Source organism: Onychostruthus taczanowskii, unplaced genomic scaffold (assembly GCF_017590055.1).
Source record: "Onychostruthus taczanowskii isolate IOZ18803 unplaced genomic scaffold, ASM1759005v1 scaffold58, whole genome shotgun sequence".
NCBI lineage: Eukaryota > Metazoa > Chordata > Aves > Passeriformes > Passeridae > Onychostruthus > Onychostruthus taczanowskii.
Window position 1 is genome coordinate 4,941,444 of NW_024503457.1, and position 72,089 is coordinate 5,013,532.

A 72,089-nucleotide genomic window follows, 5' to 3' on the forward strand; every position below is an offset into this window, starting at 1 on the left:
ATTAACAGGCAGCGCCAGCCAACAAGCGCAGCCGTTGTGGCGCTTCCTTTGGAGGGCACTTTAATGGATTTAACAGCAAGTGAATTGCATCATGTACAGTTTTCCAGGGCCTTTAAAGATGAAATCCCTAAAGCCTGGTCTGCTAGCAATATAATCTCAAAGTAGCAAAGGCATTCTCACAGAGAGTGGGAGAGCCTTCCCCAAACATGTACAAATGCCAAACACTAAGTACTAGCAGCTTTTGGAAACGCTAAGTACCAAGAAAAGCCAGGAATTCAGTTTCACAGTTTCCCTCCCCAGACTGTCTGCACTTTGCAGCAAATTTGCGCCCTGGGGGCTGATTTAAATTTTTGTTTTGTCTTGCTTTACAACAGAAATAACAATTCTTAATTGTTATTAATTATCCATTACATAGTATTAGACCATACTGGCATTCTAATTAACTTGTAAAATTCAGTCCAGAATACTTAAGCAAGTAATTTAATAGGATTCACAAAACACACACCACAGACTCGTAAGGAGATCATTCCTTCCATTCCAGTATAATGCAGACTATGACAATTTTCTTCCTATGGAGTTTAAAGAAAATATGGTAATCTGCCTACTTATTTCAGCTTACAAACCCATCACAAAGTTTAACATTCTGCTGCTAATGCACTTGGCATCAGGTACAGAAGTGCCATTATCCCCAGCAGGCAAGTCAGGAAATAGAGACAGAGACTCTGAAATTAAATTCACAAAGGAAGTGTGTGGCAAAACAGGGAATTTGGACTCCATGTCTCCAGACCAGCATATTAATCACAAAATTAATGCTTTTTTTTTTTTTTTTTTTTTTTTTTTTTTTTTTTACTCTCATCTCTCCCTTTAAGACCAGAGTAAAATGCAGTTTTAAGTAGGCATATGATGTTCTATTTCCAGACTACTTTACTTTTATGATTTTACCAGAGTTGTATGAAGAGACCTGAGTAAGTAACTTCTAACTGTGGTATTTGCTCAAGCTTTTGCTTTCTTCACGCAACTGCAGATGGTAGATTCATAGAATGGTTTGGGTTGAAACATCAGGGACCTTAAACACAAACAGGGATGTCTTGCACTAGACCAGGTTACTCATCCAACCTGGCTTTGAATACTTCAAGGGATGGGACATCCACAGCTTCTCTGGGCAACTGTTCCAGGGCCTCACCACCCTCGGAGTAAAGAATTTCTTTCTAATATCCAATCTAAGCCTATTCTGACTCTGAGAGCCTGCTAGCAGAGCAGCCTTATGGTTGTTCACCTTAATATAATCAATGGATTTAAATTGTAAGCTGTGTCGGTGTTCATGTCACACCTCCAAAGCTATGAAGCTAAAGCAACAGTGAAGGAAATGTAAGTAGGAATAACTTTTGAACATGTGTCTAGCTAAATATTTCAGCAAAGCTGTTAATGAATTAAGAGGTGAAAAATTATTTAGGTTTCACATTTTTGCTCAACATTATTAACTCCACTAATCAATTGAATAAATAAATTTTGACCACTATTTGATATCTCTAAAAAACATTGCTATTATTAAAAACAATATGTAGTTTGATCAGAATACTGGAAGACATTTTACTGATCATTCTGACATCCATATAAAAGCAGTCAGATTTCTGCTTCATGCATTTTAGACACACCTAGTATATTCAGCATCATTTTTTCTTGGAAGAGGGAAGGAGACTGCAAAAACCAAGGACATAAATTTTATTGATCAATCTAAAATTTCTGCAAAATTGATCAATAAATGTCCATATTTAGCAGCATAAATTTCTGCTTCATGACATGATCAGCACTTGTGCAGACACAGTAAAGGCTAAAGAAAAAACTTACGGCAGCACCACAAAACAGGTACTTTAAGAAATAATGACTCTTGGAGTTCATGGTATTACTCTCACATTTTTTATAGTAAAAGTGTGTAATTTTTCTACTTCAGACTTTTTGTCACTGCAATTCCCATCTTTCCCAGAATGTTACAAAACCTATCCTTAGCTTTTCTACGTTTTCTGAAAATCTCTTCCTGCAAGATATCCACTATCCCCCACCACTGCAATCAACTGGTTTAACCAGTTTCCAAGAGAAAGGCTGGTGGGTAGTCAGGGCAGGGACAGAGAGCTGCCACGTCAACAGCAGGAGCTGTTTAGGGTTTTTATCCCCACCATCTGCTTTTATCCTCCTTGCAGAGGCTGTAGCCCATGCCCCTGGAGCAGAGGGACCACCCACCTGTCCCCTTGCAAAGGTGGGCAGCTTCACCTGGACTGCTACAGCTGCAGGTTTAAGCCAGTGCTGGGACTAGATGTGAGAGGAGCATTAACTACTCTGTATAAAGAAGTGGATGCTGAAGCCAAAATGATGCGATTGGCCTTCTCCCTTGGCAAGAGTAATGCTGAGCATCAGCAACTTAACTCCACAAAGGGGAGTAATAACAGTAAAACAGCATTTGCGTAAAAGCCTTTTTCTGAAACTCTATAATGGTTTCTATGCTTTTTATTTTTGAGATGCTCTGCATGCTGCAAAGGGCAAGAGAGCCAAGAGCTAGTATGTACCTCCCCTCAGGAAACAGTCTGAGTGTTCTCAGAACAAGCTTCGATTTTCAGGCAATGAAACAATAAACCCCACTTAAATCCTATGCTCGTACACAGCTGCTATCATGTGTCTATCAATTTAAAACACTTTCAAAGGCTGCTGTGGGAGGACTGGGACTGTGCCCACACCCAAAAGAGAACACTAGTTTTGACACTCATTACATTTACCTTGGATTCTTAAGAAGCCTTTAGGCATTCAACTGACAGTGAAAAAAAAAATTGCCAATACCAAGGCATGCTGATTTGTTGGAGCAGTAACTGATGTTCATTTCCATACTTGTTTTACTATTCTCAGTCTTCACTATTCAATCCAGCCTGAATCTTCAGAATGAGCCTGAGAAACACAGGACAGGAAGGAAAGGAAGGAAACACCTGAATCTAAGATAGATCTTCTCATCCTTTCACAACCATATGATAAATTTTAACCAAATTCATTTAAAAAGTAGTGAGATTATTATTTCCCTTCCCCATAGCATATATAAACTCATGTGAAAGCTGTTAGAAGTTGACTGGCAGTACCAGGCTCTCTTTTTTGACCCTTATATCCACTTATTATGTCTTCTTTGCACAGCTTATGATCCCATCTCTGACCACATATTTCTGTAATAAGCATGGTCTAAGAAAAATTGTTGGCAAGAAAATAAACACACCAAACTCTTGCTTAAATCAAACCAAGCACCTCTTCATCCACTTAGCATGTAATCTTTGCACTAGGACAATTATGCAGATTAAGAAAAATTATCACAGCCTATTAGAGAAGAGGTAATTATGGCCATTTCAAAGCTGAGTGCAATTAGAAATGCGTGCTGATTTATAAGGTAGTTAGTACTCAAACACACTAAATGCAATCCTGCTAATAAGGTCATTAGCAGCTTCTGCAACCCTCCTCTCCTTCACATCTAATATTGTCAGATTGCTGGTGACAATCTAGTAATACATTTGAAGTCATTTAAATGAGCTTTAAAATTTTTTTTTAAACCCTAGAACAAACCAATTTCTCTTCTGTTCACCCAGAAGAATCCATTGCTGTAGTTGCCTTCCAAAGTAGAGGCTCTGGATACTACACCAGATCCATAAAATCTCTTCAATACAATGGTAGACAGTTCTTGTTTTCTACCTTGCACCTGAGTAGCATTTTCTCAGGTAAGAACAAGCATTCATGGAAAAAAAAGTCACTCTGTTGCATAAAGGTGAATTTTATTGATGTGATGGCCACATGAAAAGGCCACCAGAAACGTATTTCCAAACAAAATACTTATCTATCAGTCTAGCAATTCTGAAATTACTACAGCAAATATATTTTTATCTCTTCATACATTTGGTTTCTCAGCTTGTGAGTGGTGACTGGTATTTGCAAGGCTTCTAAAGGGATATTTTCACAGTACCAACAATAGTAGAACTAGCAGATAGTTTAGGAAGTATTGGTGCACTGGGTGAAGCTAAGGCATAAGCCAAATGAAGCATATATGTTTAAACTGGCTTCAAAGTCACTTAGTACAAAGTAAGGAGAATTTTTAGGCATTCCTCCACAATTTCATAATATATCATCTCTTATCACAACAAATAGATGGAGGGAGATGGACGAAGGAGAATTTAAATTTAGAAAATAATATAACCGTGTAACCTCACAGTTCTACTTTGGGGAAGGAGGGTCATGAAAGAAAAAAAGCAACCTTACTCTCCTGTGTATAATTTCTAACATGGTTCCCTTTGGCCATCCTGAACCCCGGATTCAACTGGCCATATCTATACAACAGCCTGACAAGTTCTGATCTTCCTGTCTTTCAGCTGGAGCACTTTTGCTTGCACAGATGAGTCTCCCTTCTGGGTAAAGGGAAAATGAAAGACAGATAACCCATTTCTAAGTCAGCATTAGATAGCTGAAAATTCAGCCACAGTGCAGGTCTGGTAACACTGAATCACTCTCATTTTTGCTTTTTGCTTAATATATAACCTGTATAGTGACAGCAGAATTACTATTATTATTATTATTATTATTATTATTATTATTATTATTGCTTCCTTATGCTTAGGCTGAAGGCAGGCTGTTAAAAGATAAAAATTGGTCCTAAGCTTATGAACATTTTGTGTAAGGGTGATATTTTCTGTGAAACATTCTAATAGATGTGGCACTGTAAAGAAAACAAAAAGAACCAGAAAGCAAAGTCAGCACAGTGCTCTTCCAAAAAAGAGCATCATAGTATCACAAGAAGTAGCAGTACTAGTTAAAACCTTAAACTGCTTTTTGAAAGCAAATCACAGCTACAATGCTGTACATTAAAATGCAAATATATGACATATAAAAAGTTCTCTATGCAAAATAATCCTGTTTCCAGTTCATGTTCTTCTATGCCATTTGCTCAAGTGTCTGTTAAACTTTATTTTCTTATAGTCAGTTTATTGCCACATAGGTAAGTTCTGGCAATCTTAACAACAGAAAACAGTTTAGTGACAGTTATTAAAATATTTTTACATTAATTAAGATCTCTATCTTTCATTGTAAAAAAAATATATTAATGCAAGTTGTTCACCCCATTCATAAGTACGGTACTCAAGTTTTACTAAAAACAGTGAGCATGCAACTCAGACTTGAAAGAAGTCAATAAGCAACTGGTATTTCATACAGCCAGTGATATATGTTACTTGCACACCTTTATTCACAGCTTACAATGTTCAATAATTTACAGTTCTGAAATATGTGCATTTTAAGAGGAACTTGTCACAGCTCTTAAGCAATAGCAGAAATCAGGTCAGCAGCAAACAGAGTGTGATCTAAGTGAGACAAAGCCATACCCTTCTACTCATGTGCTTCCGTTGTTAAAATCACAGCAGGATGACTAGCACTTATTTTTATACGTTTCCAATCTCTCCTATTGCTGCTTTGGCATTTTTCTGAATAACATTAACCAAATCCAGGTGAATAAGGAGTTGGAATCCAGCATCTGAGATCTGGTCCAAATCATTCCAAAGGCAAATGCAAGAAAGTCTAAACACAGCCTTCTGTTTGCTACCTACAGACACCTAAAAGACTTGTCCTTCACACTACTGTTGATCAGTTCTGTGTTCTGAAAGCTCCCAGAGGATGTTTTCCCCAGTAGCACAAACCATAAAGGTTCCAGTTAAAATATATATTGGAGGGGAAGAAAATAGAAGTGCCTAAGACAGTGAAAAGGAATTAAAATACCTAAATAAAGCCTGCTGGCTTTGTTGATTGTGTACTGAAATAGATACAACAAGCAAAAAATTAAACCAAAGGCAAACTTACAGAATAGTTTATTCTCAATATGTTGCCATTCTGCTGTTCATATGTTCAGATTAATCTCAGCCTGAAATAAGGCAATATTAAAGGAAAAGCATCATTTCCTCAGAGCTAAGGTAGATAGGAAAGGAAGAACCCTATTCAGTATCTGTATGGGTACCAGGGAAAGACTCTCTGTAAAACAACACAGAGAATAGGAAAATATGAGTGAAAAAGACAGAAGGACTCTGGTTTAAACATAAGCAGGATTCAAACACATGCGTATGCTTTTTAAAACCTTCCAAATAAATTAAGATGGTGAAAGGCATTATGGACTGTATAAGGGAGAAGACAACTGAAGATAAAAAGAGGTGCTGTGTTGATAATAGAAGAAGAGATGGTAGAAATTTATTTTTCTGGGGAAAAACCTATAACATTCTGTTGAGTAACCTGGAACAGAGACCATCTCATCTGTGCAAATATCTGCGCAAACATTGTACACACACACACACACAGGTAATGGAGAGAATAAGATCTTCACTCATTAGAACATTTAGAAAATGCATCTATTGACAAAAGCTTCATTCTTTTCTCTCAGAAGTTAATGTTAGGAGTCTGACCTGTGGGCTCAGATTCATTCTTTAGTGTCTTCACTATGACTAAGTCAGTACGAGCAGTCTTGTCATGCATTTAGAGACATTGTTACAGTAATGGAACATTTCTTCCTGGTCTTTTCCACAAGCTTCCAACCTCAGATTAAAAAGCCCTAGTTTAAGCTCTTTCTCACAAAGCCCCTCAACTCACTTAGGACCTCTGAGTCTTGGAGTACTATCCTAAGGCTTCCATAGATGCCATTAATCTCTACTACAGTACCATGCCCAGGTGTGACAAGCACTGCATTTCATACAGATTTGCACCCTCTACATTTTGTGAACTGTTGCCTTCATGTTTTGCAAAAGCAAAATAATTTAAGAAAGACAACAACTTTAAAGCAGAAAATGCCCTTTCTGTTTCTTAATTATCTTACCTATTGTAGCCATCACAAGAGAGGAAATTTCTTAAATGTGCAGAGAGTAACACTAACCATATAGATTAGCTAGCTGACAGTGATATGTGAAAGCAACTGTAAACACTTTTAAATGCTTAAAATCTAAACTCTAGTTATTCCAGTTAATATAAGGTCAAACTTTTAAACTGATATCAAAAGAGTTATCACAGGTTGACAAATTCTGTTTCCAAGCTATTTGCAATGAATTTTTCACTTCTCATAGTTCTTATTATCAGCTTTAATATTTACAAGAAAAATAGTTCACTGCTGCCAGAGCATAACATAGGACCATCTTTCAGAGCTACTGCAGGCTTCTTTCTTGGTGGAGCCTAAAAAGCTGAAAAAAACCCACAAAAATAAAACCCTGTAGTTCAACACTACAACACCAACAGATCTACAGTAAGATTTCTCAGTTTTGCAGTTGTGGAATGTTTTTAAAGATTCAGTATTTCCACTGTTTTATCGAAGTCCTGACCAGCTGTGGAGGTACGAAGCCCACCCAGAAGGCCGTGAGGTACTCTCTTCTTCACCTGAAGGAGGAAGAAAAGCAGACTTTATATTATGTTAGACATTTATTATGTTAGACAGTGCATTGTTTGGTTACATATCCTTGCCCCCATTCCTTGCCTTTATCCTTTTTCAAATGCTCCCTAAAGCTTCGTGAGAGAGGAATTCACTCTTGGGCTGACATAGACATGGATTGTACCACCAAGTCCACTTTACTTTGGGTACTTAAGAATGCAAGCTTCGTGAGAAAGGAATTCACTCTTGGGCTGACAGACATGGATTGTACCACCAAGTCCACTTTACTTTGGGTACTTAAGAATGTCTGAAAAAGGTAGTTAAGCAACATCCTCCAGAAAAATCCAATCAGTCTTCATTAGAGGGCCAGAACAACATCAACATGCTATGAACTTAACTTACATCTTATTTTTCCAAATGCACAGCCTATCATGGAATGCAATACTTGAACACTTCCCTTTTTAATGCTTTTGTTCATAAGTTTTAAGTTCTGATACGTACATGTGTTGCTTACTGTTTATATTAATTCTAAGATAAAGTATATTTCAGTTGCTAATGAAGTACAAGAAGCTACAGTAACTACCATTGAGAAGTGACAAACAATACCTTAAAAAGCATTTAAGGGAACAAATGCTGAGAGTATTTGAAGCAGAAACAGAACATTATTGTACACAGAAATCCAGTGCTTATTTTTTGCAAATGCCCAACTCTTTTTATGTCCTTCCCCAGTTACTTTATTTCTTCAATGAAGAGTGTATTTAAGATATCTTTAAATGTATTATATTGAAACTAATATTACATCTGCAGTACTGTCTTGAGAGAACAACTTTAGCTATCTGTCTAGAACATCTGCCAAGAAAATAATTCAATGATGTAAACATCTATTTTGACAAAATTTTTAAACTCTACTCAAAACATGAACACATTAAATTTTTCAACTTACCACTGTCTTCCTAAAATGTGAATGTTTCAGTAGAAATTATATTTTATGTCAATTTTATGGTATTTGTTCTGTTTATTGAAAACTGCATAGTAACTTCCTAACAAAGAAAATGGTTTTCTGACTAGTTCATTGGCATTATGATACTAAGTTTTGTTTTTTCTCAAAGGTCTACACAACAGACAGCGCAGAACTATCCTTTTCCTTTTTCACTTTTCCTCTTTTTTGTGACAATATTTTGAACACCACCTACCTTGGGCAATTGCTACCAGCTTCCCCTTCTCTTCAGGGCTGAGTTGCAACATGGTGTCTATTACTGGGAGCAGCCGTTCCTTCTCACTTCCTGATTTCAGAAATATGAACTGCAATAGAACGTTCTTCAAGTATTCTAGATTAGCCACAGACTTTTCTCTCTCTTGATTTCTTTCCAATCTTCTTATTTCATTCTTAAGAAGCTGCAGATGAGGAAAAAAATATGTAATACTGCTTGCCTCACTTAGTGAGTAATTGAACAAAGGTCTTTTGAAGAGCTAAAAAATGAATTATGCAGCTTGCTTCAAAAAGAATAATTCATGTTTAGCAACATATTCAGGACAAAAATTCAGTGAAAATTAAATATGTGATAATGTTGTAAGAAGTAACTTATTGACTAAAAATGCCCTTTTTGGATAAAATTTGTGCAGTATAGTGATACAATATCAGTGATATAAGAGTAGTAACAGTGGAACAGTTAAGTAACTCAGATATCTGATGACATCAATTTAAAAGTATTTTACAAAAGAAAGCATAGTACATTTAGAAATGTCTTCAGAAAGCCCATTGATACATTAGTTCATGTGTCTTCTTTTAACTTAAGACAGCTAAAACAGGCTACAGAAAGAGAAACCAGACAATGTTTCCCTTGGGATTTACTGCTTTTATCTAAGTGAAAATAGTACAGACTCTTTACTAAACATTAAACTTCCCAACTCCTGAAGTTTTTTTCTAGAAGCTTTTACTCCTACACTCCTCTCCTCCTTCCCCTCAGCCAACCAGAAACTGTGGTGGAAAAAAACCCAAAAAACTGAAGTATACTCTGGAAGCACTAATTAGACCTGTGGAATAAAAGCCCCCCCCAAATTAAGTTTTACATCACCAAAATTTTATAGACTGGAATTTTCTGAAAGATGTTTGGTCTAAGAAACAGACCATGGAAATTAGAGCTGTCCTCACATCTCTTGTGTGTCTGCTAACCTTTATTTGTTCCATTAGGATTGCATTGGTTGCTTCTGATTCACGAAGTAATTCATTCAAGTGATCAGCGCTCTTAGTTGTTGTGTTTAGTTTCTGAATCAGTTCATCCTTGGTGAGATCTGCTTGCCACTGAGATGGTTCTGCAATTAATTGGAAAAGAAAACTAAGAGAAGGAAAAAGCACTTGCATCTATTTCATACTAACTTAACATCAGGGCTTGACTAATGTAGTTTCTTATGAACAGAATTCATGGGAAGTCAGAGTGCAGAGTTAACAGGCATCAATGCTGTTGCTGCATGCTTATTTTCTGATCTATTTCTGTTTATATATTATAAGGTGGCTGGCAAAATAGTTCTAGAGTACCTCAAGATACCTGGTTTTAACTTATTCCTTGTTTCCTACCCATAAATGGAGATTTTCAACATTTATCCATGAAGTGTTCAGTAGACTCTGAAAACAGGATTATATGCTACTATGTATTTTTCTGGTTTTGGAGGACTCCTAAAATATTCTTTTTCATGCTGGATTACACTTTCCTAGAAAAAAAAACTTATGAATAAAGTACTGTTCTAATAAGCCTCGTTAAGATAAACAGAAATTTTATCCTTTTACTAACAGGGTTAAATGAGCACTACTAGCGCTGATTTAACACAGTCCCTAGTAGAGACTTATTCAGAATACAAAAATTTCTGTAACTATTCACTGACTTGCTCACCTGGTCTTTTCCCTTTAAAAGCTCAGAAATATGACATCTTTAAATCACTAAAACCTGTAGAAATGTCCTACTGTAAGTCCTTATTCAATGACAAAACTCCTACAAAAGTTCAGGACAGTGTAAACTCAGTGGCACTTGACTAGACTTGTGTCTTGCACCTAAAAGCATGAAAACACAATGCTCTAAAATATTTTGAGGGCATGAACTTCTGCAACCTATGTAGGCAAGCACTTCTGAAAGCCACGCCCTACCTACCAGGCTTTGCTTCTGGTGAGTTCAGCAGTTGCTCCAAGGATTGAACATAGGTGCTGGCTGAGGACACAGACTCCGTGTCTGTTGTTTCCATACCTTCTCCCTCCTCCCTAGCCACAGAGTGCACATCGAGCACAGGAAGGTCAGTGCTCCGCCGCTCTCTCAAGCTCTTTGTTGCCGGATTTGAAACAGCTGGACCTGGAAGATACTTACTGATGTTCACAGCAGAATGAAATTGGGCTATTTCCTACGTGTGACTGCCAGGGATCGAGAGTGGTACATAAAATAGCCTTCAAAATGCCGGGGAAGGTGAAGCCAAAAGAAAAAGCCAGATAAGCATGTAACGTTTATAATACTAAAATACTGTCTTTCACCTCCAAATGGCCATTCCAGTCAAAGTCTGGTTCTAAACAGAAACTTGATTGGCAATTTTTATTTCAGTTACTATGAAACCTTCATGCACATCTCCCTGAATATGTGTTTTAGTTATGGTAAGAGTAACAAATACCTTTAATGCAAAACAATTTGCTTTTGTTTCAACCAGTCCTGTGGGAGGTGTAAATTCTTCTGTTTTATTACTGTGTGCATGACCCTTCTACTTCAATAATAACAGAGCAACTTAAACTGCTACTGCTGCTTGGCAAATGTCCAACTACATCCTGATTAGTAACTTTACAGTTACAAAAATAGCACTTGAGATTGAAAGAAGGATCAAACAGCAAGTATAATAAACAGCATGTATACAAATAACATTCTTAAAACAGTTTCCAATACACTTTTCTTTAGTTTTACACTTCATACTTGAGACAGATCTCCAGCATGCTCCAAAACCTGAGACAACATGATAAGAAAAACAAGTATTTTCAAAGTAATTTCCCTTCATCTGTCTGATACTGCAGAATAAGTATCAGTCGTGCAGATTCTAGGACAAAATAGTTCCAGTTGGAAGTGACCTACAACAAGTATCTAGTCCAACTGCCTGACCACATCAAAAGTTAAAACATTATCAACGGCATTGTCCAAATGCCTCTGTTTTGGCCATCAATCACTTCAATGGGAAGCCTTTCCAGAGCATGACCACCCTCTCAGTAAGAAAATGCTTCCTAATGTCCAGTCTGAACCTCCCCATGGCAGCTCTGAACCAATCCCATGTCCTATTATTGAATACCAGGGAGAAGAGCTCAGCACTTCCCTCCTCACTTCCCCCACTCAGGAATCTCTAAAGCAGACATGAGGTTGCCCTCAGACTGCTTTCCTCCAAACCAGACCAACTCAGAGTCCTCAGCTGCTCCTCACAGGACAATCCTTCCTGCCCTTCCACCACCTTTGCTGCCCTCCTCTGGATGTACTCCAGAGGAATATATTCCTAAGGACCTTATGATTCTGAAGCAACAGTAAATAACAACAAACATGCATTCCTGACGTGGTATCTGTGGACTGATACACCACATTGCAGATTTCCCAGAAAAAGTTGCTGGTGATTTTACAGAATCAAACACTGTAAGCACATTTTAGTTTCAGACTGAGGTACACAAATTGGTAACTAACCCATGAAAACCTGGTATTCTGCCTGGAAGTTACCTCTAGTGCTTGGTTCACTCTTGAGTTGGAAGAGCTGAGCTTCTACTCTGGAGAGTTGCTGCTGAAGTGTCTCTACTGTCTTCCTGTGCTCTTCTTGCAGGTTCCTGACCTGATCTCTGAAGTTGTTCCGGAGAGCTTCATTCTGGGCTGTCAGCTGACCCAGAGCCTGGGCGTGCTCTGCTTTGATGACCATGTTCTCAGACTGTATTGTGCAGAGTCTGAAAACAGTGCATGCACAAACACTAAGACACAAGCAGCAAAACACTCTAAGTTTTACATTTCAAAATTTTTACAGTTTGAGGCAGTTTTCAATTTTCATGTGTATGATTATCTTAGAACCACTATGTGTGCAACTTTTTGTCATTTAAAGTCCTCTCTACAGGGAAAATTTGAGACTGAAAAAGCTACACATTACTTATTATATGAATGCACTGTGCTATATAAACTTGAATTCTATTCCAGAACAAAAAATTCAGACATCTTTGGGAAATAATGAAGGACTTTAGAGACACTGTGGTCTAAACATTCTTAAATTTTAAAACTGCATCATGACTGTTTATAGTATCATACAGGGCATGTCACTTATACTCCACTTTCTCTAACATTTATTTACCAAGAACTTACTTGGGGACTTCTATAAACACAGGTTTCTAAGATGGTAAGTTTAATTTTTTTAAACCTCAACTTTCAGTGCAGAAGAGTGTAGTAGTTAGCAAGAAAAATGTCAGTAACTCATCAGTTGAACTTGGTTTGGAGGTACTCTAGAAGCACACCAAAATTGTCACACGCAATTAAATAAATGAAATAAATAATTACATATAATACTGACATGATATATACTAATATAATAAATAAAGTCACAAGCAATTAAACAAATGCATTTATGCAAAAACTAAGCCCAGGACTTACCCTTATAAGCATACAGACTTAAACAGAGCCAGAGCAGAAATGACCAGTGTTTAGGTATAAAGGGAACCCATTGTGAAATGGGTTGTTTCCAGAAAAATGCAGAACATAATTTGGTTGACTACAGTGAATCATTATGTAGCTATCAGGAACAGACAAAACTGTACAAAGCCAGTGACAAGAAGTCAACAGTTCCTAATATCCATCAGTAATTTCTAATTAATACTTCATGTGAATATCTCTGTACCATAAAAGGAGAAGAAAAGACAATGATATACTCTTTGTGTGGAGTTCAAGTATTAGTACTCATGTGATTTTATAAGGAATGATACAGATTAAACAGACTCCATTCATTTTGAAAGAAAAATAAGGCAAATTAAGCTCTGGCAAGCACAAACAAAATACAGTACTTTCTGTAACAAAGGTGTTTTGTGGACAAGAACTGGGTATTTTGTCTGTGAACTTGTTTGCTTTCCATATAATTATCTTATTTTTTTAATAGGAAACATCCATAAAATTTAGTAGAGTGGTACAACATAAATGTGGTGCTAGGCAGGGCATTAGACTTAAAAATAGTCAGTGTTAACTGACTATTAACATTAAAAAATGTTAATTTTTAGATCTGATAGTTAAGAGGTAGAAGGTTTGCAGTAATCTCAAATTCCCCTATCAGCTGCTATTTCACCGTCATTGTGGAAGCTTCTGATGGCTTGTGAAAAATAGTAAACAATCCTTTTGAAATTCCTTAACCTTCTCAACAACATGCCTATTTTTTGCAAGTACATGTACAGGCTTCTACATGTTAAGATCTTAAAATTCAAACAAAATAAAATATCCCTATCTTTTTATCAGCAGACCATACTTTTCACGGAGTTCTGCTTCTTTTGCAACAGTCTCTTGCAGCATCTTATTGTGTCTTTCCAGCAGGGTGTCGTGTTCAGACTGCAATGCCTGGAGTTCAGATGCATTCATCTGTGAATTATGCTGAGCATCTTGCAGCTTAACTTTAAGTTGATCTATCACCATTTCCAGCTGTTCCCTGCACGTGGAAGCAAAAGGAATACACAACATGCATTTAAAATAATTACATTATTTCAGAACCTCTATAATATCCACAACATTTTGGATAGCTCATCCAATTTGTGCACTTATTAATAAATCAACACAACACTAAGACCAAAATAATTTCAGAATGTGGCTACAGCAGAAACAATCAGAACTTTTTCAACATAGATTCAAATAGGTTTGCCACATGCCATCTGAACTGCTGGGAATGTAACTACTGGGGTAGGAATCATGACTGATAGCACCTTCTACTTCAAGGAGGGACAAGACAGAAGGAAAATAATACATGGGAATCAGATGGGAGAAAAAATTTCTTCTTAAAAGTGGTGAGGTTTTTTTTTCACTTGTTTCATTTGTTTGAACATCAGTTCAATCAGACCAAATACAGGGGACAAATGGTTACAGTAGATTTTGAGCAAATTACTAGAAAGTAACATCAAGTCCTTAACAGACAAACTCAGTTGGTCAGAAACAATTCAAAATCAGAAATACCAGGAAGAAAAAAATCTTAAGTCATATGCATTCTTTTTTTACTCATTTCTGTATTTATATATGCGGACACCTCCACTATGTCAAGAACTGTGTATCTCACTAATCCTTAGAGTTGATACTTGTAAATAATTTCTTTGGGAACCATTTGTCATCTGTTTATTGCTTATCCAATTTGTTTCCAAGACGGTTCTTTCTCACAAAAAAAAAAAAAAATCTATACCAGAACTTCTTAAAATTCTGCAAATAAGAGAGTCAAAGAAAGTTTGTCTGCTTCAAAAGCAAGAACGTTTCAAAAACCCCAAACCAGCCCCGAAGCCAAGCCCTCCAACAAGGCGCAAGTCGCCCTCTGGCGGATGTTTGGCCGCCATTGCCGGCACCGACTGAGGGTCTGGGGCAGAAACGAATCCTGGCATTCCACACAAAAACGCCCAGTCTGTCACCAAGGGCAGCCACCAATGACTAACAAAAATAACTTGCACAAACTGATTGACTTTTGCAGTGAGTTGAGACATTTTCTGAAGTGAATATGAATTCACCTGGCCTATGACTGTACTAAAAGGATTTTCAGGTAACTTTTGGTCGTGTAACTCTTTCCTTCCTTCCCTCATATGATACAACATACAGGATTTCATAAATATGCAGTAACTGATGACTGAATTGCCATCCAGAGCTTTACTTACACTTAACCACTCATTCCTGAAAAAGTTCAAAAGTGAGCTCAGCTGAACTGAACCAATCTGCTCTTTTCCTCTTAGTTGCAAATAGCATTTGGCTACTTCACATCAGAGAAAATGTCAAGTCTACACAGAATGGGCAAGCTAATTTCTACTCATGAGAGTTATAAAAAACTTTCTAAGACCTTACTTCTCCTTCCAACTGTAACAATAGGTGATCTATACAAAAACAGTGGTTAAAAAGACAAATCCAGCTATTAGAAACTAATACAGCACCACGACAGTAGGAACTGATAATATTTATTCTGTTCAGCTAGGCAGCACCACAGTCAAATTACAGATCAAGTGAAAATGTTAGTTTTACCTTTCTTGTTTGGCTCCTTCAGATTCTGTCCGAGCAGTACATTTATTCTTTTGCTGTTTTAGAACATTATGAACACGGACTTTGTAGCTCTCAAATTCAGATGTAACAGATGCTTGTTCAGCCTACCACACAGAAAACAAACCTGTAAGTTATGCTGTTGCTCCCTAATTTCTCTATAATGAAATGCATCTTACACTGAAAAAAAATTAAAACGACCTGCTGTATTTCCTTCTTTAAAATAGATAATTAAAACAGTGACCAACATAACAATGTTTCTTTAGATTTTAACTGAGTATCATATAATGTGAAACTTGAGACACTGATTTTCAACATACCAGTATTAAAGAAAAGAAAGAATACTTGAAAATTCAAAAACTGCATTCAACTGATTCATAAGCCAGGGGATCTGACACAGGTTTAAATGAAAGCAAAGGTGACAGAAAATACAAGAGGCATAATTCTGTTTCTCTCCAACACTACAAGGGCAACAAAAATTCTAACGTGAGATGAAGTTATGCATACTTCTGAGTTAAGTCAGTCTTGCAATGGTATTACATAGCACCAGATATAATATTCTAGTTTACTGTAAAGGTGTTTGGTCTGTCTTTTCTCCTAAATTCAGCTGTTGCCTGAGTTTCTGTGGACATATAGAAAACTGCCTCACATCACAGTAGCTTCATCCTTGACTGTACACTATACAGCAAAGATTACTGCCACCCTTCCAGTACTCACACTGAATATTCCTCTTAAAAAAAAAAAAAAAAAAAAACAAAAACAAAACAAACAAAACAGCACTGACTCAAGTTTTCTTTCTTGGATCTTAGGACTAGGTCATGGATTCATTAGTCACTTGCATTTACAAGTAACTAAAATGTTCTCACCTCCAAGAGGAGGATTTTGGAAACTTTCCCTTCAGCTGAACTGCCTCTGATTAGCCACTGGTCCAGATTTTCAGAGTCTGTACATTTTGTAGCCATATTCTTTACATTAATCCTTTGCTTTTCTTCCTGTCAAACTGTGTGAATATTCCTAAGTCCTCAGGTACACAGCCTTAAATGTCAGCATGATTTCTGTTTTCTACTATCTGCTTTGGTGTCCACATTTCCTTTAGAAGGAATTTTCTTTTGCTAACAACCTTTAATAATATCTATTTTCCATATGTAGGGCATCTGAATAGGAAAGCTAATCCTCCAAGAGGTTCAAGCTGTGCCAATATGGAAGATCTACAACCTTGCTGATTTCACAGCATCACAGAGCAAACCACCACAGACAGGTATTGTAAGCACCCAGGTATGAAGAATACATTTGTAAAACCATGATCCGTGAGTACAGGCACAACTAAGGCAAACCTCCTGTGGCAGCAATCACAAAGCTTGTCCATTTCAGTTCAGCTTTTTAAAACGCAGTTGTTCTTTTGAGAGGCTGAATTATTCAGCTGCTGCTCACCTGCAGGATGCACCTACCACCACACCTACCATACAACAGTGGCCATAGAGTAGTGCAGTAATCCCCATAAAGGTGGTTGGAACATAAGAGTCCTACTGTATTTTGAATCTGCTTGTCTCCAATGCAAACACTGCATTCCAGGACTATCAAACAGGGTTAAATAAGCAAAAAAATCCCAGAAACAATAATAAACTTTAGTAACAGTGTCAGTTTTCCATGTGGTTCAGCTGCCAGTTAAGAAGCTGCTCATATTTCAGCATATTAAAAGGTGCTTGCAAATATATTTTTTCACAGTTTTTTTTTCTTTAAAGTGGTATCTGTGTTAACTGGTTTTATATGAAACAACTTATATTCCTATTTTTTCATTTGTGCTCTTTTCTTTAAAGAATTTTCTTTTCCCTGAGTGTATATTTACTGATATCTTAAATAAATCCTGGTTTCCCACTACCACAGGTTTTTCCCTACTGTAAATAGCAGTATGCAATCCAGATGTTTCATCCCAAGTGATACACATCAACCAGGACAGTCTGGCTCGTCCCTTATACCACCACTCAATACTGGGGTAATTCGCAATTCTTGACAGAGAAAAAAAGAGTGAAAAATCAGAAAAATATTTTTGAAGAAGCAAAGAGTGCAAGTAATCTCCCTTCTTAAGCCTCTAAGATTACTTCTTCCACTGGAATACCTGGGCTGCTCGGCACTCTTCTTGCAGGGCTGCAATTTTTTGCTGGCAAGCACTCATTGTACGCTGGTGCTGCTCCGAAGATGTTCGTAGCTGTTCCTGAACTTTATGCTTTTCTGATGTCAGTACAGCCACTTGAATCTGAAAAAGTCAGTTGAAAATTTCACTATCACGAAAACTTTTTTTACTTTTCCAAGGGAACATGCCACTGAGAACCTAGGACTCTACTATAGCAATTCCTGCACAGAGCTGGTGAATATAAAACTAAAATCCAACAAAAATAGAATAAAAAAATAGACATGGGTTACCATGTAATAATTTTTAAAAAGTGATGCTGTTTAAAGACAGAATTGAAGATATAATTACAATGTTGGGGTAGAAGCATTTAAGAAAGCCAACCTCTCTCTCCTCTCTGCTTCTTTCATTACATTCTAATCCATTTCTATTCTGTATACAGATGGACAACACTTAAGATTTTTGCTGACAATGTTGTGCTTCTGTTTTTAAAATGAGCCACTTCCATTTTTAAAGAAACATTAAAAAAGATGTTCCAGTTACAAGCTTCAAACTCCACAGTCCTCTCCTTTGGTGGAAAGGGAAAGAGGAAAAAGACAGGGTAAATCCACTTAAAGAAAATCATAGCAAAAAATATTTTGGGGGAGAAGCAGCAAACAGACAAAACTCATTTAAGAAAAAGAACCAGTAATCTAAAAGTAAAAATAGCATCTCTTTATTCTTCAGCCGATATTCCATGCGCCCAGTACAAATCACACCCTCACTACTTAAATGAGAAAACTTGTACTAACAAAAAGTGAAGTTTCTTGCCTTATAGGCTTCCACTTGCTGTTGACTGGCTTCCAGTTCCCCTTTCAATGATGCCTGCAACATTAGATGGTCATTTTCCTGCAAGATAAAATTACCTGGAGATTAAAAAAAACCCGTCCAAAGTCAGTAACCTAAAAAATCAGCTGCCAGCTGTTTTTTAAAATCTAGTTTAAAAACAGAATATGCAGTCATTAGCATATGGACTTACAGCTTGTTTTGAATCAGCCAATTCTTTTTTGGTTTTCACCAGGAGTTGTTTTATCTTGGCATTTCTTTCCTCATCCTGCTGCATAGTTGACTGAAGTGACTCTAATGCAGAGAAAAACAATTATATGCAAAGGAAACTTCCCCTCTTATATTTCCTTAAAAATGCTGGAAAATATTTTTAAAAATTCTAACGGATTCCTTAAGAGCTGTGAACAAGTAGCTTACAGTAACTTTAGTATCCTTTTCCTAAGTTATCACAAAGATCTTAAAATAAGTGAAATGTTTTCAAGATTTGCACTTGAGCATAGGAAGAAATTGAATTTTTAACCACATGGTAATCAGTAAAGTTTTATGAGTGTGGTATATCTGAATGAAACCCTTGTCAGTCACCAATATTTAGTACTTATTAATAACTTTATCAGGTAATAAACACAGTATGACAGACAGGTAAATTGGCTTTTAAGTGCTGAACACTGGATTAAGTGATTGATAACCTAGTAAAGGCTCCTCTAAGACAAAACTGCTTTCCTAATGCAACTGTTTAGTATTCCCTGCAAAGCTTACCCTCACTTGCTGACTTGAGAAGTTTTTCCTGAATTGTATCTTTTACCACTGCTAATTATATCATAGTGACTCTTCTGTTTATAGTTTACTCACTTATTTCTTCCTGTAGGGTCTCTTGTTTCTGTTTCTGAATCCCTGTTTCTTGCTCAAGGTCTTCTATTCTGCTGTCTTTATCAGTAATCTTCTGATTAAGTTCTTTTACTAGCCTTTCATAATCAGCTATTTCCATATCCATCAGTGTACTCTTTTGAGCATCCTGAAAGGCACATAAAATGAAGTTAGAGCCTTGCCTGCTAAGACTTTTGTAATTCTGTAAAAAACTATATTGCCCATCAGACAAAGATCTTGTCTCCATCCATATCCACAAATATCACCCATCCACTGGGTTTCCATATCCTCAGTAAATAATCTGTTTTCAAACAAGAATCAAAAGCTTTGAAAAACCTGTTGCTAGTTTTATCAGTAGGTATTTTGTATGTATTAGTTTTTGTCATCTTCAGTCCTTACAACCAAGGCAATTTCTTAACAGTGCACTATACATATGTACTCCAGACATCTGAATTCTACTCCTATTTCTATTCATGAAAGGCCACATAACCCAAGCTAAACCAACAAACAAACAAACAAAAAATGAACCAAAACCAATTCCAAAAGTACATTTCAGCTCTCCAAGCACACAACCAGGGGCAAAAGCCCTCACATTCTCCCTTTTGCAAACCTCCAGATTTAAAATCCTCAGAACAGAAAGGGAGTCATTCAACACAGTCCGATGGGCCAAAATCTTTGGTAGTCTATTAAGCACTAACATGGATAGTAACTCTACCTTTCTGGCCAGCTCTAGTTCTTGCATAGTTTTCTGCAGATGTTTCTTTTCCTTCTGAAGTTGCATCTGAAGCTCCTCCATTTCTCGGAGAGCACCACTATGTTCCTGAAATTTAAGTAGTTGTCAAATATGCAGTCCAATTTCAAAATAGATGCAAACATCTTTCTATACTTAGACACATACACACACAAACTTGTATTGTACAAAGGTAGCTGATTCCTTTCTTAGGAAATCACTGTGAACCAGAGAAAAACCAATAATGCTATGAGAAGTGGTTTCCACATTCTATATACCTACCCCTAACCTGAACTGACAGTCTTGCAAAGTTCTTTCAATAAACAGACCAAGTTTTCAAAAAAAGTCAAGTAACATAGAGGGAAAGTGCAGAACCTGGTCTATACAAACACAGTTTACAAAGGTCTAACAGAAATCACATCCATTGAACGTAATGCTTCAGCCCATTTACCATCTTTATGAAGTATTACCTTTGTTTTCTGCTCTCTTAGAAGCTTTTCAGCTTCTAGTTCTTTGTCAGCCTTTGCTTTGGCTCTTTGTATCTCCAGTATCTGAGTTTCCAGCAGCTTAGCATTATTTTGCACTGTTTCAACACGAGCCAGGAGGTCTTCATTAGCAGAGCGTAACTGATCATGCTGAAATTAGCACAGTGGAATGATAAAAACATAAGCTGAATTTATGTGCAAAGATAACAGACAAAATATTTTCTGTATTTAAAAAAAATACCCAACTGATTTCTATCCAAATCCCTTACAAACAACACTCCTACAGATGAGTCTTGTCCAGCTTAATTCTTTCAAACCACATTAATAAAAAGGTGAATTAAAGCCATTAGCAAATTTTGGTTATTTTGTTCAGTTAATTTGCCCAGCTTTCTGTAAAATGGCAAGAATCAAAAGAAATCTGAAAAAAATACCCAAAAACTTATGCTTTCTGCATTATCACCTTCTCCTTGCAATACAGTATTTCAATATCTACTGCCACACTTCAAATACAGCTGCTGTATTTATAAACAAATGATCATACTATTAACTCCTAAGAAAGGCTGAACTGCAAACTTTGACTGAGCCACCAAGTCTTGCACCAGTACACAATAAGAACTCTACTGCATCAGAAATACTTTTGCAATGACTTTGACAGATTAATTTTGACATTTTCAATGATGTATCCTAGTCTTTATTTTGCCTATTAAGAATGAAGTGTAAGTGAAAGATGTCAACTACTTAAACAGTGTTTTATTTACAAATTCTTTGAAACAAACTTGAAAAATGCAAAGCCTGCATAATCAGCAGAATATATACTATTATTTCTTATTGCTTTCTATGCTATTTACTACTGGCTTGTGTTTATAAGGAAACAGTGGCCTAGGTGGATCTCTGGTGTATGAGGCCTGGGAATTTAAATCCTAAATACCAAACCCATTGCAGTTAGCTTTGCAAAGATGTGTCTCACAGCCCCTTAATTACCATTTTAGACTCTTCTGAATGCCACAATAGTACTCTACAATGCATCTTAAAGTCTAATCCTTGTGAAAAATGCAAAATCCATAACTCATTTAGTATATTTAAACACTCTGTTGATTAAACAAAAAAATAGAAAACCCCAAAGCCACATTTTTTTGAAGAAATAGAAGAAAAAATGTCTCAGTTAAAGGTTACTGCAATTCATAAGAAGTGTAGGTGTGCAGTCAGAAAAACAGTGCAAGTTTGATACTTGCAGCAAAGCTGTAGGTCCACAATCAAGCCAGAGATGATCTGCTCTGTGAGTTGATCTGGGATAAATTAAACTCTTTCTATTGACAAAGTCAGACATTCTAGATATATTTATCTTTGTCATGGCCCAGGTAAGGTATCAGATGTCGAAAAGGAACAAACAAACCACTCTGAATTTCAAGTTACTATTTAAAACACACTTAGGTTATGAAACTATAGTAACAATGACATGATTAGGACTTACACTCAACAGGAAGAATTAATTTTTATGGTACTTATCAACAGATCAGACCCACATCCAGAACTGACCTGCTCGGATGACACCTGTAGCTGTCTTGTGAGGTCCTCTACCTGACGTTCAAGATTATTTGCTCTGCCTTTTTCAAAATCCAGCTGCTCTCCTTGCTTGTCATATTCCATCAAAAGATTCTTAACACATACAAACACAAAGGTATAATTTTTTACAAGACGTATTGCATAAGCACATTCTATATCTCTGAGGTGCGCTTACCCAGTATTTCACTACATGATTTGTCTCACTGCAACATCAGAAATATCAGAATGAAATTAAAGCTATCATTCCATTACAGGCTCTGGGAGAAAACCCTTTCAGTTCATGACATTCTAAAATAATTCAGGTTGGAAGACAGCTCAGCAGGTGTCACCCTCCTGCTTAAAATAGGGTCAGCAGTGAGATGAGACCAGGTTGCTCAGAGCTTTGTCCTATGTCTTTCCAAGGACGTGCCTCCAAAAATGGAACCACTAAGCAACCTATTCCAAAGCTTGACCATTCTCATAGCATAAAAATGTTTGTTCATGTATCCAGTTGGAATCTTTCCCTTCAATTGAGGACTACTGTCTTATCTTGCACCACCATTCATAACCTGACTGTCTTTGTAATGTCTCTGCAGGTACTGGAAGACTCCTATCAGGTTCCTTTGAAATTTTCTGCAGGCTGAGCAGCTTCTCATCACTTATTCCAGTCCCCTGACCAACCTGTCATCTCTCCACTGAAATTTCTTCCAGTTATCCATGTCTTTCTTTATTTGGGGGGAGAAGGACGAACAAGAGTTGATGTTAATACTCTCAATGATGTCACAGAATCATTTATATGGGAAATGACCTTTAGGATCATAGAATCCAACTGTAAACCCAGCACTGCCAAATCCACCACTAACATATGTCCTTAAGTGCTGTGTTTACCTCATATAGTTGTATACTAAGTGCTTGCTGTGTTTACTTATTGTATTTTAAATACCACCAGGGATGGTGATCCCATTGCTTCTCTGTTCTAATGCTCAAGCACCCTTCTTGTAAAGAAATTGTTCATAATATCCAATCTAAAGCATTTCTCTCTGTCCTATCTTGTTGCTTGAGAGAAAAGAATGATCCCCACCTGACTACACCCTCTTTTCTGGTGTTTGGAGAGAGCAATAAGCTTCCCCTGAGCCTGCTGTTCTCCACACTACCTAACCTCAGTTCCCTCAGCTTCTCCTCCTAAGTCTTACAGGGAACAGCTTTCTCTTGGGGAAGCAATGCTGACTCGTCAGCTGCTTCTGCTCCATGTACCCAGAGATGTGCTCCAAGAAGACTTGCTCCCAGGAAATCACAAGTTTGTCTTTATCATTTAAGGATTTTCAAACTGATCTTTGATTTTACGAACTTTTCACAATTCACAGGGATTTATGTTTTGTCTAGCAACACACTGATTGGTATGTATGATGCTAGATTCAAAGGGTTAAAAATAGCATTCCAGTAGAAAGGAAGTGTCTCATTTTCTTCTGACAGCAGCTGCATGGTTCCCTGAAGAGAACCTTACATTTCTGGATTCTGGTATTCAATTGCACTGACACAATTTCTTTTGCCAAACATAATTGTGCAAGTAAATAGCACTGTATATCCAGACTAGGCTTCAAACCCAAAGTACTTTCTGACAGTTTACTGTCTTTTGTGAATACAGCACTATTCTTACCTTATAGCTTTCAGCTCCTTGAATTACATCTTTCATTGAAGCAGACAATTGATCTTTTTCTGATCGAACCAAGTCCAACTCTTCCTTCAGAGTCTGCATCTTATTAAAAAGAAGTGTGTGCCATTAAAACAAAGCCCCCATGCAAAATCTTCTTCATATTAGGAATTAGTCAGGGTACCTCTTTTCGGCTGGCATCTAATTCTTTCTTTGCTTTCACAGCAACCACTTTAATTTTATTTAGCTTCTCTCCTTTTTCGGCAGATTCTTTTTCGAGCATCCCTAAAAGAAATACATAAGAAAGTTAAAAATTATACCCTTCCATTTCTTCCCATGAAATGAAATTAAATGAAATTCAATTGGAACACAAACATCAGCATGACTTTAAAACCAAACAAAATATAAAGCAGGGGGAGATGTTCAAGTGTTTCATACAGTCAAGCATTTAATTTGAAGCTAAAACATCCAGACATACAGAGAACTTAGGGGCAATCTTTCCCTGGACAATCTTCCCCTGTTTCAGAAGCTTCCATCACAGTTAAGAGCAATATTCCTGTCTACTTCTACATAAATTTAACAACTCAGAAGCATTTTCCTCCTCTTTTGTTGGGATAACTGCAATAAAGCAACAGTAGTTTTGGCAGTGTTGTTTCCCTTTCCTTCTGGTAGCCTTGGGGATTCTCAGTGATACATTTCCCACATTAAAAAATAAAGATTAAATCCACTACACTGTTTATAGACAGATATACAGAGGAACAAAAAGCCTTAAAAAGTATCAAATCATATCCAACTTAAAACTGCTAACATTTTAAATTCCCAAAATTGCTAACATTTTTAATTCCCAAATTCCATGGAAGGAATACTGTAGGAATATGCATTAATATCCACTTCCCCATCTGCCTTGACTTGTGAAAATACAGGGCAACCATGCAAAGAAAGAAAAGGTAACAATCCAAAGAAGCCAGACCATTTATATAAAAGAATAAAGTGAGAAAGATACCAATTTTTTCTTGAAGCTCTGCCACTGAAGACTGTTGATCAGTTTTCTCAGTCATTGTTTCCATTAAATTCTGTATTATAAACAAAGACAAAAGAAGTATTACAAACATTTCTTTGTGGTACCTGTTTTGTCCCTAACAAGACACCAAAGTTTCAGCTACAGCTAAAACTATGTTCTTACAACCAGGAAAGCCTTTATAGGAAGAACAACTTTGTACCAGCTTGATGAAAGTACAGTTATGCTGAAAGCAGAAAATTCCGATCTTTTAAGAGCTGCTTTCCATCCTGACCAAGGATAAAAAAGGGGAGATACCCTCATTCTGCAGCTGTCAGCTTTACAAAACTAGCAATTCCCACGACCTGAAGCTAATGCAGATTAAGAAGTTTGAGATGGAACCACAGAAAGTTAGAGGTGAAAGATTATGAGTGACCTGAAGCTAATGCAGATCAAGAAGTTTTGTTTGAGATGGAACCACAGAAAGTTAGAGGTGAAAGATTATGAGGTTAGGTAGTCCATCTAGTCAATTTATTGCTTCAAGGGATATTGATAGGAATGAACGTTCAGCTACAAGCAGCTTTTGTCAAAAAACATTATGATTGGTTTTGTTTCATTCTTTTTTTCCTGGGGGAAAGAAGGGAATTCTGAGGTGCTAGAAAACTCAGAAATATGTGCTTTCTAGAAGGGAGACTCACTTTCAGGCCAAGGGAAAAAAAAAAGACAAAATAGAAAAGAGAGAATTGAAAGTATTTTTTGAACCTTAATTCTGAAGACTTTAGAGGTTTAGTCTTTATACTTCAATAACAAAATATAACCTTTAGAGAACTCAGTTCGTCTTTCACATTTCTAAGCTCAGTTTCCTTTTGTTCCAGAATGAAATTTAAGTCGTCTTGTTTTTCAGATCCTTTTTGCTGTTCTTGTATTTGACTTTCATAAAGAGCAAGTTTTTGACTCATCTCTTCAGTATTAGCTAAAAGATCTTGATTTTCAATCCTTGTTTTTTCACTGGCATTTTTCAACTCCTGGATATCACGTTGAAGCACTTCTTTTTCAGACAACACTCCTTCCAGTTCTTCTCTCAAGAGATTCTTTTCTTGTTCAAAATCCTGAATCAGGGATCTATGTTCTCTACGTTGAGCTGAATTTTCTTCCTCTAATCTCTCAACTTCTCGCTGCAACCTAATTACTTCCTCCTCCTTTTGCAGAGCAAGGGACTGCTCTTCTTTAATTTTTGACAAGCATTCATCTGCAATTTTTAACAAGTTAAGAGAATCATATTCTTCATTAGAATCTGAAATGCTGAATCCCACTTGCTCAAGTAGGTGGTACAGCTGAGTTCTTACAAGGGATGTGTGCACTTGTTCATTTTCAAGTAATGTTGATATATGGTCTTTTTCTGCAGTCATCATTTGTAGTTTCTTTTCTAAGTTTTCAGACTGCTCTTTCAATACTGAAAAACTATCTTTTTCAGATGTAGTTTTTCCCAGCTCTTCACTTAATTCACCTTTTTCCTGAATGAGTTTCTTATTTTCCTCATGGAGAGTGTGCACTTCAGATGAAAGCTGTTCTTTATCATGCACCAGAGATTCAATCTGTTTTTCTAATTGCTCTAGCATTTGAGCATTTTCACCCTTAGAAATTAAGGCTTTGTTCAGTCTCTCTGTTAATTCCTCTACCTTTTTCTTCAGGTCATTATTGTGCTGGTTAGCACAATCTACTTCTTGTTGAAGTTCCTGAATTTCAACTTGTTTTTGTTTGCATGTTTCCTGAAGGGTTTCTCTCTCTTCACCCAAGCATTTTATATCATTTAAAACATCCCTGTTTTGATCAGTAAGAGCAGTGATCTTCTCTTCCAGTTTTTTTACAGTAATCTCTTTTTGGTCAAGAGAGCTTGTCATTGCACTATTGTCCTCCTGAAGACTAATGACTTTACATTTAAGTTCTTCTGTCTCTAACTGATACGATGACAATTTTTCTACTTTTTCCTGGAGGCGATTTACATTTTCAAGAAGAGCATCCCTTTCATTGAAAGCAGCTCGGAGTTTCTGTTGCAGTTGACTGACATCAGAAGCTTGCTGTTGTTTCATTGATTCAAACTCCTGGCTGATCTTTCCAGCAGATTCACCTAGCTCAGCCTGTAGAGTTTCCATTGTTTCTCTTAGGCCGTTGTAATTGGACACTGCTTCTTCTTTCTCCTGAGTTACCTTTTCAAGTTGTTCTCTAAGTTCCTGCATTTCGAAAACTAATGCCATCTGTTCCTTTTCAGAACCAGATAATAAAGTTTCATTTAGTTCAGAAATTTCTCTCTGGTGCTGCTCTTTCAGAGTCTGAATCTCTAATTTGTGCTCTTTTGCAGCAGATTCATAGTGCTGTCCTGCTGCTTGAAGCTCCAATTTTAGTTTTTCAATTACACAGCAGTAATCTTCTTTAGTAAGCTGCAATTCATTTATCTTAAAATCCAAGTCTTCCCTCTCATGAAAGTACTCATCCTTCATACGATGGATTTCCTCTTCCAGTTTTATCTTGACATTGCTCATATAAGTCAACTCATCCTTTAATATACTATGTTGGGACTGGAGTTCTTCTAAACTATGCTCCAGGTACCTAACTTTTTCCTCCATTTTTGCTTTTACGCAAGGTTCTTCTTGTGTATCTGCAACATCTATCTTGTTTTCTAAATTTTTATGTAAGACTTCTCTCAGCTGCTCCAAGTCATATTCACGCTTGTCAGCCTGAGCATGCATTTCATCCTTGGCATTTTTCTCTGCCAAATTATGCTGCAACTGATTTATTTGATTTTGCTTTTCTTCATTTTCTCTACATGATATTTCAATCTGATGCATTAGTTCTGACACCTCTTCCTGATGAGCAGTTTTCAATTTTTTAACTTCCTCATTCAGATTTTTTATTTCATTCTGGTAACACTGAGAGTTGCTTTTAATAGTTTCTTGCAGATTTGCCACTTCTTTGTTCTTGTCTTCATTCAAAGCTTCCAACTGCTTGTTAAGACACAAAATTTGCTCCTCATAAGTAGATTTAATTCTTTGGACATCATCTTGTAATCTTTTAACTTCTTTTTGACTATCATTGTAACATTCAACCTGCTCCACCAGCTCCATTTGTTTCTTCACTTGTTCATCTAATTCCATCTTCAGCTTTTTTAAATCCTCATTGTGCTTGCATTGTGCATTTGCTAATTCACTCTTCAGAACTTTTATTTCTTCCAGAGAGTCAATTCTTGATTGTTCCAGTTGCTTCTGCAATTCTTCTGTTTTTGCCACTGCAGCCTAAACAAACAAGCAAATTATTAAATACTGGTAATTTAGCACACAAAATTTCCAAGTGAACTGTTTACAAAAATGAATTAGAAAAGACAGCAGTCCACAATTTTTAAAACTGCTATAGCTTTAAAATATCTAACTGTATCAGAACAACTCAATTCAGAAGACACTACACAGAGCACAAGAACATTTGCAAAATGAGAAAGGAAAACTAAGTCCTAGATCACGTTTACCAGCATAATTTCACAAAATGGTCACAACAGACTTCAGCTTTAGCAGCTATTCTGATAATGTATTAAAGATCAGATTACTTTTAAAGTATCAAATTCAGGTATCTGGAATATAACAAGCAATTGCAAGCAATTCAGTCTTCACTTTATTATTAATTGAGATTATTTAAATAATATAGGTGCCTTGGCTGACAGGCTCTTTCTTATGACTATCTAAAGATAAACCTCACATGAATATCTAAGGGTTTACCTTGTAAAGGTAAACTCAGGCTCCCATGGAAAGACAGAGCTGATTGATTGATTGATGCCTATGTAGGCTTTTAATGCACAGACTAAATTCTTCATGCAGCTGTGGATCTAGACAGCATATATAAGAAATTTTTATTTATTATTATAAACTAGGGGTAAAGAGAAAATATGCTTCAATTTATAAAGCCTTTGTATTTTTTTAGATTTTTTTAAGAGAAAGTAAGTGAAGGTAAGTGAAGAAAAAGATTAAAATTAGATGCACAACAAGCAAACCTGGAAAATAAATAAAATTCTGAAATATTTCAGTAATGTTCCGTGGCTCATTTCAATACCTCTGCTTCTTGCTTTATTTGAACATTTTCTTTTTTCAGAGCTATGCACTGCTGCTGACTTTCAGCTTTTTCCAGAAGCACCATATCCAGCCTTTCTGTGAGAGCCTAATATTAAATGAGAAAGATCACTGAAAGAAGGGTCTCTTAACAATGGAAACAGTGATTTCTGCAAAAGGTAGAAACCCACATATAGATTATGACACTTTTCATCAAATAAACCCACATATAGATTATGACACTTTTCATCAAATAAACACATAAGTCAGCAATTTAAAAATTGCTTTCAGCCCAAATAAAACTGATACGAAGTAGGGAGATTAAAACAATGATTTTCGGTTCTTTTAAAAATTGTACTTGTGATCAGCTAACTTTTTATTACCAGGTGATGGTGGTGAAGTTCCCTTTCCATAGAAAAGAAATCTCCATCCAAATTATTCAAAACAATTCTGTAACTGAGAAATTCCTTCTCACTACCAATTTTCACTTTTGTATGCTATGACCCTTATCTTGAGAAAAGCAAATCCTAAAAGTATTTCTTGTGATATGCAACTTGAATTATGTGTTTCTAATCTCATCAAATTATTGTCTCAGAACTTTTCTAAATGGCTGAAGTCTTTGTGCAATGGTCACTCCAAAATAAACAAAAGCTGGTCTAACCTGCCAAACAAGGAAAAGTCTTGTTGGGGACATGCACAGAGTCACAGAGAATAGTTTGGGTGGGTGGGGACCTTTAAAGGCCATCTAGTCTAACCCCCCTGCAGTGAGCAGGGACATCTTCAACTCCATCAGGTAGCTCAGAACCCCCATTCAACCTCATCTTCAATATTTCTGTTGTGGGGGGGAAATCTGCCACCTCTCTGAGCAATCTTTTCCAATGTTTCACTGCCCTCTATATAAAAAAAAATAAAAAAATCTTCCTTATATCTGATCTAAATCAACTCTCTTTTTGTTTAAAACTCCATTATCCCTTGTTCTATTGCAACAGCCCTGCTGAAAAGTTTGTCCACATCTTATAAGCTCCCTTCAAGTACTGAAGTGCTGTGGTAAGCTCTGCCTGGAAAGTGTACTACTTTGTACTACTCCTCACAGAACCAAGAGCATTTCTGGCAAGTGGAGTAAGGACGTGAGGGGAGAAGGAAAATAAATGGTTTTAGGAAGTGTCTTGGACTCCTGCAGATTGATTCCATTCAATTTGAATAATGGCTTTCAAGCTATTAACTTTTTACCAATTATTTCTGTGGATTTATTTCAGCTAACTATACATAATACAGTAGAAACCAATTACATATTCCTACCTGAATAATATCATCAGCTCCTGCAGTAGCTGCTTTAGATCTGAGTTCTTCAATTTCTTTCTCCAGCTCTTAAAATGTAAAGAAATGTTACACTATTAATTGATGCTGCATCACAGTAGCAAATTTTAGTAAATCCTGTGCCTGACAACACTTCTATTCAAATCAGAGAAGGCTTTTACTTCACCAATTTTTGTTTGTTACTGAGTGATAGACAGGACTAACAGAAAGAGAACAAATATTCAGTACTACTTTTCCAGTCCTGACACTGAGCATGGTTTCCTGAGGAAGCAAAACTTCCTGGCTTGGATAGAGGGACAACAGATAGAAATTCTTCTGAAGATCATCCATCTTACCTTCTATTTAATGGTCAATTTAAATCAGAGGAAAGATACTTGGTTTCTACTGTTTCTCTAAAAATAGGCAGCAAGCAGAAGAACAAGATCTTATGAATAACCACACTGAGGAAAAGCCTGGTACAGCCCATTTCTGTATCCTTATTGTTTCAGACGGCAGCTACCAGCAGTCAGCATAACTGTCATTCCAAACAAGGGGAAATGACACCAGTCCAAGTAGTGGGCCACTGGAGGAAAAGAGACTGCAGAGCGGACAAGGACAGCACATGAGAGCACAGATTTACAGGTACTTTTAGGTGTTAAGCATAAAATTTTGTTTGGTATATTTTACAATTTCTTGTTAAAGCAGTAAATTATCAAATATAAAGTAGCAATCTATCTTAAAGAAGTTACTGCACTCTACAACAAACTATACTCTATTAATTATGCAAAAAAACCTCCCCCCAGACATTCCTCCTCCCATTTGCTTCCTGAAAAGCAACCTCCACCAATATGGGGAAGAGACAATGACAAATCCCACTTCAACTTTTCCACAAGCTACACTGTTCCATCATGCCATACTCTCAGACCAAAATTAATTTAATACCTGACAAAAGCAATGCTTCTTTTCTTCTCTTTCTTAATCAAATTACTTCGGTCCTTATCTTCCCACCATAAATAGCAAAATTGAAGAAAAATAATATCTAGTATTTTTGCCTAGAATTTAAATCTACCTATCAAAACCACACAGTGATATTTGAAAAGGTCAGGCAGTGCCAAGCATTTAAGGCAGAAATTGCACTTTCCAGTAAGATACCTGCACATCTTGACTTCACTTTCTGTATAAGCATCATTTGCTTTTTTGCAAACTTGATGAGGTCTTCTTTGGGCAATGTGTCCAGCTGTAAAGAAAGTATGTATCAGAGAAACCAGTTTCCTCTAACCCAGAGGGAAACAGAAACAAGGCATTTTAGCATCTGACTTCCAAAAAGCTGAATTTTAGGACAAGTAACTCTTACCATACATTTGCAAGAAGTGTAACATTTCAAAGAAGAATAACAGTCCAAGTTACTGATGTTTTGTTATCCAATTCTGTTATTTCAATTACAGCAACAGAAACTACTCCTCATTCTGTACAACTACTCCTCATTTCTGAAACAATTCTGAAGCACACAATTGGGCAGCATTGGTTAGGAAATCTCAGTTAGGAAGGATTACAATTCAGTAATACAATTTGAACAATATTCTGGAAATAGCATACTGACCTAACATTATCATTGTCTAAATTTACTTCAAATGTATGTAAAGATGTCTGTGTCCATTATGAAACAGACTGCTGCCAAAACTGGATGCTATTAATAATTTATCAAATATAACAGGAAGTGAACATACCGAAAATATCTTTTTTCCTCAAGGTTTCCAAAACAGTTTATCTTAATGTTTATAAGTTAATTTTTCCTGTCTAGAAGAAATGTTAAAAATATCTTTGTCTTCCTATTAGTCACAGCTGGCATGCTAAGCCTTGCAACTACTGCTATCCAAATAAATTAGGTTTGTGAGGACTGATTACCTTTGATTTGCCTGACCCTGGTGTGCCAGAAGACGCCACCATCTCCTGCCCAGCATCTTGAACCTACAACAAAGTACAAAATAAAGTACAAGCTGCAGTAACAGACTTTTCAGTGTAAGACTACCAAAATAACTAACTGAAAGTCTCCCAACAGAGAGGAACTGAATATAGCAAAAGACCAAGAAAAGAAGTAAAACAAAATTTTTAAAACAACATGTATTTGTAGGGTGACTCAGAAGCATAGTAGAAAAAGATCTACTGTGATTATGAGAACAGCAGAATAGAAAGCTCCCATTGATCAAACCAGAATGACTTTATGATTCCATTACTGAATGGACATCTAGAGCTGATACGGTATTGCAAATTAATTTTGTGTACAAGCAGTTTCAAAAGCATGACTCACTATCCTGTTCTTAAAAGAATCATTAAAAAAAAAAGCAAGAACAACAACAAAAAACCCAAACCCAAACAAACAAAACACCCCAAAAAACCCCAAACAACAACAACAACGAAAAAAAAAAAAAAACCCAACAAAAAACCAAAAACCATTAAAAAAAAACCAAACCAAAACAAAACAAAACAAAAAAAAACTCCAAAAAAACTTGTAGAAGAGTTGTAGTTAAATCAAACCTTGGGAACTTTTGAACCACACAAGCTCCTAATCTTTTTTTGTTTACTTCTTAAACACACTGATTTATCACTACAATTATTAGCCTATCAAATATATTCCAAAAGATTCAGCAAAGTCAGGGCTCATTTGGACAAATTATAACCCTTCTCTACCTTTTTTTTAAACATACTAGTGCCCACTAGGATTGTTGGCCTGACAACCATATCTGAAAAGGCTCTGCAAATTCTGGGCTCTCTGTCCCTAAAATACATGCAAAATGCCTTCTACTGTAAACTCCCACAAATCTAATCTGGGAGACTGTTACTTTACAGTGGTTTAGATGGGATATGCTTATGTATAACCAGGAACACAAATAAATGTATGCAGCCACGATGCTGCGAAGGAAAAGGGAACAGATGCTCCCAATACCTTAGGAATAGAATTTCCAAACCTTCACCTTTACCCTACTTTTTCCTTCATACTATCTATCATATGTGCATGAGTATAAAAGTGAAGAGGTATATATATAAATATCTGCATTTTTACATATCTAGATGTTTGTGTGTGTATGTATACACACCTACCCTCACTTTTGTTCTGCTACTCTCTTCATTCTGCCAAAAAAATCAAAACTCTTATTAGTAGAAACTAAGGAAGAACCAAACTAGATCTGAACACTATGAAAATGGACAATCACGAATAATTGAGACAGAACAGGTGATACAGATAAAAAGCATCATCTTTAGAAATATGAGTTCAAGTACAGACCAAGGACAAAGGCAGTTATGAACACATCTATCTATGTACACATATGCTAAGTGTTTGGGTTTTTTTTAAGATGGAAAAAAGAAACTTAGAAAAAAATGTGCTGTAAAGCATTAGTAAAAAAAGCTATAAAGTTTCAGATTTTCTTAGCCTGTAAAACTTTGTTAACATTTACACTCCTAGTATTTTAGCACTTGGACAGCATAACGAATGATAACAAACTGCATGTACTGTTCAGAAAATGATAGCTCGCCACTCTCCCTACTACAGCAAGGTCAGATGAATTTTTTTCTCACAATACTTTTACTCTTTTAAGCTAATACATACAGAAGCAGAACCACATACTGTGTAAAATGATGCATCCAGTTTTGCTCTTCCGGTAACAGAAACCAGAGGCAGCTCATGTAGAGGGCTTCACCCAGTTGAGTTAGAAGAAAAATGAGGAGGATGAGCTACCAAAAAAGCCGGAGCTTTTCATAGATTAGCTGCATCCAAGCAGTGAGCCAGCAGCTACTAAGTATGCTTTTAAGCACAACACAGTCCTGCATGGGTCGTAGTCCACCATTCTGAAATCTGGATGCTTTCATAGTTTACTGAGATGTATATATATTTATATATATGTATACACATACATACATTCTTTTTTTAGATTTTATTTTAAGCCTACTTTACCCGCTACACTAAGGGGTTTCCATGCCACACTTCAAGATGTTTGACGTATTTTAACTGCTATCTATCCCTTACTTTTGCCATAGCTTAACATACTCTTAGAAAGCCCAACCAATGCATAAATGCAATATATTTGCTAATATATATTGCATAAATGCAATATATATATTAGCCATATTGCTGTGAACTGTGGCAGTAGTGGACATCATGAACAGCAATTTTCTGAGCAGTGTGCAACTATTAGACATCACCAACTCTTAAGTGCACCAAGACTCACATAAACCACATTTCGAATTGTGACTGCTTCAAGGAACAATGGCACTGAATCCCTATTAAAATGTGGCACATGAGCAGCAGAGGAGAGTTAATTTAATGTGTGAACTTAAAATTCCTCAATGCTGCTTTTGGATTTTCCTTGGTGTTCATAAAAGCCGTACTAGACACAGACACTTCAGTGGTTTTTATTTGTTTGCGTTGGTAGGTGTTTCACAGCTGACGTCCTGTTAACACATCGGGTCACCTCAGCGGAGCAGGAACCCTTGCTGGCCCGTGGGTGCTGCCACACAGTAAGCACTCGACGCCCTGGCCGTGTGTCACCCGAGTGTCGCTCTCCTGGAGTCAGCGCTGCCCGCTCTCCCAGCCCATGCCAACAGGGCCATGTCCCCACCTTCTAACAGGAGGGGCACTGAACAAGCCCCTCGTAGCCCGCACCGGCGCTCGCATTTCCGCAGGGCAGAGGCAGCGGCAGGGCCCCCTTCCCACCCCCGGCCTCCCTCACTGCTGCGCCACCCGCGGGGGCTGCGAGGCGGCGGCGAAGGGCGCCCAGTGGCCTACGGGCTTCTCCGCCCGTCACCGCGGGAAGGGAAAGGAACCCGCAGAGTGGGAGGGGCTGGTCCGCACCGTCCCCGGTCCCCCGTGCTGCATGCCAAGGTCACGCACCGCCCCCTCCGCGCCCGCCCCAGCTGCGGTGACCCCCAAGGCTCCGCGGCCCCTCTGCCCAAGCCGTACCGCCCTCCGCGTTACCTCCATGGCGGGGCCGGCCGGCTGCACGGGCGGGGAGATCGCGGCGCCTCAGCCGCTGCCAGCGCCACTACATCCTCCCCGAGCCGCTTCCGCCTCCGTCATCCCGGCACGCCGGGCTCGCCGGGCTCGGCCTGTCCGTCACGGAGCGCCGCCCCGGGGAACGGGCGGGGCTGAACGCACGGCCCGGTGCCTCGGCGGCCGAGCCCCCCTGGGACGAGCCGTGGGCTTGGGAGTGCGTATCGGTGCCGGCCTCGTGTTCTCCGCCTTATGAAAAGGGGAAAGGGGAAGGGGTACGGCTGCAGCACGAGTGCACCCCGCTATTCCCTGTTCCTGAAGGGCTCCTAAGGGCAAAGCAGTACTGCAGGCGCGTGTCTCGCTGCCACCGTAAGGAGAGTGTGAGGTGAAGGGTGACGTGCTCGGGCAAAAACGTAGCGATTTAAGACCCTGTTTTTAATACCTTGATGGAAACACAAAGTGATGTAAATTATTTATCAATTAAACGCGGCGGATGCCAGTAGGACGGTGCCAGACTTTTGATCACTGCCCAGCGACAGAACAAGGAGTAATGGCCTTAAATAAAACTGCAACAAGTTTCACCCCAGCATGAGGAAGAACTTCTGCCACGTAAGGGTGGCAGAGCACTGGCACAGCTGCCCAGGGGTCTTATGGAGTCTCCCTCTGGAGACATTCAAACCACCTGGATGCGTTCTTTGGCATCTGCTCTAGGTGACCCTGCCTTGGCAAGAAGGTTGGATGAGTTGATTACCAGAGATCCCTTCCAACCCTAACAATTCTGTGCTTCCATAAATTTAAAACTGGATGTGAAGGACTACCAGAGCAAATAGTAGAACCTAGATGTTACGGCTTGTAATTACGTGTTCTTAAAGAGACATTTTATGCCTGTTTGAGTAGGTGTTTGAGAGGAGAAATGCCTACTTTAAAGGGCACACATTTTTCATTGTAACCATGAATGCACTTTGGTAGTGCCTGAACAATTTTTCACATTTCATGATAAGTAATTGACTTTTAATGAAAAGTTGCCTGGGAAAAACAATTTAGGCATATTATTCTGTTTATGGTTCACTGGGAACACTGAATATCACCGAATTAATTATAATGTCATGAGAGAATATGTATTTTAATAAAAAAGGAGAGTTGTTTGTTGAAATGCTTGTCTTGGAAGAATAATTGCATTTTTCTGAGTCTGCTTACTGTCATTCTTGTAAAATTCAAATGGCAAATAGTGACAAAAATCAGAAAAGTTCTTCACATATACCTAAGAAAGTTGTTTTATTTTTTTCCCACCTCCAAGGCATTCAGTGTCCATTACATATATTCATATATATCTATTTACTCAGCTACACAACTGTAGCAGGAGCACATGGTCCCATGCTCACAGAGGTTGCTGGCAAGGAGCAGATGTCCCTAACCAAATAGCATGACAGTGTTTTTTCATTACTTCTGTAATTATACTTTTTAGAAGCTTCAGAGGACATTAAACAGATTTATTCTTTCCTTCCCCTTTTACATTGGAGTACTTTGAACTGGTTACCTATGCCTGTGTTGCTCTGATCTAACATGGGGATTTCGCAGAATTTCAGTAAGAGCTTTCTGAGGTAATGTCCTTCCAAAACCATTCCAGAGCAGAAGCTTTTCACCCCAAATTATGCAATACTGCACAGCTCTGTGCTTTGAGGTCAACCTCCAACTGAATTTGAATATTTGGGAAGAACACTGTAGGAAACTAACCTTCTCTTTTGGGAAACCACTGAGAAAATGTTTCATGCAAATTTGTTCCTTCTGCCTATCTTCACACAGTATGTATTACGTACCAACTCTTGGGTCATCTCATTATTTAATCTACGAGGGAATTGATTTTGGAGCTCATCCAAAGCAGACACAAAAGAGTTTTCAGAGGTGTTAGTACTGAAGACAATGAGCTACCGGCTCACTCATTGCAGGCTTTCTGTAGCTGATTCTGGCTAGGGACCACTCAGCCCTCCCTCCATTTTATGTAACAGAGTTTAGGTATATTGTACATTTGAGATTGTCTTAACAGTCTTTCATTCTGGTCCTGAATTGCAACAACAATTGCAAAGAATCCTGGTTAGGGAACGGTAGAAGAATTTGAAAAGTTTCTAGAATAACTATAAGAAAAAAGATTGATGATTTTGTCTGTTGATTGTTTCAGTTTGTTACAATAAATTGCAAGTTGCTTTGAATTTTGTGGGGAAAAATGTTGATTTGTACCTGCAACAGTTTGACAAAGTTTTCTTAAACAATTTATGAATGGTGTCTTACATATCTAGAAGGAGACAGTAAGCTGATACATAATAATAAGTGCAGCTAATTTGAGACAAGATAAGTGAGAAAAACAAGAATAACTTACGTAGTCTATATATCTCATGATTTTATTATCTTTGTAAAAGATAATTAATTCATCTTTTTAAATAGCATTGTCTATGTAAAACAAGATTGCCAAGAGATTTACGGGATGTGTTGGGGCAGAGCATAACAAATTTTCAGTTCTGCTTTCGTTGAGAAGCCACGTCCCACAGGGCTGTAATTAGTCCTTACATCAAGGTAAGGTACAAATGCTTATTCGCTATCATTAGAATTATTAGACCTGCAAGAATTTTCTGAAGAGCACAGAATGAGAAAATGCCTGTAATTTTGCTACTGGGGAATGTGTTTTCGGCATAAAGGAGCAGATGCTTTAAATACTTGTCACTGTAGAATCTGTCTTTGCAACAAGTTCTGAGGATTGCAAACTCTTAGTTTTGACCCATGCTGAGCCAGTCAGAGTTCTTCCTTTGAGCTGCTTCTATGCCTTTTTTACATGCCAGATTAATATAAAGGAAAACAACATATGAATTTCTAGTATTTTAACTATTCTCCTCTGCTTGGAAGCTTAAAGCACACCCCCTGTGCAGATGAACTGCAAATTTTTTGGCTGACTATGGCCATTTTCTTGAGTGAAGGTTCATTAGGTTCCCACAGGAGTGGAATGGTACAGTGAAAAAAGAGTTATTTATCTCAGTACCATTTTGTGTATGAAAGATTTGGTTAGGTGTTAAAAAATTAGACTGTATACACAGTCCTTAATTCTGGTCTTAAACTGTAATAGGAAACAGAGATGGGCAATTTGGTGTTCTCACCAGCAAAAGCCAACAAGCCTTTTGATAGATTAATGTAAAACTCACACAAGGAACCATTTTTTTTTTCACACCTGGTATGAGGTCTGGCTACAAAAGACTGTTCTATGGTTAATAGCACATGGAGAACCTTTAATTGCACAAAGAGATAGTAGTAAATGTAGCTGACTGTTATTGGTACAATAACAAATTACTGTGAATCAAAAGGTCCAATTTTAACAAATTTAAAAAAAAAATAGTTACCTTAATTTTTAGGTGCCTAACCTAAGATTCTACCTGTATGTATATTGCCTGTACCACAGCAGGACCCAGTGTAGCTTGCTTTCAACATGATGCCTCTGTCTCCATAGTCATGGTAGATGGGTATGATTCTGTTGTGAGCCTTCAGTTCAGAAGGCAGTCTGAGCTCACACAGCTGATAGATACCAACTGCCCTTGCAGCAGCCTCTGCCAAAGCCCTTCTGCAAAGGAATCCATGAGTAATTTGCTTCTTTGACATTAACCACAGGGTGCTGCTGAATGATGGCTTTTCTGATCTACCTACACAGTGCTTGGTCTGGAGGACAGGCAGAGCCTTGTTTGTTATCCAGCCTAAGCCCATTACTTTCAGTCTGGCAGCACAGTTTGGCTGCATCTTAGAAGTAGGAAGGGCTTAACTCTCACTCTCAATGTGCTTCTAGGCTCACCTACAGCCTACACTGAGACCTTGCAGCATTCATTGAGGATGTGAGGGAAATGAAAACTTCTGTCAAGGCTTAAAATGTGTTAATGCAATTCTGAAAAATGGCAGAATTGATAATTAACCTTGTTGTCAAGGTAAAAGACTTTGTGAACTTGTTGATGTAAACCATTAATATAAAGTATGATATCCATATCCTGTATGGATAGGGCAAATTACACAAAATCTTCTTCCTCTGCATGGTCTGTTTTCCTAACCAGAGAAACAGAGACTTTCAGTTCAAGTATGAAGCAGATAATCTACAGTTAGATTAGTGGAAAGGAAAGCAGTGTCCCTCTGTCTTTGAATGCTAGCTATGGAAGATAGAACAGCTCCCTTCTGTGTTTCTTTCTTTAATTTTCTTGGAGCTGTGTGCTTCTTTCATTCTCTTTCACAAATGGTTGCATTCCATGTGAAGGTAAAATGTCTCCCCTAGCTGCTAACGACAGCCAAGCTCAAAGGTGAATATGACTATTGTAGGATTAATACGGCAGTGTCTTTTAAACAGTCTGTATTGATGCAGGAATCTTTTAGTCATTCCCATGGGAGGATTTGTTTTGGTAGTTGTTAACGCAGAGCTGCGAAACAGAACCACATGAACAGTTAAGGTGTATTAATCAACACTGACCCTGAAACATTTTTTAGAGATGAATAACAAAGTTTCTGTACTATCAAAACCCAGCAGGGACACTTTCTTCTAAAACAAGAAACAAGCAGCACCAAAGAAATTGCTGTGGGATTGCATTAGCTAAACTGACACAAGTCCTGTTAAACTGACATTGAAGATGTTGCATCTGAGAAGGTTAGTAAAACTGTGTGTCTAGATAACTGAACAAAAATAAAGCATGGATGTATTTTTAGGACTTATGTCTAATATATTTCTGTACAGTTTTATCTCCACAGTAAACAGAGTCATGTGTTGCACCAGAAGTGTGACAATAGTTTAAATTATTTGAAATTGGCTGTGCACATACAATCTCCTGCAGGTGCTCATTAATTTACAGTATCTTACATAGAAATATATTAAATCTCTTACCAACTTTTGCTGGTATTAGTAAAAAATCTCCATATATAAACACATCATTTAAAGCTCTTCTGTACCTAACAGCTGTCTGACCTAAATATATGGAAGTTAAAGGTACTCTAGGTGAAGGCACCCTCCAGGCATATGCCCAGAAGCATATGCACAATTCTATTGACATACAGTCAAAATAGACACCAAACCATGGTGAAATCTATGGCCTTTGAGAGATGCATACAAACCATTAACCTTTTTCCCAAATTTTCTTCATAACTACAGGTCAAATAATTTTCACTGGTAACAATAAATTACTCCCTGTAGTTTTACACTAGAGAACATTTTGCAGACCATGACTGAATCCATAAGTTGATCTCTCAGCTATGGTGGCTTGAAAAGGCATAAAAAGCAGAAAGTCCCCACTTTTCTATCCTCCTGCCAGCTATGTTTTGTCAAAATAGTTAAGATTCCTGTCTCTGAATATATAGAAGCATCATATCAATAGCATAAGAAAAGCCACTTCTTATGTAGCCACATGTCAAGTGTTCGTTTCTCCCCTTTTGCATTCTAGGACTGCAATCTGACCTGTGGTACTTTTTATCTGTTGTTTATAGCAGCTGAATTCCAGCTGAGTGAAAATTACCTAAGGAAGTGAGAGCAAAGGTGACTTTCCCAATGTGATACTAATCCCTTATAATAGGGTGCCTCTGTCCTTGCAGTTGCTATGCAACTCCCTTTTCAAATAAGGCTTCAGCCACTGTCAGCATTTTGCTTTTCTGATAGTTTTGAGATTTCAAGGGAGGAGCAAACAGGTCATCTTTGTGACCTTTTGTAAAGCACTGTTCTTAAAATGTCACCAAGCTCCTGAGTTAAGCATGTTTTTCATTTACTGATACCTCGTGGCACTGGATGAGGATTAGATTGACAAACTGTGCTGACTCATGTGGTTTCATAGAGCAACCCAAGAGAGTGGAAATATCTGAAAGAGTAGGCAACACCTTTTCTTCATACTAGTGAGACAGTAAATCAAGTTAATCATAAACAAAACCCAAACAAGTAGCAGAAAGCTCCTAAAGCTGGTATTTAGCCTTGCTGCGATGAACAGCAGTGCCTCTGACAGATAATTTTTTTCTCAGGGAGTTATTTTACTGAGACATCCTTTGTTTGTGGGCAGGAATCTGTGAACCTGAAGTTTAAAAAAAATTATACTAATGTACTAAATACATGCTTCCAGTTTCTGTGATTCCTGCATTTTTGGGGAAAACTCTGCGGGCCAGGACAATGTAACTCCTACTTTTACTAGGCAACTTTTTGTTGGTTTTCAAATTTATGCAAGGTATTGCTGCCCTTTATGACTGCTTTCACTTTAGATATGTGCTGCCCTTTATGGCTGCATTAATGACTGCAATATGTGGATTAAATTGGTAGCCTGAAACGAGCTTTGCATTTGACAGCTGCTCATATTGCTACAGCTTTTTAGCTTACTTTTAACTCTCCACGAGCCAAAGAGAAAATATCCCCAGCAAACATTTTTTGTATTAAATTTGACTAAACTAGACTAAATGAGACTAAGACAGTACTTTCCTTTAGCTGCTGTAATATACATTCTCTTCCCTCTAACATTCAGAGTGCAAACTCTGTTAAGCAGGAAGTCTTTGTGGCCTTTTTTTGTGTGCTAACTCCATGATGGCACTTTAAATCCAAAAGTGGATTGGCAGCAGTTGCCTATAATTAAATGGGTTATGAATTGCTTTAGTTAATTTTGCACAAGCTCAAAGCAAGGCTTTAGTTATGGTACTAATACTAAAGCAGAACTGGTTTTTATTTTCCAGTATCTACCAGGCCCTATTGCAACTAAGAGCCCTCAACAAGATGTTTATATATTTGATTAAGAGTAAGGTAAAGGAGAAGGCAATGACATGAAATGTCTGATGAACACTTTTACAACATGAAGAGGGACATGGCATTTGCAGCATTGACTCTCCACCTGGTTCATACCAACTTTCAGAATTTTCCAAATGTTAAGAGAATAGTATGATATCCAGTTCAGAAGGCAAATGTGAGATGCAATAAGGACTACTGTGCCCACAGCTAGACTGTAAATAAATGCCTCTATATAGCCCTTCAGCAATTTTTATCAAAGGAAGTAATGGGTGTTTGGTGTTTTTGGAAATGTTGCTTTCATTTCAACAGCATTTCTTATGTCCAACTTAAAATGAAAGAAAATGAAATTTATTCTACTTTGTGCTCTTCTGTTCCTCTCTTTACACTTGATCACCTTTCAATTTATATATTTCTATTTATTGATTAATGTTCATACAACCTGTTGCATTCTTTTAACACCTTTTTTCCTGTTGGCTCCTAGTTTCTGTTAGAATTTGATTTGAAAATGCTGGCTATCGATTGCAATTTTACAGAGAAGAAAACCCACAGCATGTCTGAAATATTTTTATTAATGCTGCAATGTACTGTGGTAGGAGTGACTGAGAAGTGTCCAGTGGAATAATTTTCTGGAGGGAGATTTAAACATTGGCATAATTTGGGCACTCTTCCAATAATGAAAAATCAGTGATGTGTGAAAGGAAGACCTTGGAATCTTAGGGATTTTTTTGAAAGAAAAGCAAAATATGTAATATGGGAAAGGCTGAGGATCATAAATTTCAATTACAAGTAATTATATTTCCGTGCGAAAAACAAGAGAGGTATCAGACATTTTCTTCTTATAATCTTCATCAAATTTCTCATTCTGTGCCACAGTGAAATGATTCTTCCAATCTGCAACGGTCCCTAAGAAATGGCAAAGCAAAAAAGAAGAGAAAAGATTGATTTACCAGTATTTTCTGCAGCTCATTATCCACAACTTACTGGATACTTGTACTTCAATGCTTATTTCAAAACAGAATGACAGCCAGAGTTTGTCAGTAACAAACCTCAGTACCTTTTCTCATGAATGGGGAAATGGAATGATCCATTATTCCTTGCAAGTCTTTAGTGTAGTTTGCCATGGGGTTTTCCTTCATTACCTCAAATGAGGTATTATGGACTATTTTGTTTAGAACCTCCTGACTCAGATCCTTCTCCAGGAACTTTGCAATCTTCTGAATTTCTCGCTTTGGATTCTGCAGAGACAATTACATGGGATAAGACACAGAGCTAGGAAAAGCAAAGAAATCAAATATCATGTGAGAGCTGCAATTCTCACACAGAGAAGATCAGGTTACTGCGTGGTTTACTGATACTGGCATTATAATATAAAACAGTTGCTTGTAATTAATATCTGCTAGACTTACAGATTTCAGAGCTTTATAAACATATGTTCAGCCTTTTACCTCCTTCATATCTTCATAGAAGAGATAGAGTATACGGTGCTTATCTTTTGCCTTCCACCATCCTTTTACGTGGTCATACCAGGAACCCCAGAGGACTGAAAAAGAACATCAGCAGCAGCTATAAATGCTGATTGTGTCTTTAACACATGTGGCACTCATGTTTGCCTCTTAACCAGTACCTGTGAATTTCCAAGCTGGTTTTGAATCAGTATGGCTGTGATAATGAGCACTGCTGTGCTCTGTAGTTATTACGGCATTTTTGCTATTAATATCTTAGGTTTATGGATGCTCAGAACAGGATTCATATGTAACTTTAGAGGGAAACAAATGCAGATGCATTATAGTCAATGGAAAAACGAATTTCCAGTATTCATTCGATCATCTGGACAAGGCTTGTCTTAATTAGTCCTGCTTTGAGCAGGGCAGGGGTTGGGACCATATGGACAACAAAAATCCATTCCAGCTTGCATTATTCTATGATTCTACCTGGTTTTAATATTTGCTATGCTATCAGAAATGCCTGCTTCTCTCAAGCATCAAAATGATTAACTAAGACAGAAATAAATGCATTCTGTATGTCTGCACTGGGACAGATAGCTCCCAAGCTGAGCTGTTCAAACACAAGGCATAAGTCTCCTTTGGACATGTGATTCTCATGCTGATCCAGACAGTGGTATCTGTAGGCTTACTTGGTGGCAAAAATATTAATGACCTAAGGAAGCTTTAATGACTCAAACTGTAAACTGCCATCCACTTGATCAGATTTTGTTTCTTGAATATCCTGTGATATCAGCACCTCTTTTAGAAGGGGAAGAATCAGCTTCTGGGTTGCCTGCCCTTAGTTAGATAACTGGTTTTGTTCAGATGGCTGATTTTTAGATACATTAATTTAGGTACAAAAACTCTCTTATCTCGAATGCACACTGCACATTTCTAGCAAAATTAACTCTCCACTTCTTTTTTAATTTCAAATTTTATCGGTTTATAGTAAGAGTTAAACCATTGTTCCTTTTCAAATGGCTTATTTTAATCTCAGAGAGAAGAGATGGAGCCTGAATATTGTCATATATGTTTTTGAATTATAACAGAATAAAGATTAGTGTTTATATTTTTTCTCAGAATGGGAGCATAAAGATAGATTTAATCCTTTAGGTAATTATAAAAACCTGTGAATGAAGAAAAATTATGACTGAAACACCTTCAGCAGATGTCCTTCCACAGCATCTGCATAGGATTTCAAACTATATCTGAAATTAAAAAATCAATGCCGTGCATTCTTAAAATGATCAAAATCTCTAATACAACTGATTGCAGTTAATCACCTTTTCCAGTCACGAATTTCTCCACAAACTCCTCCCATGTTCCTGGATCAGGCAATCCTTTATTCATTCGGTGGAAATGGTAGTATGACACCAGGTTGTCTTTTGCATTTCTTGCCACGTAGATTATCTTTATTGATATAAAAAGAGAGAGAGAAATAAATTAACTTGTGCAGACAAATACAGATATTGAGCATCTCCTGGAGTTTTCTCTTAGAGCCTGCGGGCAGAGATTTAAGAGGTTTTGCTTTGAAGCTGCCATTTTCTAAAATCCAGCTCAGGTAACTTAGTCACGATTTTAGATTCCCACAGACTTCACACATTAAAAGGAAAATATTTTTTAAGACCTTTTGATTTCCCAGCGATTCTGGAAAATATATTCTGCCCTGGTTTATGTCACTTTCTTTGTCCATAAGGTAAATAGGGCTCTTCAGCCTTACCTTACAGTTTTGTTCCCAGAAGGATGGAGGCAGCAGCTGCACGGGCAGATGAGTTTTCATTGTCCGTGGAGATGGCATGGCTTCAGCTAACTCCAGACCTGTGGGATGTTTAATTATGAGATGTGAGTTTTTCTGTAAATTGCACTAGCACTTCTTTCCTATGCTCACACATGTGATTGTGACTGTGACTTTCCAGCAGTTCACCTTGCATTGATCACTCATCTCCAAAGCACTTACATAGCAGGGTAACATATACAACATTACATAAGCATCTTCAATGTTTCTAGAGAAAATTCCACCTGTGTATTTGAGTAGAAAATGGGAAACATTGATTTATGTCTTTTTGCTTTCTTAGGCCCATACCTAACTCCTTCTCTCCAAGGGATAATGATGAATAATGATTTCTATTTATCCATCCAAAGCTTTTCCTTTGCAGTATTTAGTGGTCTCCTTCCACCTTACAGGTAAGAAATTTTAGTTTCTTTCTAGGGTACAAGAATATGACTGCTGACTAGACTTTGTTGATAGCACATAAACTGGGAGAATGACAGTGGATTTTCAGTAGCTATGGATATATGGGACTACTTGGGAATATCTGGTGATATTTGGGGATGTGTTATCTCCTCCCCTTTCCCTTTTAAACATCTATTATGACCTCCAAAATTTTTACCCTTGTCATGCTCTGTTGTCTATAATTTTTTTGTCACTCTCTGTGTCAACACAGTCTAGTTTAGAATAGAAAAATATCACTTCTGCAGAGCTAGTCAAGCTTTTTAGCTTCAGTTGCAAGAGTCTGACTTAACAATTTTTGTAGAAATGGAGCCCTTGCTGAGGGAGACTTTTGTAAGAAACTGCAAGCCTGTGAAGCCTGCTGGTTGCCTAAATGTTCCATAGCTTGTTTAGATTACTAGACCCTAGAACTAACAGCAGTTACTTGAAACAGTAGCAAAACCACTAAAACATTATGCACCTCTTGGAAACAGGTCCATGGCACATGTTTCTCTTCCATACGGCCTGTAATCACAGAATGCCATTCAACTGCCCCCATGCCCCATTCAATTAGCATTATATACATATCGGCTGCTGGTTTAGATACTGTGGAGTATCAAACACAGCTTCAGATATGGCTACAAAACAACGTGGTAACACCTGAAGCAATCCCATCTGCTAGCCTTGCAGCACCTTGAGTAGCACTAGATGTTTATGTTAAAGTGCCTGAACTGGTCCTTAATAGCCAAAATGGTGCTTAGTTCAAGAGCAAAGCAAGTGGGACCTTTCTCAAGAAACTTTTGGCATCAGCACTGTGTGCTTGTTTTGTTTCATTTTGCTTAAAATACAAATAATATTCACCTGAGTAACGTGCAGATGGAGGCTCTGCCAAAAACCACTCGAGGAAAGGGTGGCGTTTGTAAGTAGTCTCACGTTTACACTTCTCAGTATCTCCATTTTGTTGAACCATATCTACTATCTCCTGTGTCCATGTGGTACCTGAAAATGTCAAGTGTTTAGATGTTTCCCTCCAGGATAGCCAAGAGTTTCTTCTACTAGGGCACTGAAAGCCAGAAGGATGGACTCTGTGCTAATGAGGGAAAGCATAGCATAGAAAATAATAGAGAAAATGGAAAAAGAGTATAATACAGGCAAAATGCCTAATTAAGCAACAAAGGTAATTCTCAAATTCAGGAATTCCATTTTAGACAAATTTCTTCTGGCCTAAAGAAATAAGTCCCCAAACCAGTACTGAAAAAAACACTGGGACCAACTCACTACTGTTGGGAGAATATTATTTGCAGAGGAATGAAACTGCCTCCTTTAATCCCTCACAAAAATTCAGGTATTTTGTTTTCATACTGAATTTAAGCAAAAAAATGCAATACCTGAACTTCAAATGAGTTAAAATTTCATACAGTTTGAAAATATAAAAAAGTGGCACTATTTGCAAAGTTTCCATTTGAAACACTTTCATTAAAGTCTGTACAACATTTCATCTGCCTGAGTGACTGCAACATTTGTAAGAGTTACAGTATAGTGTATCTCATCTGTCTCTTTTCTTTTGTAGCTGTCATCTCTGTGTCAGCCACATCTCCTTGGAGGTACTGTGGCAGGTCAGCTACAGATCAAGCTAAGGGATAAATTGGAAAGCAATTTAGGCAGGAGATTCAGCCCTTCTTAAGATGCTTGTGTTATGCATCTCACACAGGTATGACATAATACCAAATGGAATCCTAACTTTATTTATTTTCAGTTCAGTGGCTGGAAGGTTTTAATCCCTGGATAAAAAAGCTGGATAAAATAATGTGGTTTTGCCTTTAGTATACAGGTAGTAAATCAAAAGCTTTCAGGTTTTACAAAATTAATGGTGAGTTTTTGTTAAAAACATTTTTTCCCCTACTGACAAAAATAAAAAAGCACCCTAAAAATTGTTGCTAATTCAAATAACAATTTTTTTTATGATGATCAAATTCTCCTGTATCTGTTCCTGAATCTCCAAAACTGTACATGTTTTTAATCATACAGAATTAATATTGATGCTTGTTATTCATTGTTTTCCTGTGTAGTAAGTACGAAGGGTTTGATGAAGAGGAGAAATATTGTCCAGTCACTGAGTAAAATGCCAGATAGCTAATATTAATGGTGGTATTTTATTTTGCTGGCTGAAATTATTAAATTAATTTGGTTATTTTAAAGAATTAATCAATTTTCAGAAATCATTCCCCAAATACATTATACATTCCATAGTCATATAGTTAGTTTCTATCATTTCTTAGTAATGATCACTTCTTTCTAGGCATTGTTAAATCACTAGATATTGGTGGAAAACTCCTATTGTCACCTTAATGAAATGTATATAAACTCAGTTAAATGTAACAATTATAGGTCATTAGACTTTAGCTATTTGTACTTCAGTAGTAACAGGTGTTGGATCTGCCAAAGAAGTCAGGAGTTACTAGTCACAGCTGACACAGCTTCATGTCTTTAAAATATGTCTTGTTTGGAGTTAAACAAATATCAGTCACAATAGAAAAAACTTATATCTCAATCCCAACAATGAGCACTATGCCAAACTTTTCTGTTCTGTTTCCTACCCACACCAACCTGCTTTTGCATAGGTTGCAATGAGCACATCGTCAGGCCTGGCTTTGAACTTCCACACTTGGTCCCAAATGCTGGCAATTGGTTGTGTGAGGGGAACGCCATCCACTTCAGATAACTCAGATCGAATCATTTTCTCTTCCAGACTCAAATCTTTCATTTTATTCATTGCAACGAGAACTGCATGAAGAAAGGCTTAGAATTAATATGGCTGCTCTGAAAAAAAAATTCTGAATTTACTCATCTTCAGGTCTCTCTTATTGACCAAATTCCATGTCCTCTGATTTCTTTGGCCATGATTTGGCCTGTCTGGAATCATATATACACTCCTTAAAACTGGATCTCATTTTCAGAAATGCATAGGGTATTGCTAGTGGTAGTTTTCTGTGTCTCTAAAAATCACTGTTTACTCAGATACAAGAAGAGAAAAAAGTCATTATTGTCATATCAAACACATTTATGTAAAATTCTGATGGTCAGTATGAAGGCTTCTAAAGGCAAAAAAAAAAAAAAAAAGTAATCAGAGGCATGATTCAAAAGAAGGCAGAGAATAACAGCAGGTAATGAAATCAGCATACAGGACTTAACCCTTCCTCTGTGAAGAAAATAAACAGAAAGGCCTGCTAACACCCTTTGTGCCTTATACTCACCAAAGTATTTGCAGACGTTTTCTGTGTTTCGTTCCTGGATCTTAGCACTCTTGGAACTCTTTGCTGTATTTTGAAATGTGTTGCCCGTAAATAACCTGAACTAGATTGATCATTAACTAAAGGTTGTTAGACTTTGATTATGTGAATAAATCTGTTTTACAATAACTAGTTATTGGTTTCTGAATTTCTCCCAGGGAGACCTCTTAAGCATAATTTTCACAGCTCCTGAGTCTGGTCAGAAGAAAGCTGTGCTTAAGGGGAGGCTACAGAAGTAATCTCAACTAAAAATATCATCCAGAAAAAAAGACATTTCAATCCCAACAGCAAACATTGCTAGAATATTTTCTTTAATTTCTTGTTTACTCACAGCAATTTCATACAGATTCAGCTGAGCGGAGTGAGATGTTGGATTGGTGGCTGGGCAGTCACTCAAGAAATTTTTAAAAAATGAAGGAAAAAGAAAGTTGTCAGATAATTTTTCCTGCTTAAATGTCTTCAGTACTTGGCTGTATTGAAAACTATGCAGGAACTTAAATCTGCAGGCACAAATAGGCTGAAAACTTGTGTGGGTGGAGATTCCATTCTTCCTATCAGTATGAGGAGAGTAAAGGAGGAAGCGCAGCAGCAGCCAACTGAGTAGTTTTTCTGGCATGGTTTGTGAAATCCTTTCGAATCCTGTGAAAGAAAAACACTTGGAATTCTCATGTAAAGTGTGACCCTTTACTGACAACAACATAAAATGTCAGTCAATAGCTCGAGCAAGATTATTAATTTGTCTCTCTCATTGTCTTAGAATAATTAGTTTTCTTTCTAATACCTAATCTAAATTTCAAAGATCCCTTGTCTGCAGGCAAAGGTAAAAACATGAAAAAAAAATTATTTTCTACTTCCCATCAGCAGGTGATCCAGCCACCTCCCAGGAAGCAGGGCTTCAGCCCACAGGTGGTTGCTGTATGTAAGCCTACTGCACTTATACTTACTAGCACTGTGGGGGTGGTATGGGGAAAATTAACTCCTTGTCTTATGGACAGGGCATCCCCAGTTTCTCTGTGCAGACTGTTCTACTGTCTCACTACCCTCACAGTTAAGAATTCCTTCCTAACAACTAATCTGAACCTACTCTCTTTCAGTTTGAAGCTCCCTTGTCCTTGTCATTCTATGCTCTTGTCTCTCTCCTTCTTGTAGATTCCCTTCAGATATTGCATGGCCACAGTTGGGTCACCCTGAAGCCTTCTCTTCTCCAGGCAGAGCAATTCCAGTTCCCTCAACCTTTCCTTATAGGAGAGGTGCTCCATCTCTCTCATTGTCTTGGTGGCCTCCTCTGGACTTGCTCCATCAGGTCCATGTCCTTCCTGTGCTGGGGACCCCAGGGCTGGATGCAGCACTCTTGGTGGGGTCCCACCAGTGCAGAGTGGAGGGGCAGAATCACCTCCCTGATTACACTTCCCAACCTCCTCTGGATGCAGCCCAGGACACGTGACTTTCTGGGCTGTAAGTGCAAATCGCTGGGTCATGTCCAGGCTCTCATCCATCAGCACCCCCAAGTCGTCTTGCCAGGGCTACTCTCTGTCTGTTCATCCCCATCCAGCCTGTATTGATACTGGGAGATGCCCTGACCCAAGTGTGGCACCTTGTGCTTGGTCTTGTTAAATCTCATGATATTCCCATGGGCCCACTTCTCAAGCCTGTCCAGATCCCACTGGATGGCATCCTGTCCTTCAGATGTGTAAACAGCACCTCTCAGCTTTGTGTCATCGACAAAGTTGCTGAGGGTGCACTCAGTCCTTTGTCTTTCTCATTAATGAAGATATTAAATAACCCTGGTCCCAGTATGGACTCCTGAAAGACTTTACTTGTCACTGATGTCCAGCAGGACTCTGAGCCACTGACCACTCTGGCTGCTACTGTCCAACCACTTTCTCATCCATCTAACAGTTCACCCATCAAATCCAACTCTCCAATTTACAAAGAAGTATTTTGGGGGGTACTGTGTTAAAACTTATGTTTACATAAGTCCAGATAAATGACATGTGTAACCTTTCCCTTTTCCACTGATATGGTCATTCTGCCATAGAAGGCCACCATGTTGGTCAGGCACGGCTTACCCTTGGTGAAGTCATACTGACTGTCCCTAATCAACTCCCTGTCCTCCATGTGCCTGAGCACAGCTTCTAGGGGGAAGCTTCACAGTGGTCAGGCTGACAGGTTGTAGTCCTCCTTTCTATACTTTTTAAAGACAAGTACAATTTTGTCCTTTTCCCAGTCATCTGAGACTTCACCTGACTGCCATAGACAGTGGCTTGGCAGCTGCATCAGCCAATTCTGTCAGGATTCTGGGATGTATCTCTTTGGGTCCCATGGACTTTAGTATGTTCAGGTTCCTAATTTTTCCTTACAGTGGGAGGTACTTTGTTCCCTCAGTTCCCATCCTGCTGTCCATCAACTCAAGAGATGTGGGAAGAGAGGTTGCCACTGGAGACTGAGGCAAAAAAGTCTTTGAGCACCTCAGCTTTCTCCTCCTCCATTGTCACAGTTTTTCATCATTGTTTATTTTTGGGAGTTTACCCTCTTTAACCTTCCTTTTCTGGTTAACATACCTATAGGAGCCTTTGTTGTTACTCTCTGTGTTGTTTGCCGTGTTCAGTTCCAGCTTTACCTTGGCCTTCCTCACCCATCCCCATACAACCTGATTATCTCAATAATCTTCCCAGGTCACCTGTTCTTTTCTCCACTATCTGTGGACTTCCTTCTTTCCCTTTAGTTTGATCAGAAGTTTCATTCATTATTCATTCTTGCAGGTCTCTTGCCTTCTCTGTTTGATTTCTTGCTCCTGGGGATTGATACCTCTTGCTCTCTATGTGGAAGCCTTCCTTAAATATCTGCTAGCTCTGTTCTGCTCCTTTGTCCCTGAAGGCAGTTTCCCAGGGGATGTTATTGATATTTCCTTGAAGAACTGGAAGTTTGCTTTCCTAGACTTCAGGGCCTAACTTTTCTCCTCACCCGATTCATACTCCTCAGGATGCAAATTCTACCAGTGCATGACAACCTCAGCCCAGGTGCCTCTGATCTTGATGTCCCTGATTAGCTCACTTATGTTGCTGACCACCAGATGCAGTGTCATATCCCCTCTGGTAGGGTTGTCTATTCCCTGGCTTGAAGCACTCAACTGTTGAAGCTGCCAGACAGAAATTCACTCACCCAGGTTGTGGATATAATCTTTTAGAATGTCTCAAAGTTCTGATTGGACCAGAGACTGTATTGTTTCCTCTCTCTTTTTGAATTCTCTCACTCCTTCCTCCAGTTTCTTTGTTGAAAAAACAACTTCTTGATAAAACCCATTGTCTTTTTCCTGCCCCCTTTTAATGGATGATATGGATCCATTATTCTCCTTGTCAACTTTTTCACAATTACTGTCATTGTTCCGATCCCTATCTCAACCATGGTGCTCTCCAACATGTTTTGTGTCCCTGCCTCAATTACAGTTCTCTGACAGTATTGAACTGTGGCTCACTGGGCACAGGCCAGGATCTAGTACAGTGCTAGAGGCTGCTGATTTTCAGTCTGCTAGAGTAATCTGTTCAGATGTAAAGTCTTGAGTCATAGGAGTAGATAACTATCCTGGGAATCTGCCCAAATCCTTCCACACACCCTGCCATCCAGGGATGACCACTTCAGGGCACATTACAATTTTGCCTCGTCCAAAATCTGTCTTCTCTGATACCAGGACAACACCAGATTCCACAAGCTCCATAATATGCTAACAGTGTTAATTATTAGTGTGAAAGCTCATGTGAGGGTGAACAAGGACCTTGTGAGCCTGACTAATAAACCATCCACATCAGTCCCAGACAGGAGAGATATATTCCCTCATCGTCTCCATAAGGCACTTACAGCACAGCAAGGCCAGTAATTCCAGGGCAAAACACAGAGACATTATTTGTATTAATATATTCACAAAATAAAGAGAGAAGCAGCACAGCCAACAAGCTGTGACCTGCACAGGAGCTTGCCATGTAATACCTGCTATAGCTACAGCACACTTAATACAAAACTGCTGTTATCTTGAGCGCCATGTTAGGTGCCAAAAAGACTGTAGTGACTTTGGATACCAGCTACCCACCAAATTCCTCTATCACTCCCCTACTCAGCAGGACAGTGGGGAAGAAAATAAGAGGGAAAAATACCTCCTGTGTTGAGATCATGCAGTTTACTAAAGAAAAAGCAAGGGTCATGTACGTGAAAACTGAAAGATTTTATTCTCTACTTCCCATCAGCAAGTGTTGCACGGCACTTCCTGGGAATCAAAACTTCAGGACACATTGTGGTTGCTCCACCAGGCAAGCAGTGTAAATTAGGAATGCCATCTCTTCCTCCTCCTTTCTTTTAGCTTTTAGTGCTGAGTAGACATCATATGTTATGGAATATTCGTTTAATCTTTGGTCAAACACTTGATCTTTTTCTGGTGTAAGCACCAAGTTTTTCTTCTGAAGGCTGACAACACCAGAATGAATAATTAAAACACAGGAAGCAGAGAATGTATGGGTAAGGTACAATATTTTTCTTTTTACTTTCAAGTTCTCTCATGGGAAGATTTGCCATTTTCCTCTCTGTGTTAAGCCAGTGCTGGTTCTGCTTGTTCTTCTCATACCTGGCAGATGATTTACTGGTTTGTAACATTGCTCACCACGCTCAGTTATGCAATCATCCTGATAATGCAGTAATCCTCAAAGCATATCATTTGTGTGTATGACAAAGAAAACCCAAGACTGCTTATTGAGTGTCTCTTTTCTATTGCAGCTGTGAATCTGAGTAGCCCTTGGACAATGCACTGTGCCAGATAAGCTGCAGTGAGGTTAAAAATCACTGCCCGTAGCTTTAAAACTGCTTTTGAAGTAGGCAATGAGTGATGAATTTCTCCAGTTCTGAAAAGGGAGATGAGGGTGGAACTGGCTAGTCCAAGAACTGGATTTCTTTGCAGTCATGATTTACAGGACCACTATAAAAAAAAGTCTCTATAGGGAGCTTCCTCCAGGTTTCCATTCACCTTTTCCTGAGTACAAACTGGTGGCTGGTGTTTCCTCATCCAAAAGCACTGTGCTTATTTTATTTTATTATTGAATTTGATTTTATTTTTTTTTGCTTGTATTTGTTTTCTTTTATTATTTCCATAGTATCAGACTTCAACTGGGATAAAGGTTACAAATCAGTGTCAAAGGTTACATCAGTATCAAGCACTATGATATGGTTTTCAGTCTGATTAACTTCATATTTTGCCTACACTTAATGGTCTATATAATATAAGGTACTATTTCTTATAAATGAAAATCTGTATCTCAGACATTTGAGTGAAAGAATGTGTTTCTGTGTTATGCTTCATGTTTGTATTACATTTCTCTTAAACTCAGGTCTCCCTCTGCTGGACAAAACACAATCTCTTTATTCCAAAAGAAGTTAAAATATGTTGAGTTTAAAATTACATTTGATAGCTATTGCTATCCTTAAATACCAACCTGTATTCCTCATTCAGAAAAAAAGCATACTTTGGAGAAATGAAAGAACACTCTGGACAAACCAAGATGTCACTTTGAGGCTTCTAGGATTTTAAAACTGCATTCATATCTTGGTGACTGAATTAAGCTTGATCTGACTGTAAGTCAGTGAGCAACCTTAGACAACAGAAGCTTTTGGTACTGTGGGATACATTTAGACTCAATCACAAATACATCCTGCCATAGGCTCCTGGCTATGCTGTGGAGAATGATCCTGCGGTTGTCCATAAAATGGAAACACTACCACCAATTTTGTGATGGGTATTTAGTATTGGGTTCCAGCCAAACACAGGTGAAATAATCATCACTGATATATTTGTGCAGTAGCAAAGTAAGTACTAAGGATATTTTAAATGTAACCATGGAATGAATAGTCTTAAAGCTTTAATTAAGAAACACATCTAAGCACGATACCTAAGTGCAATCTCTATCAGTAAAGCAAGTATGCTCCATTACCATCACAGTTCTGAAATTTCTTGGTTTTAAGTATTCTCCCTCCAGTAGTGTTTCCCCCAAGAAGAAGTTTTGGAGCCTACTGTGTGTGTAACACTGACCAGCTACACATGTGTTGGGGTCACAGTCATATTATTATAAAATCTTGTTATTGTGGGCATGCATACTCAAGTGATAAAATAGAATTGAAATCCTGCAGCTCTTAAAAGTACTTTTCCCAATAAAATATAAATACAAAGTGCTTTGTGGTTTTCTGAACCCTAACCCTAAGTGTAACCCTGACCCTAGGCAGAACAGGAAAAGCTGCATTTTTCTGAGGTGCCAAGCACCTGGGTGTAGCCAGTAAGAAAGCTGTGGAGAGAGCAATGTCGTGGCAATGCTTTCTGCAGCTGCAAAAGCCCTGAGATCCTGAAGTTAGTCAAGTAAAATCCAGACTCAGCTGTGGCTATCAATAAAACGGACTTTGAACTGCACATATTAAGTAATCTCACCTACAGGTTGACATATGAGGAATAGTAACCTATGTAAAAGCAAATGTGTACCTAGAAATAAACAAAATTCTTTAGTGTAAATCTTTGTTTTCCAACTGAATGCTGAACATAAGGTCTGAAAAAAAATTCTGTACAAATAGTATAGTTTCTAAAGTGTGTGCCAGAGTTCTGCTTCCATAAAAATGTAGAGTAATATATATATTAATGGCAGAACAGCTAGCTTGGAATACTAACTTGGTGGGGGATTAAAAACTATTGTAAGGTTTAAGGCTTTAAAAAAATCTTACAGGCATGTGAATATTCTGCAATAAACAAGAGACTTTTAAATCTCTGCTTAATGGCATAGAGAGCAATCCTCTTGTCCAGAGAGTGTAAAGGAGGTATGTGAGGTTCTGGTTATCTGTGTACTTTGTGTCATACTTTCTGTTCCTGTAGGTCCAGCCTTGTTCCTTGGGACGCTGAGGTACATGGTTGCACATGTCATCTGCAAGACAGAAAGACAAGATCCAACTGTCAGTTTTTCCCAACAAGAAAAGTAGAGTTTAAAGTCAAAACAGATATGAAGCAAGAATGCTATAGGAATAACAAAAAAAAAAAAAAAAAAAAAAAAAAAAAAAAAAAAAAACCAGTTATGTATTTGTGCTTTGATCTAAACTATACTAATGGCAAAAGTGTCACAGGATGGTTTCTGAGTTATTAGAAAGTTCTTACCTTTTAACAATGTACACTCTTCATTCTTCTAGTTATCTTGAAAAATATCTCCTAGAAAGTCACTACTGATGATTAAATCTCAGTTCAAATCTTTTAAGTGTATCTTCACTACAAAATCAAGAAAATATGGCCAATTATTTTTTTATAAATTTGGATAGGTGTCTTTCCTTAGATTGCTTATGTCTGACCTAATACTCTTCTCTTGAATTTAGTGAAAGTTCATAAACTCTATACTGTTTGCAGCTTTCCAAATGGTAAAAAAATTTAGCAACAATATAATAATCCAGTTTCATGTGGCTTTTCTTTTTCAACTAGAATGATGTCAGACATGTGGATTCCTAATGAAATTAAAGAACAGAAGATTGCAAATTAATGGCAAATATTTTACAAAACAATGTCCTTATAATAACAATGGCTGAATTTCAAGGATTGGGTAATTATCTCCATTAACATACATTTCATTATAGATGCTGAGAAAAATTGCTCCTGTCATAAGAAATGACAGTCCTAATACCAGATGAACACATTTGATATTTGTGTGCTTAAAAGACAACTATTTTTCCAGCATATTTTAAAATATGCTGTTCATCAGTGTCTTTAAAGTACTACCATAATTTTATACTGTATGTAAGAATAGTTTCTAATGCTATCCAGTATAGAATAGTTTATTTTTGTTTACTTTAATGAAGATGTTTCTTCTAAAGAACAACCAAGACAGAGAGACCTACATAAAAGAGATGTGTGAATTATTTAAGGCTATTATACCAAATTAGGGATTTTTAATGTCTAAGAAATATTTTGGATGCTTTGATTGCATTCATCTTAGTCTGTTTTGTATGCATTGAATATGGAAGCTGTCAGAAGTGTTGATAGTCTGACAGATTTTTGAGCTAAGTATTTTCTTTTTTGACAGAACACTTTGGTTTCTGAGTCCTGCATCCTTGCTTCACTGAGCAAGGATGCTGTTATGTCTGGCTTAGTTCATTTTGAAGACTCCAATGGTCATAACCCATAAACCAGAGTGACACGGGGCCATCAATCAACATGCAAAGACTCTTGTCTAAGCTTTGAATCCCTTGAGGCTATCTTTGCACATGGTGTTCAGAGTTCAACTTGTGGAATATCAATCATTTTTATCATGTGATTGTGAAGCTCTGAGATTGGAATTCCTGCTCACTTCTCCATGTTCTGAACATTTAACTGCTCTGTGACCTACCTGACAGCACTGTTCCTTCAGGCATGATGTTTTCACATGTATGAAAGCCTCTAAATGTTTTTGAGTTATGCCTTAATTGACATGGCATTCAACCAATGAGCCACAATTGATCCTGGGTTTTGGCGGCTAAATGGCCACTATATAAAGGTGATTTTCTTCAGTCTGATCATTCATTTTATTCTTTCTGCTGTAACACTAGCTAGTAGTTACATAATAAATGCTGACTAATATGCCAGATTTAAAATTTGGCAAATCAAAATGGTGAAATAATCTGCTTGGTTTGTACAAGTACCTGTGCTTATTTCCAGGTTTTATGTAAGACAATGTCTTTTGCACTCTTTCTATAGTATCAGCCACACAGATTTTCTAAATTAATTGGGAAAACAAAATATCTCAGCTCAACTAAAGTATTAAAAAAACCCCCATAACCTAAATAATACTGGTAGTACTGTTCTCCATAAACTGGACCTGGATTTTGCCAACATGCCAAATTGTGATTTGTCATATCAGGAGGTTTGTGACTTTTAATGACCACTCAGTTTAAGGAATTCTGAACCCCATATTTTACAATTTGACTGATTCAAGAAATTAATTTAGAAAATAAAAAAAAAAAGCTCCCTCTCCATGACCTTCTTATTTTGTGATGAAATATAACTGATACACAGTTCAATGGAAAATTGGGTGTGTAGCTGATTCAAAGCACTCCAAAGTCCCATTATTTCACTGATTATGGGAACTTCAGCATATGATTGAAGCCGTGCATTTGTGTAATTGTTTTGTTGTTTGGGGGGTCAAAAGTTTGAAAATAAAGCTCCTTAATTTTTTTCCTCAAAGAAGGTATTATTTTTTTCTTTCTTGCAGAAAGAAAGAAGCTGGTTAGTTTTAATAAAACTTTTATTGTAAATAGTCTGCCAAACATGACCAATGATCACAGCTTTCTATTAAAAAGTATTCATTTTTGTAAACCACAAAGACATACTTCTAGATAACTGCAGATACTTCTTAAGCTTGTTTGTCATCACTTGAATGCCTTTTTTTTTTGCTCATTGTGCTTTCCTAGTCTGGTCTCTGCTGTAAACTTTGTAATGAACTGGAAAATTCTGAGATACTTAAACTTTGTTGTTTTACAGTAGGATTATGTACTATATACTACTTCCAAATTCTTTTTCCAGCATGTAAAAGCCAACAGCACTACTTATCAACATTCCTAGTATGATCTCCCTAGATCTCCCACATGTCAGACGTGTGTTGGAGCACTGTCATGAGGACTATTGCAGAAAGAAGCATTCTGTCTAAATGAAATCCAAGGACTACATCTCACCTGATGTCCTCTACAGAGACCTGAGCACCCACCAGCTACCTTGTCCTATCCCTGGTATCTGCAAGAAAGTAACTCAGTTGTGGGCTGCTGAAGAGACTAGGAATCTGTAATACATTGCAGTTGGATATGTGATTCTAAATCCATAAGCAGATTTTCTTGCTCTATTTATGTTGTATTTTGATTGTAGGCTTATTTAAAATCCAGTGCTGAGGGAGTACAGAATTAAGTAAAAAAAGTATGAGAGAGAGTGAGAGATTCCTGGCCCAGCAAATACAAGCCTGCACTCAGAGACTGAATTACACTCATGGAAGAAGCCAGGTCTGCAGTAACCCAGAAGCCTCCCCGTGCCCTGGATCCCATCATCCATCCTGTCTCCATCCCAGAGCTGGACCAGCAAGGCTGCACCAGTGAGTGCTTGTCCTTGGCCCTTGTCTGTGCTCCCTAAGATCCATTCATACTGACTTTCCCTCAGAATGGATCGTTCAGGATTCTCTTCAGCCCAGGGATCTAAAAATGATCCTTAGCATCACAGTCCTCTGCCTTGGGAGTGGAGTGATGGAGAGCTAGTAGGGAGCAACCAGGCATTGTGTTCAGCACAGAGCTTTAGGACATCAGTGATAGGATCACTTGTTTTAGACTTAATAACACATTCAATTCCCACCTGTAGATGTCTCGCAGTAATAATCCTATCCATTAGTGGCAGGCATAAAAACTACATGTGATTAAATTCAGCATGGAGAGTGTAACTGTACTGTAGTGTGATTTCCTTGTGTTAAAAAGTCTGTTGCACATTGCAAAAACTAATCTTAAAAATAAATTAAAATCTTGTCCTTTTGCTCCAGAGACAATGCATTAATGCTGAGATACTGTCATATGTATTTATTAATCTCAAAATATATGTGTTTACATGTGTGTGTATAGTCATTTATGTCACTGTGTACATGTATGTGTGTATGTGGTGTATGACTGAAGGATGCCTCAGGACTCCCATTGTGTTTACATTCCAGACAAAGATATTCCTGCCAGTTCTGTGTTGTAGTTCAGAATGAGATAAAGTACAATATAATGCAATTTACATGTAAAATACAAAATGAAAGGAAAGGAATGATAAGCACATTTTTTTTCCCTCTAAATCCAGCTTATTTCTTGGTATCTTGTCAAAAGGATTTGGTTTTTCCTTTCTTGGCACCCACTGTGCTTCAGCAACTAAATGATTCAAACCTATGCAGTTTGTTTGGGGAACAAGCAGCAAAAATGTCCTTTGAGCAGTGCTCTGTGAGTGCTCAGAAGTGTTCCAATTAGTGGATGACTGTCCTCACTGCATGTTCACTTTTCTCACTGTAAAACCTAATTTCATCTTATTTTCCATGTCAACTGGTCGCTCATCCAGCTCTCTTATTGTCACTCAACAGTAGTGGCAAGCCACAGGAGCAATCACATCCTCCAAGACTGAGATGAAATGGTTTTTGTTCCAATAAGGACTGACTGATCTCCAGAGCTTGTCTGTCTCTATCTGCTTTTCTGCCTGAGCCTTCTCTTGCTTGCACTCCTCCTCTGCTCTTAGATCAGTGCAGATTCCTTCATAACCATGGAGCTGTTTTTAATGCCTTATTATTTAATGAATTTACAACCCCCTGCTTACATCTTTAAAAAGCTCATGAATCATGACATAGGATGCTGGGAGAATTGATATAGGAACTTGATAATGAGATGAAGACTTCCAATCCCAAAAACTGAAATGCTGCACCAGGCCCTGCTGGATTTGGTACAGACAGCAAGCACTGCTGGTTGACTCTGGCATGGCTGGAAATAGGTGTTTGTGGGCTTGTACGCAGCCAAGACAGATATAAGATGTTTCTTCTCTCACTTTGTGCAGCTTCCTGTGCCAGCTGTAGCCACTCATAAGGTCTTAAACCAAGCAGCCTTCTCTCAGAAGTTTTTTTTCATCCAGAGCAATGGTTCTCCTTTGAAACATGAAGCTTATCCTAGAAGAGTGCTCTGATGCTCTCTGTTGGATTAGATGTTGAAGGGATCACCAGCACTTGAGGAAATCCCATTCTAGTGGAGTTTAGGCAAATGTGCTGGCTAAAATTGCATACCAGGGATTTAAGCAACTTCCACCACTCTGAAGGAACTGCCTGGCTCTTCAGAGACTCCCTGGCTGCCAACAGAGGCCATCACACTACACATGAGTGCTCAAAACCTTCCTGTAGATGTGGCAGTAAGCTGCAAGGCGAAATGATCACAGCTGGCCACTAAATTATGTGTGTCACATTGTCTGGAGAACAAAGGGAAAGACCTAGGGACACATTTGTGGTGGTGCTGAGCACACTCACAACTGATAAGGAGTTGATTGCAAATGTGTTTTAAGTACACATAAGACTATAAAAAAGGCAGTTTTGAAAAAAAAAAAAAAAAAAAGAATGTGGCACTATAACTCTTTTGATGGAGTTATAATCCATAAATTAATATAATACTTTTGGAGCATATTTCTATACCTTTGATACCCTTAACAAAGTGTTGCACAGAAGCCCACAAGTTGTTTGAAGAATCTATTTCTTTAAAAATATAAGCAGGAAACTTTCACTAAAAGTTCTTTATTTTTCTTTTGAAAATTATTTCCTTATCAGCTTTGTACAGTCCAAAAAGTGGTAAGGTGAACACCTTTTATATTTGCTACAGGCTCCATTGATTACACAGGCTGGTCACCCAAGACTGATCAGCACAGCTTAAGTTCTAGCTTTAGACACTCTGTGTCTGAGTTTCTCGAATGTAAAAGTAGAGCTGGTATACAGGTTGTTAAATTAGCATTATTTAAAAAGTCCAGAAAGAATTTAAGGTTATAAGTTCTGTAAAGTCTATAAATAATTTTAAAACATAAGAAAAGAATTTTTGGATTTTTCAATACTAACTTGTTAATGACTTTAAGTGCTCCATTGTCGATTTGTTCTAGTTCAGGCAATGGAGTGATTTTGCAATATATATATATTTTCGTATAAGAAACAAAGTTTTACTTCACATACTTTTCCTTTTGCTTTTTTTCCCCCATGCATGATTCTGAATCCAGAATATTTCTGAGTGATTCCCTGGTAAAATACAGAGAGATACTTTTTCTTTGGCAGGTAAGAGGCAGGTACTTTTAGAACTGTGTTTTTGGTTTTTTCCCTTGATCTCCCTCCTTGCTCTACAGGACTTTGAGGACCTGCATTTATTTCTACCACCATCGGAGAAATCACTTAAAGGTGAGGATTTGCTTAAGTGATTTACTGATTGAGCTTTTATTGTGCTGGAGAGTATCAATTAAAAAAAAAGAAAAAAAGTCCCTTGTCTCTGTCATGATTCAAAACATCTAAAGAAACTGAGCACCATACCGAGAAGTTAAACCTTTAGAAAACACTTTGTGAGGCATTTTAATGAAACGTGAAGGGTACTTCTAAAATCCTTAGCATTCATCAGTCCTTGTGTCGTCTATCAAAACACCAAAGTTAATTAAAAACGGGAACAAAACCCAAGAAAAACAAGGATCCGGCAGCTGGCTCCGGTAGATGGCACTGCTCTGAATAATTTGAGCAGGATCCAGCGATTTCTGCAGGATGCTCCTGCCCCGCACCTGGGCAGCGGCACTGAGCCCTCTCCAGGCACTGTCCCGCCGGCGGGAGGAGGTGTTCGCATTCTCCTGACAGATTTTTGCTATTTTTTTGTTAAAGTAATCAAGAGTTTGTTGCTAGAGAGGAAAAAAAAAAAATTGTATCCACTGCTGTAGTCGTGATTTGCTGGCTGCTGCTTGTACCTGTTGCTTCACTTTATGATAACTTTTCCCTTTGCCCATTTTGGTTTTCAGCATTCAGCCTCCATTCTCTCAGGTCACTGGTGGTGCTGTCAGGGATGGGAATTCCCTCCCTGACACCGTCTGAGCTGCTTTGAGAGATTGTGTCTCTGCTGGGGGGTGAGTTTGCCTTTGGATGTGCATCTGCTGCTGATTTGCTTCCATAAAGGAAATCAGGGACCTAAATGCTCCCTCTGCAAATGCCCTCAGGGACTGGAAAATTTAACTTTCAGATAGGTTACTGCCTAGAAAAATCCTTTGTCCTTAATTAGAAGCTCAGGCTTCCTTGAATGAGAGTACCTTTGGCATTAGACTGAACACGGTGTTCACATTTGGGGTTAACAGATTTCCTTTTCTGTTTTTCTTTCCTGCTTTTATTGGTGAATTCCCTTCTCAAGTTTGGTGCTTAAATCACACCATTCTTTTCAGGTTAATAAACAGGGACATTTTTTGCATCACTTTTTGACTGCTGGCTTTGGCTATTACTCTGATTTCTTGGAGGGGAACTGTGAGTGCCTTCAGTACCTTTGAGCTGTAGGGGAAGTAGACATTAACATGAGGAACAGCTTTGATACGAATTGCTGAAGGGAGTTCACAGCTTCCTTCCTAGGATTCTGTAATCTGAGTGATCTAACTTTTAGTTAATTCTTGTTATCAAGCAGATGAGAACTCTGAAAATAGCACCCTCTTCTTCCCCTGGGTATAGCACGCCACAAACTTTATGGATCCTTGTGCTGGAAGGACACTTTTTCCTGCAAGTTGCCACAATTACCAATTATGAAATCCCTCTATGGGGTAGATAATTCTCTTTAGTTTGGGAGCAGCATGAGGAGTTCTGGTCTTTGTTTGCTTCTTTTGGACCCAGTCCTCTTCAGCTGGGAAACAAGTGCTGGTTTAAAGTGTTGGGTTTTTTTTTTTCTCCTGAGATCATTGACCTGTTGACTAAAACTGGAGCTAAGTGACTGGTGTAATCACTAGCCTATTGCACAGATTATTCTTTCCAGCGCTTGGGCCAACATCTATTAAGACAAATTATATAAAATGGAATGAGTAGACTGGGAGGATCACAATCATACAGCCTTGTTGAAATTTCCATTATGTGGTTGGAAAGGCAGGAAGAAATCTTCCCAGGATTAAGTGTCCCAAGAAAGTGGAAGAATTTGTTTGCAGGGGAAGGTAGCCCCCTTCCTTTTTGGGTTGATACATCCTTTCAGGAGAGAACAAGACTGCTGGTGGCGGACTAGTGATCAGCCCTACCCTTCTCCATCAAGCCCCTGTTGTGCAGTTCAGGCAGCTCCCTGCTCAGCATGCAGGTTTTCATGGTTCCAACTTTTAGCCCTATGTAAGATCCAGCCCTCTTTGCTTCTGCAGCTCCCAGCCTTCATTGTATCGATTGTATTACTTTTTTTTGTCCTCCTTTCTTCTTGCCACTAACTGGTTTTATTTCAGTTCTTGAATGGAAGATTTAGAAATCCCAGTTTCCCCATTTTTCCCCCCTTTTTGTCATCTTCCATCAGCAAACTCCAGGGGTAACTTGCTGGCAATGTGCTGTCCAAGTCAGCAGGCTCTTGAAGGAAACAGCATTATTTTTCTACTGACCAGTTTGACTGCTAGGGAAAACAAAGTGGAGTGAAACATCTCTTTTATAGTCACCCAAAGGCAAGACACTCTTGAGAGGACTCATTCCCTGATTTTGAGGTTCTGGGGATTATATTCCTAACAAGAGAAACCTGGCAGCCTTGTCTATTATTTCTTTGCCACAGCCCTACTTAGCTATTTGTAAATTGTGCTCCATCTTGTTGGTGCTGGCCAGACATGGAGGTGGGGGAGTTGCCTTCACCAGCTGTGCTCAGGGTGACTGCATAACTAGAACTGGGTAAAACACAGGCTTTAGCAGGGGAGAATGATAACTTAGGCACTTTTTTTCTCACTTTCTAAAGGCTCAAGAAAATTAGCCTTCACTGGGCAGTCCTGAGCAGCTTGTTCCTCCAACATTTCTATTTTTAAAACTTTCAGTGGGAATTTGAGCTGCTGTTTTCCAAGTGCATACAACAGCTGGCTTACTGTGCTGTCACTCTTCAGAAAACCAAAATAAGACCAGCCAGACCAGGAAACACTGAATTCTCCCCCTTCTCTTACCCCAGGCAAGTGATTCCCTAAAAACAAAATTTCAGACAAGTAAATATGAACATTGTCTATTGCCATTTCCTACTGAGGTAAGCAGTTTGAGGTCATCTTTTCTGTATTTATAATGTATGACTTAAAATACAAACACCCTTTGTGCTTTGTTATTGTTTGCACGACTGAGTGCTTTCATAGATATATGCTGCAATAAAGGATGGCTTAGAAATTAAATATAAAAAGGCAGCCATTGCCACTGGGGAATAGAGTACTCTACCAATAAAGACACAGCCTCCACTGACCAGGCTCACAATGTAATGCTCTTTTAAAAATTATTTAATGCAGGGGTGGAATTTATGCATCATAAAGGGATGAGGCAAAACCCACTGTCCAGTCCTTTTCAGCCTTTAGTAGAAACTTTGATCATTAATATAATAATATATTTAGTTGCTTAAATTTGTAAGGTCTGTTGCAATTTTGCCTGAATGTGAAAAGAGAGGCCTTTTTGGGCCCCCTGTTCTTACTTTTTTTTTTTTTTTCTTCTGAATAGGAATGTAATGGCATTTTAAAACCTATGGGCACTTCCTCTTCTTCTGCTCCTTAATTGAACAACAGGATACATTTTTTAACTGCTCCTTCATTGTGGTTCTGCAACATGCACAACACTGTTGTCTTTCTCTTGTCATTTCTCTTTCTTCCTCTTTAGAAATTTTATCTCCCAAATGGTGAAGCTCAAAAGGGTTTTTCTTCAAAGAAGATTTTAATTCTTGTGTCTATGTTTGCCAGTTGCAAAACATAATAAATGTGTTTGCCTCTGGGCTTGGCAATAAACCTCAGATATTAATTCTGCAACAAGTACTTTCAGAGTTACTAGGCTGCAATTATAGTTGTGTTTGCAGGTGTGAATTATGTAGTTGAAGTCAGAAACCAGTCTTTAGAATAAGCAGGTTTCAGGTGCAGTTTGGCCATTCAAAATGTGTTAACTGCTTGACAGAGTAGGTTATCTCATTATGGGTTGGATTAAATTTTGCTAAAATTAGTAGATTTTTCATTTAAAATAGGTTTATGAAGATCATGGACATACATTTCAGCCTCAGGTAGAGACAGTCAAGGCAGCTTGGAAATGTAAGTGATATGTGTGGATGAGCTGGGTCTATCTATTATTTTGGATGTACAGGGTATGTGGATGAGAGAATGACTCTAAATGATAAAGGAAAAAAATCACAGTGAATATTGTATAGCATCTGTGTGTTGTCATGACAAGAGTGTAGAGTGTTGAGATATTGGCTTGAAGGAGTAGGAAAAAGCCTTCAGCATTCAGTCCACCTGACTTTTGTGGAAGTTTGATGTTGTACATCCCTGTGAATGTACAAAATTACGAAATAAGCCAGAGTTCCCTAATGCAATCACCAACTTTTGCATGGAGTAGAACATCACATCTGTTCAACAGGATCCTGGTGACCTTGGCCCTTTTTGTCATGGGCTTAAATGCCTTTTTCTAACCTGCATGGTTTTTGTAGCTCAGTTCTTCTTGCATGTAATGCCCGTGTCTGTGTTAATATTCAGTGTGTATCCAAACTGTCCTGGTCTCAGAAAGGCAGAAAATAACCCAGCATGATTAAGACCAGCTGTAAGAGTGGGAGTGGTGGGGTTTGAGGGTACAAAGCACCACACATCATGAGATGAGCGTGGCTGAAGTTTTGTAGCTGGCTGAACTTATTTTGCACAGCTCTCTTCTGCTTTAGGAAAAAACTCTGCTCACCCATGGCCGTGTCCCTTTAACCTGGTTGTTTGGTAAATACCTAGCAGATGAATTTTCTGAGAGAATTTTAGTGAAGGAGGAGCGAATGGAGAGACAAACACTGAACAGACAAATAATGGAATTTAAACCTAAAGCATCTTCAGAAGTTACCCTGAAGTTCAGGGGTGACAGGGAGAAAGAGATGCTGTCCTGAGGCTGAATCAGTGAGTTGCCTAATCTGGGATAACGAGCATCAGGGAAGTTGTTTGAGGATGGATTGTCCTCTAAAGCTGCTGCTGTGCAACTTTACTGTTGCACCTTCTTCATTGCTCAACTGTTTCACAAATTATTTTCAGTTGCCCAAGAAGGGCTCTAATCAGGTTCAGTGGAAGTCTTTCCACAGATTTTGCCTCTCTGCAAGGATAAGGTCCTTGAATCATACTCTGCTGGCTGGTAATTCTCAGAAGGAAGGAGCTGAATTAGTTTTTCTGGTTCTTGCAGCCAGCAGAGTGGAAACAATTTGTGTCATCTTCTTTGGACCTTGAAATGGGGAAGGTAAAACAAGAGCAGGATGCAAGTAGCAGTATGAATTATAAGGGAAGGGTATTTAGGGTGTAGTATAGTCACCTCCATATTACTTTTATAAGGGTGGAAAGACAAAAGAAAGACTTTTACTTTCTCTCTGGGAATTCTTCTAGATAAAAAGTTATATCAATGATGGCTAACCATTTCATTGGTTTCTCTTTACTGGAATCACTTATAAATCCCCAGGTCTTCGTTTATCACACAAGAAGCCAGAAGATGTAACTATGTACATAAGGGGAAAGAAAAAAAGTGAAATGCAAATAAAAAAATGAATGAACCCTTGCTGCAGGGGATCTAACTTGATATCTCTATTCCATTCTCTTTAATATATCCAGAACCACGCCAGCTCTGTGCAGGTGCTCCCAAATCAAGGTCACCAGGCTCCTATGGTCTCCATGAGATGCACTGTCTGTGTATCCCCATGCAGGATGATCCACCAGCATCTGGTGGCTTTATGACTCTTGTTTCTTTGAGCAATTTACCAGGTATTTGGCTGAGCCTCTGGAAAGTGCTGATAAGGGAGTTTGGTTTTCCTCAGCAGACCAAAGCACTTTGCTCCTTTGTTTAGTAGAGCCTGCTGAGGCAGACTGTTCATGGCGCCATGAAAAATAAACTACCCCCATAAACATTACAGCCAAGAGAGCTACACACTCTCAGCTTCTTGGATATGATGCAGGGATTGCTGCAAAATGATGTTGGAATTGAAGGAGCATAGGAACTTTGTGGTTTCAAAGTCAGTCCTACTCAGGACTAACAACCAGTTATTTGCAGCCAGCTGGTGGCTGTTCCAGTTTATTCCTTATGAATGACATGTTCACGAGTGTGAGATGAGAGAGGGAAAACACTTTCCTGTTACCATCTCTAATAAAGCAGTAAACACAGTTGAATGCCAGAATAAAGAATATGAATTAGATTTGACCTGCAGGAGATTTCTGATGCAGAAGCAAATCTGTCTGGTGACTGAATTATTGATGTTGTTGTTTTTAACCCTAGTGTATTGCCTGTGATGTGGTAAACATAACATCTTCACAGGTTCTCATCCTGATTTCTGGCCAAATTTTGATCTTGATTGTCCATCTGTGGCTGCTATTAACTTAGATTAGAGTCATTGCCATGACTCCACAGGTAGTAAGTAGGCACAATTTATTTTTTGTCCTAGATACATCCTCAGTCATAAATATTAAAATTTGCGTAGAATCATTTTTCATCCTTAAATGTCCATTTTCCCCACAGTTTATAACAAAAAGACTGTGGCTTGCACACAGCCCACGCACACAGAAACAACAAGGGATCAGAGTAAGTCTTCCTGTCTTCCCTGTCTTCTTACCCTTTGATGCAGTTATTTGTTGTGCAGATACATCAGAAGCACATCTTGTGTCTGCCTTCTCTAGTCTTTGCCTATACAGCTGAGTAAGTATGTCAGGGGTAACTGCAAAGATATGGATTTATTGCACACATAGGACAGAAGTAATCAAAATACCAATATGCCATTAGTGGGCCTTGAGGCACAAGCCACACGGAGCTGTGAGTGCTTAAGACACCTTTCTGAGGTGTTTAGCTGCATCTTCGGAACAGAGATCCCTTCTTGACCCTGCAGGCTAGTAGAGATGAGGTGTTCCCTCTCGCTGCTGCATTTCTTGGTGTTTTATTTCAAAATTGTATAAAGCCTGTATTTTTTTGTTTGACCCACCACAGTACACTTAACAAAACAACTTGTAGTGATGATGCCAAAATGGAGTTACTTTCCAGTGATGCCTTTTCCACGGAAGCCATAGGACACATTCATAAGAAGAGGAAACCCAAGTGTTCACAGCCATATGAGACTGTAGGGTACAGGATGAAATGAATGTGGGTGTGGAGAACAGAAACCAAGAACCAGAGCATGATTTCTAGTCTGGTAAGAAAAGCTGCATCCTCTTTGGCAGAAAGCATTGCCATTTCCATCCTGTTTCTGATGACAGGATTCATCAGACACAGGTTTGAAGCAGCTTTCTGATATGACTTCTATGAAGATGCACTTATCCAAGCAAAGGTCTATCCTCTGAACTTCATTTTATTAAGCAATAAATTGACATAAAGGGTTTTTTTCCTGTTTTAAACAGCTGGGAAGAATTTTTTTTAAAAAGCCAGGCTTGTGTTGATGAATAAAACATGGCTCAATGTGATGCCATTCAGCAAGGGAAGCTGTGGAATAATTTAAATTTTTGCACACATGGATTTTGTACACTGGTAAGGACTTGAGGTTTCATTGTGGTAAGCATTGAAATCTATGATAAAGTTGCACATAAGAAGTAACCATGATTAAAAATGAGAGTGAATTGTTCCTGTTAGTGGCACATGAGCATTGTTATTAGGAATACTTTCTGCCTGTGGGAGATTTTTCTTTCTCTTTTTTCCCTCCCCAAGCTCATCAAAGGATAAAAGCAGAAAAAACAAGAGTGTAATGGGTTTATTTTTTCTTTTTGTAACGTCTGTGGAAGCTAACAGCAGTAAAAACCCTTTGTAGGCTAAAATAATAGTTCTTTAAAAAGCATTTAAAGAGACTTACATGGGCAACATTAGGAAAAAAAATGAAGTTTGTATGTCATTTATAAGCTGGTTGGGTTTCAGTGGGCTCCCAGTGTGCCCCAGAAACATGTGTTTAATCTGCCACATACATACCCTCAACTAAGGTAGTCTATCTTAGAATAGCTCTTTCAAGCAAAATGCCTTAGATATTCATCAGAGCCACATTTTCCACTTCTGTTTTCAGTTTTACAAAAGTCATGGACAGTACCTCATTGTCTGTGAAGACAGTCTACATTCTGCCACCACTTCGATGAGCTGGTTACTAGGCCACTGCTGCTAAAGGTACCCTTCAAACCTTTTTCTCTCCCAAAATTAAGCCAATTGTAGCACTGCATTGAGCAGGTTGAGAGGTGATGTCAGCATATGCTTAAAACTAGTGAGGGCCTGTGTGCCCATTCAGAATTAATTAATGTTAAATCATGTTGCTTTCTTCTCCTTTTTTTTTTTTAATACCTCTGACTTAAACTTGCTCATTCCGTCTTTTAAGTATATTATTTGGATCACAAGCAATTTATGAGACATTCAGTATGTTTATTATTTAGTTGAGGTGATATATGATCTTTTCTGGACACCAGAATATTTGGAAAAGTATTTATGAATTTATCTAGACTTCACTTGTAAATTGAAAGGACAACTGCACAAAGCTATTCAAAACTTTTCAAAAATAGGCTAATGAAAAGAAAGATCAAATAATCAACACACAATAAAGAAAGGGCAAAATCCAATATTGTAATTTTTAAAGAGCTGTGTGTCTGGCAACAAGACACTATCATGGCTTTGTGAGCACTGAGTGAAGCTGAGGACAGCGTGGTTGGTTTTAAGTAGTATAATTTATTCCAGTTAAAGTGCTTGCATGATGGGACCTGTGGGATCATTTTCTGTAAGTGAAAGAAGACTTCCTAGATAAGGTCAAGTTGTGTCTGGTCTTTCCAAAGCAGTTAGCATATGTGATGGCTCCAAAGAGTCCTGACAATTGCCTTGGGCTCTACGTGAGCCTTTTTTGCCTATTTGATCTCTGCATCCTTATCTGGTATCAGACTACTCTTCACACTGAAATTTATTATTTAATGTCTCATTTAAATGGCCAGAAGCATTAAGCAGATTTACATTATGTTTAGGTTTCAGTCCCAAGTAATTTATCACAAGTTTAGTATTACTTTCCCCTGTGGTGTTTTGACCCTGGCTAGATGCCAGGTGCCCACCAAAGCCCCTCTAACACTCCCCTCCTCAGCTGGGCAGAGGAAAGATAAAACAATGAAAGGCTTCTGGGTTGAGATAAGGAACAGGGAGCCATCACTCACCAGTTATCATCATGGGGACCTCCAGGGGTTGCAAGTGGATCTCTGCCCCATTGTGGACTTCCTTGGGCTGCAGGGGCACAGCTGCCTCACCATGGGCTGCACCATGGGCTGCCAGGGAACCTCTGCTCTGGACCACCTCCTCCCCTCCCTCCCTCCCTCCCTCCCTCCTTGGTGTCTGCAGGGGTACTGCTCTCACACACACTCACTCCTCTCTGTCTGCAGTTGGTGTGGTGCTGTAACTTTCACCTTTCTTAAAATCTGTTCTCCCAGAGGTGCTACCACTCTCGCTGAGTGGCTCAGCCTTGGCCAGCAGGCGGTCCTTGTCTTGGAGCCGATTGGCATTGGCTCCATTGGACATGGGGGAAGCTTCTGACAACTTCTTGCAGAAGCCTCCGTTGTATATCCCAGCTATCAAAACCTGGCCTCTTCTCCCAAGCGACCAGCAACAGGACAAGAGGATGTAGACTTAAGCTGTACCAAGGGGGGGATTAGGTTGGACATTAGGAAGAATTTCTTCCCAGAAAAGGTGATTAGAATGGGATTAGAATGGCACATTGGAATGGGCTGTCCACGGTGTTGTTGGAGTCACTGTCCCTGGAGGTGTTTAAGGAAAGACTGGATGTGGCACTCAGTATCGTGGTCTGCTTGACAAGATGGTGTTCAGTCATACGCTGGAGTCAATGTCTCAGAGATCTTTTTGATTCTATGATTCTGTCCCATCCTTGATCCTCTGCAATTTGCTTTCTATCTCACACATAGTGCCAAAACAGCTCCTGACAAAACCTCTCATGAATAAGTCTTTTTAGCCAAAGGCCAGAACAGGAACTTCTCTAATTGACACCTAACTATCCCACCGTTCCTGAACCAGCTTGTCACTGGGAAGGGGCATGAATATTTTATAATTACCTGCAGCCCTTTCTGCTCTTAGGGAGTCTGCCTCACCTGAGATAATTGTAGGTTGCCAACTTAAATGGTAGGTTTACAAGGCTCTGTTAATTCACTACTGTTCGGCCTGGGGAAATTTAGGGGACAGTGGCTTTATGAGGAGCTGAGAAAGACACGGTTACTTCATGGGAAATGCATGGTCTTGGTCAAACCTTTGGTCTTCATCAGGCTCTGGGTTTGTTTATTGCTATTTCACAGAAAGGAAGTACTATATGTTCTATGAGAACATGGCCACAGGTAGTGCCACAGGATGTTGGTTTGTTTTAGAAAGCTGGGGCAGAAAAACAAAATAGGTGAGAAAATAGGGTATCTA

At 38.3% G+C, this 72,089-nt stretch overlaps 2 protein-coding genes across 3 annotated transcripts; both read right to left on the bottom strand.

Moving 5' to 3' along the window:
• Nucleotides 1–464: 464 nt before the first annotated feature.
• On the bottom strand, nt 465–35,333 carry GCC2 (GRIP and coiled-coil domain containing 2). Of its 2 annotated transcripts, XM_041418102.1 has the most exons (23): nt 35,227–35,333; nt 32,160–32,222; nt 31,407–31,491; nt 30,258–30,325; nt 28,963–29,067; nt 25,686–28,157; nt 24,874–24,943; nt 24,055–24,155; nt 23,877–23,975; nt 22,214–22,333; nt 20,663–20,827; nt 20,178–20,282; nt 19,448–19,610; nt 18,792–18,892; nt 18,584–18,661; nt 17,762–17,899; nt 15,631–15,752; nt 13,898–14,074; nt 12,130–12,347; nt 10,552–10,746; nt 9,582–9,721; nt 8,602–8,803; nt 465–7,416 (listed from the first exon to the last, which is right to left on the bottom strand). In XM_041418102.1, the coding sequence occupies exons 1-23, from the start codon at nt 35,230–35,232 to the stop codon at nt 7,346–7,348; spliced, it is 5,064 nt and encodes a 1,687-aa protein (XP_041274036.1). In that variant the 5' UTR covers nt 35,233–35,333; the 3' UTR covers nt 465–7,345. The 2 variants fall into 2 exon arrangements, with proteins under 2 accessions (XP_041274036.1, XP_041274037.1); XM_041418103.1 differs by lacking the exon at nt 28,963–29,067.
• Nucleotides 35,334–42,590: 7,257 nt separating this feature from the next.
• Nucleotides 42,591–48,467, bottom strand: SULT1C4 (sulfotransferase family 1C member 4). The gene is made up of 7 exons (XM_041418132.1): nt 48,302–48,467; nt 46,556–46,693; nt 45,206–45,303; nt 44,769–44,895; nt 43,447–43,541; nt 43,056–43,236; nt 42,591–42,904 (listed from the first exon to the last, which is right to left on the bottom strand). Exons 1-7 carry the CDS (start codon nt 48,465–48,467, stop codon nt 42,792–42,794), a joined length of 918 nt encoding a protein of 305 aa, XP_041274066.1. The 3' UTR covers nt 42,591–42,791.
• Nucleotides 48,468–72,089: the final 23,622 nt, after the last annotated feature.

Excerpts from the sequence above, each read along its gene's own strand:
- SULT1C4 (XM_041418132.1), bottom strand. The coding sequence starts at position 48,467 with ATGAATAAAATGAAAGATTTGAGTCTGGAAGAGAAAATGATTCGATCT. Across the intron at positions 45,304-46,555 it reads TCCATCTGCACGTTACTCAG|GTCTGGAGTTAGCTGAAGCC; the intron begins GTGAATATTATT and ends AACATCCCACAG. Across the intron at positions 43,542-44,768 it reads GAAATTCGTGACTGGAAAAG|TCCTCTGGGGTTCCTGGTAT; the intron begins GTGATTAACTGC and ends GTTCTTTTTCAG.
- GCC2 (XM_041418102.1), bottom strand. Across the intron at positions 23,976-24,054 it reads TAGATGCCAGCCGAAAAGAG|ATGCAGACTCTGAAGGAAGA; the intron begins GTACCCTGACTA and ends CTTTTTAATAAG. Across the intron at positions 12,348-13,897 it reads GAAGCAGAACTCCGTGAAAA|ACTCTGCACAATACAGTCTG; the intron begins GTATGGTCTGCT and ends CACTGTTTTCAG.